Raw genomic sequence first — 71,104 nt, forward strand, 5'->3', positions numbered from 1 at the left:
TTTAATAACCAGTGCCGTTATCCACTAGACCACTGTGGTAGTTGAAATTTTGGGTATAATTAGTTCATATATGCATTTTTGTAATGCACCAAATTTAAGAGAAATGGTCGATTTTAAAATTTATAGCATGGTTTCTGGAATAACTTTTTAAGATGAACAAAAAAGGTTCTCTTAAGATATGGCGCATCTTCAAAACTGAAGGAGTAATCTGCGATTGTATGTTTTTTTTTCAGTAATTTTTTCTAAGTCCCTCAAAATTTTCAAAAGTTAAAATTTCATTGTTTTGAAAGTAAATTTAGGTGTAATTTTTCGAGAAAATCAAATATTTGATTTTGCGAGGCTGCTTCATTTGAAAATTAGTATAGCTAAAGACAATAGTGATAAAAATTTCAAAGTCCTTTATAGTACATTTTAGAAAACTATAAGCAAACTGTATTTGTATAGTACATTACTAGAGCACAGATTTTTATGTTTTACATATTTTCCTGTTTGTAAGGAGATAGTACATATTGATAATATCTTTACGAATCAGAAAATTTCCTGTAAAATGAGCCCAATTTCATTTTACATATTTCACATATTTCAGGTTAAACTGTTAAAACACATATTTTTACTTTTTTCTAGGAATTTTAAGCACATATTTCACATAATTTCGGTCATTATCCTCTATTTAGCACATATTTTGAAGAAAATTCGCAAAATCAGGAATTTTTTGATGGTTTTTGTTCTTTTTTCATTAATTTTTTCATGTTCAGCAGAAAAAATTTGAAAAATTAAATTTATCGATTTGAATTAATGTGCTTTGAGCCTTTGAAATAAAATTTTTTCACATTTATCATTTTACCAAGTTATTCTTCTCAAAATTCTCTTTACAGCGACACCCATATTGTTTTCAGGTTAGCACATATTTTTACATATTTTGGCTCTATGAGCACATATTTTTACATATTTCAAACACTTAAAACACATATTTTATGTACATAAAATGAGATTTTTAGTACATAAAAATCCGTGCTCTATACATTACACTATAGGCCTATAGTTTTTGAAAGTTCTTATAGTGAAGGCGCATACACTATAAGAAAATTAAGGTTCACTATACATAACTTTATAGTGTACCTATAGTACAATAATGAAACTTATAGTTTTTGAAAGTTTGTATAGTGAAAGGCCCATACACTATACGAAAAGGGAGGTTCACTATACATTTCTTATAGTTTCTATAGTGAATTCGTAAGTTTCTATAGGATTTTTCTACCAGGGCGTGGCTCCTTCAATTCACAAGATAGGCAACCAGTCGTAATAACGTTTTTTGTTCGTCTCCTCGAGGACAATCTACAGTTGAATTTTGGCAGACGATTCTCGGAACACCCTGTAGATGTGATAAACATTGGTGTCATTTTATTTACAAGTATAATTGCACATTTTTTTCGGATCAGAATTTTTCTATTTTAGAGATGAGATTGAGAACTAGAAAAAACGAATAGAAAAGAAAATCGAGAGGGAAAACATGAAATTGCGAAGATTGATTTTAAAAATGGAAAAAGCAGCACTTTCAAGACAAATTCTGACAAACGTTAGGTCTTTTTAACAATTTTTGCAAAAGCTGTACTTTCAGACTATTTCGGTTTAACAACAACCATTTCGGCATAAAAAAGAATTTTTTGGATAACTTGTCAAAAAAGGTCCTTTGACTACAATATTTTGTCAAAAAAGTAAACCGTTGTAGATTTTGACAAAAAGCAGGAGTTTTGAAAATTTTGGCTAAGAGCAGAAGTTTTTTTTGCAATAATTTATTTACTTACTTGGCAAAAAAGCAGTTTTTATGGATAACTATAAAAAAAAATCATTTTGGCAATAATTTGGCAAAAAACATGATTTTTTAGAATAATTTTGGGAAAAGCAAGAAATAGAATTTTTGTCAATTTTGGCGACAGGATTTTTTGAACATTTTGGCAAAAAGCAGGAGTTTTTTTTGGCAGTTTTTACAAAAGTTAAGAGTTTTTTATAATTTTGACAAAAAAGGAGCTTCTTTACAATTTTTACATAAAAACGAGATTTTTTTCACAATTTAGGCAAAAACAGAACTTTGCAGACAATTCTGGCAAAAAACCCTAACAAGGACTTCTTAGGATATAATTTTGGAAAAAGTAGGAATTTTTGAAATTTTGGCTCCGAACAAAGTTTTATGACAATTATTCTGGCGATAAGATTTTTTGAACATTTCGGCAAAAAACAGGTGCTTTTTTGGCAATTTTTACAAAAATTCAAGATTTTTTGATAATTTTGGCAAAAATAAAAATGTTTTGAAATTTTGGACCAACCACTGGGGTTTTTGTTCATTTTTACAAAAAATTGTAGGACTTTTTTGATTATGTCAGAAGAAAATGTATTGGTCTACATGTCGACAATTATGGCCAAAAACAGTGCTTTATTGACAATTTCGACAAAAGTTGAGATTTTTCGATAATTTTGACAAAAACGAAATTTTTTTTGGAGGTATGTACTCAACAATAATTCATCATAATCTTTCAAATCTGGTAACAGGGCCATTTCGCCTATTCTACCTGGAAATACCCTTTCGCAAATTGACTGAAATTGAGATACATGGGCTTCGTTTTTTGGAAAGTATATGGAAGCATTTCCGATCATTTCAACTTTTAAAGATATTTTTGATGATAATAAGAAAAAAAAAAATGAAATCGGCTGAATAGTTTCGAAAGTAACTGTATACTGTAGGTACCCATCCGAAGCTCATAAAAAGAGGTTTCAAAAAATCTAAAAGCGTTCTAGAAATTTTGTCGTTTTCCTTGTCTTTTTTTTGCAACTACCTACGCTTTTTAAATTTTATCGTAATTTTCATGACCCCTCCTTTGAGAAACATCAGTTGATTGATATTCGTTTCATCCTTATTCGGTAAGTCAATTACGTATGTGTTTAAAAAATTCCAATCAACTAGGCATACTATTGGAATTGGAAAGCAGACGAATTTGCGATGAAAAATAAAAACGACACCGTCACTTTTTTCTATTTATTCGATTAAAAAAAAAATTAAAGTAATACATTGTGAAAACTACGAAAGAAAACGTATAGCTTTTATGTTTTCTTAATCAAGAAAATAAAAACAATAAAACAAAACAAAAACAAATTAAAATGAAAAAAAAAAAAATAAAGAAAAAAAACCATACGCGTATATTAACGTTACCCGTCGATAAAAATAACGAAAAGAAATAAAAATAAAAATAATTGCACTAATACTTATCTTTAAAATGTAACTAAAACTTTGACGAGAAAAAAAATTATATCGTAAACATGATTACGTATAAATAAGCTTAAGTGTATAATATAAATGATTTGTAGCAACAATGGTAATGAACTAGCAATGATATTAAAAATAAAATGTATGTAGCTCAGTTTGAAACATTTTCTAATCTAAAAAATTTTTCACTTCTTATTTCATACAGGTATATACGAATACAGACAAAAGTACAAAGTTGATTAAATTTATTAAAATCCATTTTATGTATACTAAAACTAAAAATTTATACATATTGCTGGGGGGAGGGGGGAGGGGAAACAATGAAAAAAATATATATGTGCACTTCTCATATACACCTGATATGAACACAAATATTCATAATAATTTTTTTTTTATTTAAAAATAAATATTTGATTAAAATAACAAAACCTAAAACCAACGAAGCAGCTTTCATTAAAAACATACATACAATAGAAAAAATGACGAATTCTTATATAATTCCGCTATTTAAAATCTTTTAACATTAACACGTGTAGGTAATGTAACCGATTAAATTGAAATTTAAAACTGGCAATTTTTTTTTAGCATTTAAAATCGCGTAAAAGGTCTGCTGTGCTGCGACTATAATAAAGAAATCTTCACTTTTTTTTTGGGTTTCTAAAAATAACGAAAATTTTAATATAATTTTTGAATAAGTATTTCAAAAAAACGGTATACGATTTCTTAAAATTATCAGGCTATCACATATTCGGTTATGAAAAACACATACATTAAATATAGTACGCCGATGAGGCGAACACTTGGAGAAAAAAAATCAACCATAAAACTTTTCGTGACATTCCCAACCATCGTTAATTAATTTTTGGCTTTAGATTCTATGGAAGAAGATTGGTCCCATTTTTTTCTTAACATTTGTACAATACTTTTGCCAGTTCGATATTTAATAATATATTATTTCAATTGAAAATTATTTTAACACATACGAAAATTCCATTATATATGTACGCGATAATAATAACCATTCGTAAGCGAAACAAATCAAATTAGTGGGAACACAAAAAAAAAAAAAAAGGAAAATGTCGCGAACATGGGGAAAAAATTTCTAAATCGAAGCGCAATTTAAATTTTTATAGGTTGGTATGCGAAAATACCCATACACATTCTCTATACCTATTTGATGTACTCGAGAAACAAGAATGATAAATCATACAAAACGATAAATTTATTATACGAAATACTAAGCTCTAATTAAATTCTAACGTCCACGAAAAAACTTCATCAAATTGTTATTATTACAAAAAAAAACCTCGCTGTTTTCGTTTTTTTTACTCTTTTTTATTTTTAATCAACTTGGCCACAATACTGTACCGGTATTCGGATAATGTGACGTTAATTAAAGCCAATTTAGAAGTGAATTTTACGTCTTCACATTTTATAAACTCACTCGAATTAATATTTATTGAGTAAAATATAGGTATAAGTTAAATAAATGCGTCGATATAAATGTACTAATAAATAGGTACGTAGTAAATGCCTGAGTGTATATTTCCTTTCAATTTTAAAAATACAGCCACGTTTGTTAATATTTTAGCGAAATTATACAATGTAGGTAGTTCGTTTACGTTCACATGCGAGCAAAAATAATAACTTAATTTCCATATTAGATAATTAACTGCCAGCGTAAAAAGTCTACTAAAAAAAAAAATTACCAAACACGGTAACATCGCAAGACCCTCGTTCGAACTTCGAAACCTGAAGCAACGACGTACGAATATGTGAAGAAATTACGATGAAAAATTCATCTTTAATTTTAAAATAATACAATCATTGTTTCTAATTGTTTTTTTCGGTTTTATGACGAATTATTTTAATAAGGATTACAGCGAGAATACTTCAGAGTTTCAGAGGAGGAGGGAAGAATAACAAAACGTAAACACAATGAACAAAAATGAGCTTGTGTTTTTTTTTTTTTTTTAGTACTCAGTTTTTCGACGGAAATGTAATGAATATGAAATAATTAATAATCAACGATTCTTTTGTAAAAATACGCTTCGCTACTACGACATTTAACGCATTTATACTCGAAAGTGTATTAAATTTTTACACCGGTGAAGCAAATTAATTCGGTACACGCGGTCCGAACTTCGTAGGTACCTGTTGTTTCAACTTTCAACAAATTATGCTGACCAAATATGTGTACATGCACCACAACTACTAATTATCTAATCACCTTCGCGGACCCATTTTATATTACAATTATTTTACTTCCATTTTTGTTTGGGGTAGAGAAACGAACGATCGCCGTAAATTGAAATCTACTATGTACAAAATTCACGTAGAATGCACTCCTCGATGATTCGCATAAAAAAAAAAAAAAAAAAAATTAAAAAATGGAAGAATTATTATTACACAGAAAAAAGTCGAAAATTGAAATCAGATAAAAACTATTTTTATACATTTCATGCTCGAGACTACGTTTTCGAAATCTTCATCTGCAAACATGTAATTTGATAGGTACCTATATTTTTTCTTTTCCTCATAATTCACATCTTTTTCAGCAACAATTTTTGTTTAAAAACGGTGTTTTTATGCGAGAAGTTCATTTTTTGTCTTTTAAATCGTCCAGGACAATTTTTTGCGACCTTTTTGGTGATTTTTTTTTGATAAAGATCGCGACTTATTTGCACTTTTCGCGATCTTTTTCGCAACTTTCGCGATCTTTTTCTCGATTTTCGCGACCTTTTTCGCAACTTTCGCGATTTTTTTCGCTTTTCAGTGATTTTTAAGTTAACAAGGTTAAAGGTTTTATACAATTTTGACAGCATTTATGGAATTTTTCTGACTTCACTGCTGTTTCAACACTGGTATTTGGGATAAAAATCAATAATATTCGTTGTAAATTTTTGAGAAATTTCTTTTATAAAAAACTTGAAATTTTTTTCAATTTAGTTGTCAGTTTCGGTTAAAAGTTTTTGCCAATAGAAGTTTCAGTTTTCGTCCAAAATCGATAAATCTTTCCAATTTTTTCTGTTTTTAGTTTTACATCCCTGTTTGCTCATGAAAATTGCAATTTAATACCAAAAATGGAATTTAAAAAATGAGATTCTTGGGTAAAATTTTTCACTTCTTCAATGGGTCTAGAAAATACATACCTCAGTTCTCATTATTTTGTATGTGAATTTAGAGTTTTCCAAGGATTTTATGACGTTTTCTCTAAAACATTTTCTCTGATAACAAATTTTTCCAATGTCATTTTCTCTAATACTTTATTCACTAATGATGAATTTTCTAATGCCACTTTCTACTGACATAGAAGAATTTTGATTGTTTACACAAATTTTTCAACATTGATGATTTTTACGCAAGGGGACCAATATTACAGACAGGGGTGGAAGGAGGCTGTTTATTGAAAATGAGAAAGAGGGGGGGGGTATTCAAAAATGTTTTACCAGAAATTGAAAATTTTTCAAAAAATTTTACAAATCTGAATTTTATATTTTCAAGTACCTTACCTACATTTAATTTTGTTTTTGTTCATTGGGGGGGGGGGAGGGGGTGTTTGAGATTGGGATTATTATACACATGCAGAGAAAGTTTTTGATTTGATTTATCAGGTTGAGATTTTGGATTTCAAAAGGGTTGTCTGTTATTTTTTCTAATTTTGGAGACCTCTGCGAGAGACCAAGGGAGGGGTTTTTCTTGAAAAAAGAAAAAAATTCAGACACAAAAATGGTAAATTTTCATACATTGAAATTATTTTAGAGAAAAAATAATGTTAGCAAAATTTTTAGTAGAAAATGTTCAGGTTAAAAAAACAGTTATTCTGAAACAAAAATATAAAAATTCAAAGTTTTTTCATCATTTGTTTTTTTTTTTGCATTCATTTTTCCACACTCCACATTTCATCAATTTTTTTCACTCTCAATAGCAAATTTGACCGAATTGACGAAATGAGGCGCACAACTTGTCCTTCACATATAAAAATACCCAAAAAATTTTCGCAGATAAAAACAACAAAACGTAGTCTCTACGCATAGATAATTATACATACCTATCTATAGGTATATACCTACCGAATAAATTTCAAAATAATCGAACAAAATATAGTAGTAGGTATACATTGTGCAGAAAATTGTGCGTCAAGACTAATCCATGCTACGTTACAAATTTACCTTAATAAAAACCAAATTACGAGATTGCATCAGTGGTGTAGCCTACTTGCAAATTCGTACAGGTAGGTAATCGGATATTCATCTCAAAAGTCAAAAACGAAACAAATTTGCACAAATATAGGTATTAGGTAGGTACCTATGTACAATTTAGGATAAAATTCGAATATTCGATACAGGAAAAAGCATCATTTTTTTAGTAGGTTGGCTATTCTCAGTACACTTGTAGTAGTAGGTATACCAAAAATACACATCTGCCTTCAGTTCGCCCTCCCCCGTTGAAAATTTCAGGCTACTCCACTGGAACAATTTAAATTACACACATACAACAATAGTAAGTAGAAAATTTTAAACCATACGTAACGTTTAAATTAATAACTTTGAGCCTGGCACCGAATCAAAGTGAACACATCGAGTAAAAAGAAAAGAAAAATTAACGAAAGCTTCGTTTTAATCGTCCTGAAAAGTGTTTCAATCGTGCACAAGTTGTCTAAAACTGTGTATAATGTTTATTCTAAAAACATTTTAATCGGTTACTTCCGTTCGAAGAGAAGACAGGAAATAATTTATAATATAATTTACACATTAGGTAATGATTCCGTGTTACGATTACACGAATCGTCTTCGGCGTTGTCGCGCTGTATTCGCGTTTTTCGAGCCAGACGAGTATAAAAATGTTTGTTTTAATGTGTTAAAAACATCTAGTTAGCCTACAACGAATTTATGAAAAAAAAAAAAAAAAATAGAACAAAATATATTCAATTTGTAGTACGACACTGTTCTCGAACGATAAAAAAATCCATAGAACGATGCAAATATCTCAAAAATTTTTAATCACAAAATGTGAAGATACTCAAAAGGGAATTTTCAACAAGATTTTCATCTAAAATTAGTTCGATAACACGGAAACTGTAGACGGTCTAATCATACATTATTACGTTATTATAAAGTTGTATATGCACAATGAAGAAGCAATCACACGACCTTGAAAAGTAATCATCGAAGAAGAGAAGTCATTCGTTGCATCCTCGACAGAAAATTTGATTGTCTATATGACCAATATATGCATTAATAATACAACTCATGCACGTTCAACGTTTCCTTTGCGTTCAATTTGTAATGCAAAACACGCTTTGCTCGCACACACGAATACTCAGCGAACGACGATAAAGTTCTGGAGTTGAGTAATCAAGAAAGTAAATTTCCACGAACGTTTCAACAGAGTGTGACCGCCTTTTTTTTTTCTTCGAGGGAACGAACTTCATCTATGTACGTTTCAAAATTGCAATAAATAGAGGTATATCGATGGTGAAAAGGTCTGTACTATTTTGCAAAATAATAACTCATTAGCTCGAGAAAAATTATCGCCACCCTCGAGGGGGGAGCCAGGAAGGGAGACGATCAGTCGAAAAGTGAAATTTTCTATATACTCGAATGAAATTACAAATTTTGAAACTTTTTAGCGCGAGGAGTGAAATTACTACGACCGTGTGCTAGATTCTGCTTCGAATATACCAAAAATAACCCTTCAAATTAATTTAAAAATGTCACGAAGAGATAAATGTAATGTACATAACGAGTCTACTCATTTAAAAATTTTTCTAGCGTAACCTGCACTATACAATTGTGAAAACGTGCCAATTAATTACGGCAGAATGTTTCTGCATCTTAAAGAAATCCAGAAAATTAATAATTTTCCAAAACAATTCGTCTCGCTATATTAAAACCATAGAACACGTGCATTTTCATGCGATGAAGCCCTACACAATAAACTTAGTCAGGCAACAAATTTTCAGAAATGAATTCGAGAAAATTGCATTCAACGTTACAGTTTTCTCTCTAAAAAAATGTCGCGAATCGAAATGATTATCAATATTGTTTACAAAACATGCACTTAAAATAGGTGTATAAATTCGCGAGAGATTAGTTTTCGGATTCGTTAAGTTCACTTGAGATTATAATATTTTGAAGAGGCATTGTTTTATAGCTTCGAGATGAATGAACTTTAGCTTAATTTATACATTGTTTCATACAGGGTGTCTACCAAAATTTGATACTCACAAATCGCGACCTTTCGCGACCATTTTCTTTAGCGACCTTTTCCCAGTACCCTACCCCTCCACCCTTTTTCAACGAAAAAATCTGGGTTTCCAATGAGTTTCACACTTTTTTCAGGGAGTTTTTGGCCGACTTTCAATAGCTCTCAGGTGACATTAAAAATGTATGAAATACAATCATACTCTGTACGAAAGAAATATGAAACAGAATGAAAACTTTATTTTTAATTTAGGATGATTTATAGTGACTTTTTGATGATTTTTGGTAAAAATCGCGATTTTTTTCTCAACTTTCGCGACCTTTTTCATAACTTTCACGACCTATTTTCAAAATAGTGACTTTTTCGCGACTTTCGCGACCTCTTCTCAAAATCGCGATCTTTTTCTCGATACGAAAGAAATATGAAAAAAATAATGAAAACTTATTTTTAATTTAGGATGATTTTTAGCGCCTTTTTGATGATTTTTGGTAAAAATCGCGATTTTTTTCTCTCAACTTTCGCGATCTTTTTCGCGACTTTTTTTCTCAACAACATTTGCGACCTTTTTCGCGACTTTTTCATAACTTTAGCGACCTATTTTCATAATACAGTAGTTGCCGCTTATTATCATTGCGGTTATTAGAATAATTCGCTTAATAGAATGGGAAGTCGTTGGGACGGAACGGTTGTATCTTTTTACATTGAAAGAATTTCGCTTTATGTGGTAATCAAAGGTGAATAAATTCGGTTAATGGAATGGAAAATTTTTCAAAAAGTAGGAAAAATCAATGAAATAGAAATATTTTTTGTCAAAAAAGAAAAACAAACAAAAAGTCTCGCTTTTTAACCAAATAATTGAAAAAAAATCTCCCATTTTCAACAAAGATTGCAAAAAAGTCTTGTTTTTTGGTAAAATTATTCAAAGATCTTGCATTTTGCCAAAAATTGTCAAGAAGTCCATCTTTTTAGCTCTTTTTTTTATTTAAAATCGCCAAAAATTGCAAAAAAATTCTCATTTTTTGAAAAAAGTTATGAAAAAGTGTCATTTCTTTGCCAATAGTTCCCAAAATTGCCACATTTTTGCTTTTTGAATAAATTCTCGCAATTGCTAAAGAATTTCACTTTTTCCAAAAATTATCAAAAGCCATGCGTATTTTTCAGAAATTGTCAAAAAGTACCATTTTTTTGCCAAATAAGTTCTTTTTTTGCTAAAATTGTCATTCTTGCTTTTCACCAAAAAATTTCCACTTTTTGTACGTTTTTAGGTACCATTATTGTAGTACAGTATACAAGTTCAATAAATCATCTTTTTTTAATTTTTCGTTTATTGGAATAATTCGGTTAATAGAATAGCAACCACTCCGTCCCAACCCGATCACATTAAGCGGCAACTACTGTAGTGACTTTTTCGCGACTTTTGCGACCTTTTTTCGCGACCTATTTTCAAATTCGCGATCTTTTTCTTGACTTTCGCGACCTCTTCTCAAAATCGCGATCTTTTTCTCGATACGAAAAAAATATGAAAAAAATAATGAAAACTTATTTTTAATTTAGGATGATTTTTAGCGACTTTTTGAAGATTTTTGGTAAAAATCTCGATTTTTTTTTCTCAACTTTTGCGATCTTTTTCGCGACTTTTTCATAACTTTAGCGACCTATTTTCATAATAGTGACTTTTTCGCGACCTATTTTCAAAATCGCGATCTTTTTCTTGACTTTCGCGACCTATTTTCAAAATCGCGATCTTTTTCTTGACTTTCGCGACTAATTTTTAAAATCGCGACCTTTTCACGACCTGGTAGACACCCTGTATAGTGTTAACGTGTAAAAAAAAAACAATACAAATTCATAAATAAAATGCGAAGATTATTTACAATCCTGGTTGCATTTCTAAGAACTGAACGATGTTGCCTATAATTAGATCATTTACCACCACACGAGGGGGGAACATTTCGCGACACGTGAGATTATCAATTACTATTTCGAAATCAAGACACGAGAGATTTGTATATACCAGGAAGATCGATAAAACGAAATTAGATAAGTACATAAATTAATAAACGGCTGAAACGCGAAACAAATAAAACGATTATTAAAATTACCCTGAAGCCTGATGTAGATTTTTCAAAAAATCTAACCAGTGAAACTGAAGCCTTTGGGGGGAAAAGTATCGTAAAAAAATCCCTAGAAAAGTATTTAAGAAAAAACCAACCATTATTATAATAATCTAAGAATTCATTCAGCGTAAACTTATAGCGATTCTCGTCGGCAATACAGCAATATATAAATCTCGAAATACTGGCATCAAAAAAAGGAACTTCCGAAGCGAGCCAAATGACAGAATTAAAACGAAAAATTTCTCATCTACTTAAAATAAAAAATTTTCAGTTAATTTTCTGTCATTTCTTCAACTTGTATACAGTTAACAGTGTAAAGAGAACGATCATTATACTAGTGTTTTCCTCTCTCCCTCGCCCTTATACATACGTAGATTATTTCGTTAAGATCTCATAAAATTCAACACGATGCCTATGAAAATGACGTTCGAATCGATCGTCGAAAAATTGTCAAATGAGCGCACGAAAATGAAAATTGAAAATTAAACGGTACATTCGGTCGTCGTATTAAACAAAAAAAATACTCGACGATAGAACTGAAACAGGGGGAACGTAACATTTATACATATATGAATGTATTCAAATATTTTTGTACTGTCATGGTAATATATCAATGTAATGTGTGCGTTAAGCTTATTAAAAGAATACGCCAATTGATCGATAAACGAAAGAAACTTCATCATTACATTGCATTATAAACACGTAACTATACAGTATACGTAGTAGCTTGGAATAAGCACATCAAACGTGAAACATTTTTCGACACGAATGGAGGAAAATTAAAACTTAATGTGATGCTTATATACCGGTAACACATAAACTCATTACATATTAGAAAAGGGGGGAGAGGGGAAGAAGAGCCCGCTCATCGAAAATAACGACCAAATAATAACACGAACATGGCGAAAATTTCGACAAATGAATTTACAAAAAACAAATCTTAAACACAATTAGAGACCTTGACAATAAACAAGAGCTTCAGAAAAGGGGAGATACTTAAATCTAAAAAATATACACATTGCGCGAGATATCGTTTTGATCGATCGATATTTTAGGGTATTCATTGTGATAATCGATCGAAATGCTTTTCTACTACTCGAAATTTTTTCAAAAATGAAAATTAAAGGAAAATCTGTACGACGAACGAATAAAAAAATTTGGAATTTCTAATTACTATTTTTTTCATTTTTCCCAATTACCATTTAGAAAAAACAAAAACAAAATAAACAAGAATAAAATTTAGAAATGATATATTGCATGGTAAATTACAAAAAAGAAAACAAATTTAAAACTCAAAAATACGGTCAAGTTAAGAGTGAGATAATCATGAAATGCACATGCCGTTAAAAATCGAGGTTCGCAGATCTGCTAAATTGTTGTTTGTATAGCGTATTATTCCAAAAATACTTTTTTTCATCGACTGCCAAGCAGCCTACTCTAAGCGATGTGTTAGGCTTTTATTAAAATTCTCAAACTCAACCGACCGAATTATGTACGCTATAATAATTTTTCATTTTCATACAACTTTTTTTTTTTACTCGCGAGTAATAAAGCTTTCACGATAAAGCGATGTGGAATAAAAATTCAACATCCATGTCGCATCTTTGCTGCGTGTCTTATATATGTACTTATTAAACGCGAATAAAGGTAAATGAACGAAAAAAAATAAATAAAAATAAATAAAATGATTCTTAAAAAACAGAAAAAAAAATAGACAAAAACAAAAATACGATAATATGAAAATAATAGAAATTTTGCATTCTACTTTTGATTGACGAAAAATCAGGACTCAATAAAACGCAGTAATTAAAAGTAACACTAACATTATCAACTAAACAATAAAAAGATGAATACGTATGAAGTCAGTAAAAGTAAATTTACAAGAAAAAAATTTCACGAATGATCAACAGTTTAAAACTATGAAATAAAGACTAGCACGAAAAATATTAATAAATCCGTAAAAAACGGATCCAAACCATCAGTATTTCCTAATAATTTTTTTTTTTCAATATATTTAAAATATTAAATTTAATTCCTACGTTAACAACTTAAAATTGGAACTTTTATTTACAGGGAAATAATTGGTGGACTTGAAAGCGACAAGTTTTTGGTAAAAGTTGCAAATCGTTTGCATTTTTTTCAATTTTTTCATTTTTTTTTTCACCCAGTGATGCGTCAGAAAATGATAAAATACTTTGAGGTAATGTAACGTACGCCTTATATAAAATATATATTACAGATCGTCTCGAGAAAATTTGTAAAATGTAGGTATAGAATAAATTGAGGAAAATTTTTATTACCTAGTAAGGTACATTGAGAATTGATGAAGACCACCAACTACGTTTAACGAAGCACGTTCCCAAATTCGCAGAATGATTGACTGAGCCTACCTTGATCAGTTTTGAATTTCGATCACTTTTTTCAATTTCTAAATTTTGTTACGAAATTGTTGTTGACTTATTAATACGCAAGTATGAACGTGCGTAACCGGACAATTGAATTACCGTACTGAAACATGCTTCATCGTTGAAGGATTTTTAAAATGATTTCTCGGCCAGGGTGGTAATTATAAAAGAGGGACTCAATTTACACAAACGTGACGATATATACGAATTGAAATTTCGATCGACGACGAAGAGGAACAAGGGGGGAAAAAATATGTAAATACATTTTACCATAGGGCGCTTGGAACGTGCTGATATAAATGCAACCAATAATAGGTAGTTATTCAAATACGAATATACGATACCCTTAAGAAATTTCTTATCACATTATCTTTATTATATTTTAATCGTTATTAATATTCATTTTTTTTTTTTGGTTGTTTTTGAAGTGTGAGAGACGCTATCATGTTGATCATTTCACAGGTAGGCTAAATCTATAGCGTACGAAATTACGATATACTAAAAATCACTATCAAAGCAATAATACTTTTTAAAAATTTGCAAATTCCTTGGCGTATTTTTCTGATGATGAAATTTTTAATGTTTCTTCTTCGTAATCGTCGAAGTTACTAGTATCACTGGGCCCTTTACAAGTTGGAATGAAAGGAGCGGCGACTTTTTTCTGGAAAATAGCGATCCAGTCGACGGTGGAGAACCATTTATGGCCCTTTATATCGTTAACGCCGTTCTTTAGATTTCCATATCGTTTGGTTAAATCGACTTGAAGTAAGTTGCGTAAAATGTCTTTTAAATCAGAACTAAAATGAGATGCGAATCGTAATCGGCCTGATACAATTTTTTCGTAAATTTGAATGGGCTGGTCTGCGAAGAAAGGCGGATAGCCAGCTGCCATTTCGTAGAGCAGAACTCCCAGCGCCCACCAATCGACTGCCTTATTGTAACCTTTGCTCAAGATAATTTCCGGTGCAAGATATTCGGGCGTTCCGCAGAGTGTCCATGTTCTACCTTTAACCCGTTTGGCGAATCCGAAGTCAGTAACTTTAAGATAACCTTTACTATCGATGAGCAGATTTTCAGGTTTAAGGTCACGGTAAATAATTTCCAAATAATGAAGGTATTCGAACGCTAATACGATCTGGGCAGCGTAGAATCGCGAGTGTGCTTCGCTGAATTTGCCAACTTTACGTAGATGAGAAAACATTTCTCCGCCAGGAACATACTCTAGTACCATATATAAATTCGAATTATCTTTAAAATGGTATTTCATACTAACTAAAAACGGAAAATTAATAGATTGCAGGATTTGTTTTTCGTGTAACGTATGCTCTACTTGTTTTAATTTTACGACTTTTTCTTTTTCTAATATTTTCATCGCGAAGTATTGTTTAGTTGGCTTATGTTGTACGAACATTACTCGGCCGAAGGATCCGGTTCCCAGCGTTCGGACTCGCTCGAAATCGTCTAACGTAGCATCGTCGGAGCCAGTCTTCTTCCACTTTTCTTCGAATTGTTCTTTGGCCTTATCTAAATACTCCTTGACGCTTTCTGCGTTGTATTTTTTGGCCGTAGCCGCATTTCCCATTGCTGCGGCTTTTTTACCTTCCAGGGCTTTTGTTAATTACTCACTCTCTAACCCTACAACGACAAACGCCAAATGGCCAAAATTTAACAACACCTCAACGATTAACATACTATATGCTCGTATACTATGGGTGAAAAAAAATATCGCCAATTCGATTATCAAACAATGTACTTACAAGTTTCAAAGATATCCGGATAGTGAACATGCAGTTAACACTTCGTCATACGAATTTCTTCTATTTCACACATACCGCAATGAAATTATTACAAATTAAAATTAATAATAAAAATAGATAAAATTCAACAAAACTTCTAAATTTTTCAAGATGGTTTCCGCGACCCATAAGAGATTTTAGATTATTCAAGGTGTTCGAAAATGGTATTTTTTTATTGCAACTCGGTTGCGGCACTGCAGTACTCGTCACACGAATCAGTCGTTCGTTCGAGCTGCTTTTTCAGCTTCATGCTTCGTGAGCTTTGAGCTTTTTAAGTTTTTCTTTTTATACGCTCGCCGCTCGATCTCAATCTTATTTTATTTTCCACCTTTCGCGTTCGCCAGGTTCGCCTTTTCGACTTTTGGCTTTTTTATTAAGGTTATTATTAATTAATTATTCAGATCAGATTTATTTCAGAACTTAATTTTTTTTATTACTTAACAGAAAAAAAATAACGAAAACATCCTCGCATTCGAGGGGCTGGCTTTAAAAAAAATATCCCTGATTCGTAATTCCCTATGTCAGGATTTACAAAAAAAAATCCTACGACTGTGTGTTTTCGTCTTTTCGAAAGAAAATTTTGGTAAAAAAATATAAAAATAATAATGGAATCGCCTTTCCAAAAAATTAAGCTCCTGCTCTCTCTGCTCTGGGTATTATTATTTTTTTCAAATTTTAAAAGTATGCATTTTAAATAAGCAATTTTTGAAATCCCGACATAAGACATAATCTTCTGAACTTGGGCCCAATTTTGTGAACAATCTGCGCAAGGGCCATAAAATAATATTGAAAAATAGTAAAGCGTGTTGGGCTACGCTACATTGAATGATTGAATAGGGAATAGGGATGATGAAATTTCCAGAAAATTATATCTTATTTGGAAACTTGCGGAAACTTTCCACTTACCACTTACCAGAAAGGTTCTGGAAATTTATAATTCTTCAAAATACGAGGTAGGCAGGTAGGCCATACTTATTTTGAAAAATTTTCATTTGAAAATGTCATTTTTTTAATAAATCAATAATTCTAATTTCTAAATAAATATTTCCAAATTTTCCTGTATTTTAAACAATTTTATAAATGAAAGTAAACGGTTTTTTCTTCTTTTAGTTCTTTTTTAAAAAATTTTCTCACCATTTACAACAATTTTTTCTTTATCAACTTCATAAAATTCCCATGGAAATTTATGGATTTGAAATTGAAAGTTTCCAGAAATTTTTCTGATAAAAAAGTTCCAGAAAGTTTCCGTTGAAAATTTCCTATCTGATCATCTCCAAATAAAAAGTACAGTAGATAGATAGAAAGGTAACTTTGGTAGCAGTAGAAGAAGAAATTAATTTATGCGGAGGCTTCTTTTTTCCTGCTTTAGGATAGCCAGGATAGGTAATGGAATAGGAATGGTGTTCAGCTGTTCTCAATGATGTGAAGTGAAAGCGCTAAGGCTTTTTCGAAAAGTCATTCTAATCTACTCGTAATCTCACGAGTATCTTCTAAGACTTCTAGTCAACTTTCAAGTTTTAGGATTTATTTAGATCGAGCTGATAGCTGAAGATGAACATGTTGATCGCAGTCGTACTCGCACAGTAGGTAATATTTTTTTCATTTTTTGCTCCAATCTAAGCATTTAAAAAATACTTTGAGCAGTTTGAGCTCTTACATGGGGGAGGGAGTTGGGTTAGGCATTGACGTTGACTTTAAAAATGAAAGTTTATGATTGTTTGCTAGGCTTCATCAATTTATCAATATTCAATATCGCGTAATTAATATTAATTAATAATTACGAAAAAAAAAAAATCTACAACTCAGATGGCGATGTTCACATACAAAGAGTTGTTTTGCGCACCATACAAGGGTGGTTGTGACGCATGCAACGTGTAATAAAAAAATTAATGTTAGGAAAATTCTTTTACCTACTAACAAAATGCGACGAGGCATCAAATCGCACGAGTGGATCGAGAGCACGTAAGATTCTCTACGATTGTGACGTCATTATTTATTTTTTTTTCAAAGTTTTGAGTCTTTTTTCTCGTGTTTTTCTTTTCAATTTTTGTTTTTCCTCTTAAATTTCGATCAAAAATTCAATAAAATCACCTTTTTTCAATTTTCATTTTCATTTTAAAAGAATGAAGAAATTATTTCAATCATGAAACATCAATGTTTATTGTGTATTTTCAATTTCGTGATCATGAATCTCATTTTCATTTCGTTTTTGCGAAAAACTGAAAACTCAGAACTCAAAACTCAAAAGTGTTCCAACTTCCAATAAGTTGAAGTTCTATTCTAATTTCTAATAAAATACCCACGCTTGTAAAAAAAAAGAATTATTTGATTGTCATTGAAACTTCAGAAGAAGAGTTGTAGGTTTTTAGTGTTGTGGTACGTGATACCTATTGGTATTGGCAGTACTATTTTTTTTGCATAATTCAAAATTACACCATTCGGTAGTTTAAGAAAATAAAATAAATAATTAGTTCAAACGTAGACCTTATATTAATGTATGTACCTACACCTACCTACCTACCTACATTGTACGTTCAGTATCTTCAATTTCATCATGAGTTTTTGTGAAAAGTACCTATTCTAATGTTCTATAATGTTCTAATAAATACGCTTATACAGGGTATCCAGGGAGTGGTGGTACAAACTTCAGATTTGGATACAACTGGGTTTGGGTACGACTAAGAAAAAAAGTTACGTGAAGGTGTGGCCTATCTTCAAAATTGAAGAGGCAAAATACGTTTTCAAAATCCAAGAGCCAAAATCCAATTTTGACTATGGAGGTCGGTAGTACTTTTGAAAAATGAACAAAATTAAATTACCAATTATGACTTTTTGTCTAACTTGCAAATTGAAGGGGTTACCTACAAATTAATTTTTAATTTCAAATCGGGATGAAAAAAATAAATGCGGAAATGAATACATCAAAAAATAAACAAATTTTGTTATGATCATTTTTTTTTTGAAGCTCAACAATTTGTAATGTACTTAATGAAATTTTTAGAAAATCAAAAATTATCAATTTGCAATTAGTCAAGTATAAAGTGATAATAGGAAATTTTGTTCATTTTTCAAAATACTACCGAGTACCGACCACCGACCCCCATGGTCAAAATTGGATTTTTGCTCCAAGATTTTGAAAACGCATTTTGTGGATTTGCCCCTTCAACTTTCAAAATAGGCAACTTGTTTATCTTACTTTTTTTTTACTCGTACTTCTACCTACCCAGTTAGAATACCATCACTTCCCGGACACCCTGTGAAAATGAGCAGGGCTTGCCATCAATAAAATTTCAAATTTGTGATAGCCCTGATGGCACAAAGAGAATGGTCAACTCACAAAAAGCAAAATACCTACTACTAATTTAAAATTTAAAATTAACTTAAAAAAATTGATCAATCAGAATCAAGTAATTTACAGGAAAAGTAATTATGATTATTTTTAAAATCAATCATAATTTTAACATGAAAATATGCGATATAGTGGCACACGATCATTGATTGATGGACTTGGACACTCGAGAGCGCGGCAAATAAGAAAAACTCATGAAATTTACAGAAACACCTGACTTTACAAAAAACAAATAGTGACGTCATAATCGTGGTGAAACTGAGATGCATCCTATGTGCTCTCGATCCGCTCGTATTTCATTAATAGGTAGTCGTAGTCGTTGTTGGTAATTGAATTGGTAATTTAATATTTCTTGTTAATTATTTATCAATTTATTGTTCTTCTTCAGTCGCTTTGCAATGGTCATGATGGCCATTGAACGAATTCTAATAAAAAATGTTGCAACGTAGAAACGAAGAAGCGATTTGAGTGAAGGCTAAAGTCCAAAGGGGACCTTTCGAGGATAATATTTCCAGGACGAATGAAAAAAGCGTAAGATAAACAAGTTGCCTATTTTGAAAATTGAAGGGGCAAAATACGTTTTCAAAATACATAAGTAATATAAGAGCCAAAATCCAATTTTGACCATGGAATCCCGAAATCGTTTCGGTCCCACAGCTCTGTCGGCAGTACTTTGAAAAATGAACTAAATAAATTACCTATTAAGTTATAACTTTTCACCTTACTTGCAAATTGAAAGGGCTACAAGCTACAAATGTAATGGTATTTTATCCAAATGCGGAAAGAAAACGCGCAGTTGATCACTCGAGCGACTAGCGAGAGTGAATAAAGTAGTGTTTTATTCTATTAGTAGGATAAATGATTTTTAATTTCAAAAAATCGCAATGAAAAAAATAAATGTGGAAATATCATTTTTTTTCTCACTCCAACATTTGAAAAATTCTTCAACAATTTTCGATTTGCCTGAAAAAATTTTGAGCCTCAAAAACTTTTCCTAAGAAAAAAATGATAAAGAACAAAATTTGTTTATTATTTTTTGACGTCCGCATTTATTATTTTAATTGTAATTTTTTGAAATTGAAGATCATATCACATATGTAACCCCATCAATTTGCAAATTAGGTGAAAATTCTAATTTTTAATAGGTAAAATTTACTAATTCTGTTCATTTTTTAAAATACTACCAGCCTCCATGATCAAAATTGGATTTTCGCTCTTGGATTTTGAAAACGTATTTTATTTTGTCCTCTCAATTTTGAAGAAAAGCCATATCTTCACATAACCTTTTTTCTCAGTCGTACCCGGTTCCACCACTCCGCGGACACCCTGTATAGGTCCTCAAAAGTCAAAAGGTAACAATCGCGCGGTATTTGGTTGGTGTGACATGAGCCTAGTTTATAAATTCATAGGGTCAACGGTGTACGTTTTTTGGACAAACACATTTTTTGATCATGGTTTCTGGAACAACTTTTCAAGGCAAACAAAAAAAGGTTCTCTCGCAAAACAGCCTACCTATCTCTGTAATTTACTGCTCTACGTCTACAGGCAAATCAATTTTCAAGGATTCCCCAAAATTTCTATAAACTACTGTTTCCAGCTCTTTCAATTTCAAAGCTGTTGGACAATATCACGAAAGAACATATTTTGTTCGTCTTAAAAAATTAGGTACACTAGAATTTATTTTCAAAATATTGACAAAAATTCAATTATCCACCGCATTTTACATCGAACATTTTTTCAACACTAGCTGGTCTTCAGTGAGTTTTTCTGCATTATTTGTTGATTTTTTTAAACGGAAGGTACATAGGTACCCATTGTTTTAGCACATGTTCTGTACCCTCAAGGCTCAAAGTTGAATAAGAGATTCGCATTTGCGTTTGTCTCTGTATCATCCTGGATAAAAAATATGAATTTTCATAATTATTATGTACTTCATTCCAGTAAAATCGTAACTTCTTATTTTATCATCACGTGAAACAAAATATGTAAGTATACTGTTCTGTTATTTACAAAATCAGAATGATCATTATGATCAGATTCCAAAGTACGAGACTGTTCTGACTCTGAGAGTCATCCATTTCGGTGAAGTATTGAAGAATTCGTCCAAAAAGTTGTTTTCTCTGAACTTTTGGTGTTTTTTTTCTCTCCTGAAAAATTTGGGTCGAAACCCTGAGGTTTCTTCTACATGGAACGGTCTCAAATCTCAATCTCAAATAATTAAAATAAAAAGATTAATACAATATGGCTGAAGGGAGCATATCACACTATAACAGAAATGGAAACAAGCCAATCAAAATCTCGAATAATGAAAATAATGATGGCTGATACGTTGATGTTCTATATCTTGAACATGCTCTTTGTTTTCATTGAAAAAATTCATGTTTATTTTTTTCAATGGGCGTTGTTTATGTTGAAATTTTTCATTTCTAGATAAATTTTTTTCCGGAATTAATTAATTAATTAATTAATTAATTATTAAAATAATAATTTGTTTATTGAGTAGGAATTTTCGTATTGTTGCAATTTCTATGATTAGATGTAAAAGTTCATTTTATATTACATGATTACATTCTTAAATTGTAGTCGTTGACGTTTCATTCAGCTCTAGCTGTGTTTGAAAGTAATTTTGCATAATATGTAAGTTTGTTTCTACGGTATTATTTGATATGTTTTCTACTTTTCTCATAATGAATAACAATACTCAACAGTTTGAATTCATGTAAATTGTTTTTCAGCGCGAAGAGCCACCCCTCTTCATAGATTAATTTGATTAGAAAAATGTCACGATCCAAAATTGTCAGTGTTATTAAAGAACCAAATAAACCACTGGTACGTATTTTAAACACCTTACACCACACCTTTCTTGAATAACAATACATTTTGTATTATTTACATCATTATTATTTTTCAATTATAGGGGTTGACTGTGGAACAGGACGAAAATGGCAATTTGATTGTGGCCCGAATATTGGCTGGGAGTGTAATAGAAGAAGCCAAGGTTTTACATCCTGGTGATGTAATCCTCGAAGTGAATGAAGTTGATGTAATAACTCCTGAAGATTTGATGCACGAGGTGTCCCAAAGCAAGAGTACCATAAAGTTTAGAATTGCTCCAACTGGTGAAGCTGATCACGGATTTAAACCTCAAAAAGTATGCATACTGCTGTATCAGTGCATGTTTTTGTATATTGTATTAAACATCGTTTTGTATTGATAGTATTGATTGCAGTGCCACGTTAGAGCTCTATTTCATTACAATCCTGCCGAAGACTCGTTAATACCATGCCCGGAATTAGGACTGGAATTCAAAAGCGGAGATATTTTACAAGTACTTGTTCATTTATTTTTTCGATATTGTTGGTCATTATTTCAGTCATTTTGTAATCACCTGGAAACGTCACGTTGTAGATTGTGGATCAAACAGATCCTATTTGGTGGCAAGCTAGGAAGGTCGATGATGATAGTGGTCGTATTGGATTAATCCCCTCTCCCGATCTCGAAGAAAGACGAAAGGCGTATGTCCCTCCGGAGGCCGACTATGTTCATAAAATTGGCATTTGTGGTACAAGAGTAAGTTTTTCTTCCTCCCATCCGTTTTCTGTAAAAGGATCCAAGAAATTTTAATTTACATAATTATCATTTTCTGCTTAGATTGCTCGAAGAAAAAAGAAGAAAATGTATCAATCCAAGTGGAATGTCGAGTTTGATAAAGCTGAGTTACTCCTGTACGAGGAAGTCACTAGAATGCCTCCTTTTAAAAGACGCACTTTAGCTCTTGTTGGGCCATCTGGTGTTGGACGTCGTACGTTGAAAGGCCGTTTAATTAATAGCGATCCGAACAGATTCGCTGGAGTTATCCCAAGTACGTCGAGTAATCTAAAAACATGACTGATTTGGGTTCAGTGAGCTAAAATTTGATACATTGCTGATTTCAGTTACATCGCGTCCTCCTCGTGAATTGGAAGAAAATGGTAAAAATTATTGGTTCATTGATCGCGAGGACATGGAAAACAAAATCAGGCAGCATAAATTCTTGGAATATGGAGAACACAACGGTAATTTATACGGCACCGGTTTAGATTCTATCAGAAACGTTATCAATGAAGGAAAAATGTGTGTTTTGGATTGTAGTCCTCCTGTAAGTATCGCTCGACTGAGACGAATTCTTGTTTCAAATTCGGTTTTTATTTATTGATGAAATTATTGTGGTTTCAGGCTCTAAAAATACTCCATAATTCGGCCGAATTTATGCCATATGTCATTTTTATCGCTTCTCCTGGAATGGATGAGCTGAAAAATTTGTACGATTATGGACGTTACAACGGTTATTCGACCAGAACCTTGACGGTGAGTTGAAAACGACTGAAAGAGTGAAAATTCGAGCGTTTTTGAATCTGTATATTCAGCATAAATTTTTTTTATTTTTTAAAAACTTGCTAGTTATAATTTTGGCGTTGAAAATTTATGAAATTGGGATTTTTCATTTTTTAGCTTATTTAAAATAGAAATTTATCGAGCTTGTGAGAGCTTCAAAGCATGGAAATTGGAAATTCCATAAACAAATTCTTACTCTAGATTTATTTTCGCTATTTTTTAAAATTTTTTATGGATTTATTTTACTTTATTTTATTTTATTTTTTGTATACATTTTGTGCCATGTAGTTTGATAGACAGAGTTCAATCAGATATAGTTCTCGTCGTGCTCGTACTTTGGAATCGTTAGCTTCTTTGTATCAGGTAAACGTATTGAAATTATGACAACTTCGATTCATTTTTCAATGTTGATGAATATTTAATGAGGAATTTTTGTTTCAGGAAGAGGATCTGAAAAACACTCTAGAAGAGAGTAGCTGTTTGCAAAGGACTTACGAAAAGTATATCGATATGGTTATCGTGAATGAAGATTTCGACGAAACATTTCGTAAAGTGAACGAAGTAGTTAATGGCTTGGCAAATCAACATCAATGGGTACCAGTGAACTGGGTGTTTTAATTGATGCGGTGTCAATGCATTGCAGCTAATTGCACTATCGACTGAATATATTAAGTATATTCTACATGTAGCAGTATTTGTGATAATTATCACCTTTCGATTGAGGTTAGTTATTATCTCGAGAGTTTTTTTTTTTTTTTACAAATAATTCCCCCCCCCCCTCATTTTTATAGATATGTACTTGGAGTATTCAGCTTATAACTGCCTGTCGAATCTTGTTTTTTGAAATCTAGTATTGAATATTAATTTATTTTTTCAATTAGATATATGTACGAGTATTACAAGAAATATCGGTGACCGTTATCGATGCAATATTATTTAAAATTTGAATTCAATTTGAGGAAAACATTTTCCTGTATGAAATGAAAAAATTATTAGGTAATTTATTCAGCAAATCTCTTTATCACCAATTCTGCCCCGTTTTTTAAAAATCTGTGATAATGTTTGCCATTTTGTTTTCCAATGTTGAATTTTTTAAAATTCAAGCTTTCAATTTTTCAGCATTACAAGAAACGCTTTTATGTTGGAAATGATCTTTTGTGTTTCAAAAAGTATTGAGAATTTACATTTTTTACTGTTACGAACGTATTACCTTCGTAAATTTATAGTGGAGAATTGTTATTCTTTATATTGCTATCTTGTGTATGACTTCTATTTTTATTATTCCGTCCATATTAATTAAGATTTATGAAAATTTAATGAGCACATTTCACCTATTTATGAAATCTCATTTATTAAATGCAATTTATTCGTAACTATTCATATTTTTTTTTAAATATCGAGTACAACATGCATAATGTATTTTCAATTTACGATTACTTCATTTCTTGGCGACTTTCGGAAATTTCTATTCAACTTTTTCGTTATTTTGATGAATAGGTAGATATTGTTACTAAATCTCTAATTCATGAATCATGATCAATTCTTTCTGAAATATTATTGAATTTGTTAAATATTCTTTTTTCCAAATTTCGAATCAAAGTAAAAAGTTACTCGATTAACTAATTGAATGAACTTTCCAAATCGTAATGCATCCAAAGAAGCATGAAAATACCTATTTATGTACATAGGTATCTATTCCATTCAGAAAACATTACCAAATTCGTTTTGCGATTTTACCGTGCGTTTTAATAATATGAAGTAAGATAGGTAGATGAGATGCATTAGTGCATTGATGTGAGATTTTCCAACACGCAGTTTTCGTTCTACAAGCGATAACATTGATGTACGACTGTAGCGTAGCCTTTTATTGTTGTTCTCAAAGCTATACGATGAGACAAGATAGAAATTTCGTTCAGTTTTTTTCGTGATCAATCTTTGTTGCTCTTGTTACGTTTTTACGAAATGAAGTGTATCATTGTTGCTTGAACGTTGACGGTTGCTAGTAGTCCAGTAAGAATCGTACCTATGTGATTCGTTGTACTTCTTCGTGATTATCGATTGTTTTGAAGCATATTGCGTAAGTGTTCGTTCATCAAAACCTATTAATTCATGATTTTGTATTCGGTTTAAATTAATTTCGCGTTTTTTTCCTTCACAGAAAACCGTGTGAAAATTGTCACCATGTCGAATAAATATCATAATAGGGTGAAGATACCCCGAGTTAGACAGACCAGTTCGCAGGAAAATTCTCGCCGGCGGCAGAGAAGTGCTAATAGAAGATGCAATCCGTTTTCCACTTTTATCGCGGCTCCTCTCGTCAAATGGAGAACTGAAAAAATTGATCGCATGAAGCTTGTTCGTGGAGGAAACGGAGCATGGTTTTTCATCGCTGTGCTCCTTGCCTACTGGTTGTTCGACGATTTGAAATTTAACCTCTTCACATCGGTTAGTTCGGTATCGGGTGAGTTTTTTTTCCTGAATGTCGGCCGTAATAGTGTTGATGAAAACGAAATCTCATCTGTCTCCAAGCATCAACTTCATGCGTTTACTGAGAATCACGTACAAATTTTCGTACAAGTTTTACATTCGATTATCCAGGATGAAGGTTGTCGCAAAGGCCTAAAGCAGAAGTACAATATAGCCGCTGATTACCACGAAGGTCGTCCAGTCATTAAAGATGATATTATTTTCAACGATTTAATTCGTACACGCGGTTTCGAGCCGCAGGATGCTCAACAGTTGATCGAAATGTCTAGAATATTGTTCTCGAAGTCTGATCGCGGAGTAGTTAGAACTCACAGCAAAAAAGGCTTTATTTACTTAAACGATTCATTATTAGAATATTGTGGCTATAAAAAAATGTATTTTAAGGATCTCGGAATATTTATCGCAACTATTTTAGTAATTCATACGGTATTCGTAGTTTTTTTGTTACTTGTTAGAGTGGTGATACGAAAATGTCCGCAATGTGTGAATTGCATAGAGCGTAATTCTGCCGAGCTTGATTCACTTTGCTGCTGTAATACTGGACCTACAGAAGTTTAATTTAATTTTTTGACGTTTCATTCGACTGCATTATTTTTTGATGATACTTTGCATAAGTATATATTATGCCTTAGCGATCATGTAGTAAATTATTTTCGTCTGTTTGTCTTTTAACGCCTTTAATTTCTTATTTATTGCGCATTTGCTCGCCTCGATTTTGCTTTTAACTTATTTTATTTATTATTTATTTATGTACTGACGTATTTTACTTTTATTTTAAGCCCACGAATTAGAATTAGGCTATAATTAAATGCGAGACATTTACTTTTTTCAGAATCAGAGTAGATATAGGTAATTGAGATGTTTTTGACAAAGTACTTGTTGACTATGAATGATTTTCATCTCGTTTTATATACCTATAGTTACAAGTTGACATGTGTACACGTGAATGTATCTTCGTTGAATTAAAATGATTGCTGAATATTATCGATTTGACTATTTTTTTGATGTTTATTTATTATCTGTAACGTGATGTAAAACCTATTCAGGTGTATTGAGATAGGTACAGGGTACATTATATTAAAATAGCCATATTTCAGTTTTGCTAATTAATTTTCGCAGATATTCCGAACTTTACGTACCTACCTACCTATCAGGTCAAGTGATTGAATTATATTCTAGATCTCAATGAAACATATGTGTAAAAATTCCCCAAGTCTTTTTCTTGAAATTCAATTTTTCATTTTTGTTCAGGTATGGAAATTAGTTGAAAAGGTTTCGAAATTAGTATTTTACGAATAATAGAAATTTGTCAAGCTTTTGCGTGTATATTACTTTTTTGAAAGAAACGTTCAAACGTAAGTATTTCAATTTGAAGAAAAGCCAGTTGGACTTCTGTTGCAGATCATCAAGTGGTTTGTATAGGTAGATAATATCTTTCTTCTGTAAAAAAGACCCGATTGATTCTTCATCTTCGATACCAAGTTTCAACTGCTTTTAAACGAAATCGTTTCGAAGTTGATTTATCGAAAGTTGGGGTTGTTGTAAGGTGTGAAGGGAGGGGGGGAGGGAGCATGCATAAACCATGCAAATATTTGTACTTTTCAAGTTTTTTCTCTGTGAATACTCTAATGAGAATTTTTAAAATGTTGGTTGAATTTTTAAACGTTTGATTGATATATTTTTGTGGGTAGTTTGTGAGGAGGCAATCAAAAGCATGCAGATATTGAGTGAAATTAAACCTCGATATCGCAATTATACTTTAATAACACTTCTCTCTAGCGACCTATGTTTATCCGAGTACATAGGCTGACACACGTATGATATATTTTTCAATTCTCAACAACGCCTCACTTGCTTTATAAACTCATCGAAAGAAAATCTTATGATTTTTTCGTCGATAATGCGTTGGTACGATTTACTGAAAAACAAACGGAGTCACCCGTGGAAAAAGTTGGGAAAGTTGGAAAGAAATTGTGTACATAAGCTGTAAGCTGTGTGAGCATGGGAAAATCAAAGAATTACCAATGACCATGGATTTTCACTTCTTGAATTATAAATTTTTTCAAAGATGAGAAAAAGGGACTTCTCACATCAAAAATAATTTTGCTTTACCTACTTGAAATTTTCTAAAAAAAATTTTAAAAAAAGACCCCTTTAATGCATTTCAGTCAAAACTGCCAAAAAGTCCCAACTTCTGCTAAAATATCAAAAAAAAACCTATTTTTCGCCAAAAATTCGAAAACAATTTCTGGTTTTTGCTAAAATTGTTTTTTTTTTGGAAATATAAAAATTAAGGTATATTCTAAAGAAAGTGAAGAATTGTGAATTTTCGAGAGCTTTTGCCTTCGTCTCACTTGGGCCCTAATCACTACAGGTAATTTTTGATTTTGGATTTCAGCTCCAACCTCGCAAATGGAATCATTCAAATTTTTTTCAAGCAGGGTCATTCCACGTCAATTCGACCAAGAAGTGGTAAGGGGGATCGTCGATTTTTTGAAATTTTTCCTGTGGAAAAACCTTCCGAAGGAATGACCAATGGCGAAAATCGCAGCCCTCCAGCCCTTTTTTAAAGCTTGCTAGGGGGTGTCAAAGTTTTCAGTGAACTTGAAATATCATCCATTTCAGCAACGGTTTACTCGATAACAGCGATACCTACTTAAATGAAACTTTTTCTAATAGTTAGGGATTTTGAAAAGCGTTTTGATGATATCATAAAAATCAGTGTTGCCATTTTTTTTCGTACGAAAAATTGGCTCGAAAAGTTTCAAAACGTAGTTTTTATATCGTTCTGACTCTCAAAAATTCTGAAAAAAATATATGGACAACTTTTCATGCTGAACAACATATTAAAAAATTGGGATGGCATTATGTCGAAAAATCGATTTAAAAAAATTGAAAGTTTGCAAAAAAAATGCGATTTTTTGATTTAAAACATGAAAAAAAGTTTTGAGTTGTGAAGTTGACCCATTTGACCCCTATTCTTACGTATCCGTTGAAAAAGTTGAAAATCCCCTTTTCACTCGATGGAATGAATCTCATCACAAAAAAAATCAAAATTCGAAAAAATTCAAAAAATAAACGAATTTTAATTTTCTTGCTATGAGTGTGATTTTTATTAACTTTTTCATGAAATACGTCAGAAAGAGGCCAAAATAAGGCAATTGAATAAATTTAAACTTTTTTGGTGTTTGGAATTGAAAATTGAATTTTTTCGAATTTTGATTTTTTTCTTTTTGTGATGAGTTTATTTCATCGATTGAAGGGGGGTTTTCAACTTTTTCAACGAATACGTAAAAATAGGGGCTAATTGGGTGAACTTCACCAGTGAAAACAGTTTTTCATGTTTTAAATCAAAAAATTGCATTTTTTCGCAAACTTTCAATTTTCTAAAATCGACTTCCCGAAATAATGCCATCCCAATTTTTTAATACGTTGTTCAGCATGAAAAGTTGTCCATAATATATTTTTCTTAAAATTTTTGAGAGTCGGAACGATATAAAAACTACGTTTTGAAACTTTTCTAGCTAATTTCTCGTACGAAAAAAAATGGCAACACTGATTTTTATGATATCATCAAAAAGCCTTTCAAAACCTCTAACTATTAGGAAAAGTTTCATTTTAGTAGGTATCGTGGTTATGGAGTAATCCTTTCCTGAAATGGATGATATTTCAAGTTCACTGAAAACTTTGACACCCCCTAGCAGCCTTTAAAAAAAGGCTAGAGTGCTGCGATTTGCGCCATTGGTCATGGTCATTCCTTCAAAAGGTCTTTCTATAGGAAAAATTTTTAAAAATCGCCGACCCTCCCTACCACTTTTTGGTCGAATTGACGTGAAATGACCCAGTAGGATAAAAGCATTATTTTTGAACATTTAAAATTATTCAACATTTTTATTTTCAAACTCCCCCTTCCAAAATTTGTTCGAACAATATCTTATATCTGGTTCATTGGCATAAAAAGTACTGGAGGAAGTCTGGGGTAAACAGTTGAGAAAATTTGACGAAAAAAGTTGGAAAAATTTCAATTTCAGTCCCTTCCCATGACACTAACATGACACATTACTCATCAGTTCGTCACGCATTCGAATCATTTTACTCATTCAGTCAAGTTGTATAGGTAGTAGGTACCTACCTATAGAATATAATTTCAAGAAAATATTCTAAAATATTTCATTAGGAACATAGGCTAACTTTATAAAAATTATAACCTACCTACCTATTTATAATATTAAAAAAAAGACAATATACCTTATAGTACCTATCTACTGTCTTTTCAATTAGTTGATGATTGATGAATATTATTTGAATAACGAAGAAGTATTTTAATCGGAATAAAAATAGGTAGATAGTGATGAAAATAAAAACGAATATTTTAATTGGGGTAATACGTACGAGTATTATCGATGAAAAGAAATACCTAAGTTTTAAAAAAACGATTATTTGAAATTGTTTGCATTTTTTTTCTAATTTACAGTGAAAAATCGAAAAAAGGTAACCTTTTGATGAAAATAGTAACAAAAGTAACCCCTTTTGGTGAGAGCAGTAACCAATACTTTAAAGTAGGTAACATAATTGGGATGCCTGTTTGTGTTGTTTATACCAACTGAATAAATAGGTATGCAATGCACTGTAGACGTACAGTAGGTACCTCTAGCTTAGAATCCATTAAAATCTGTAAGAAGACGTTTTTATTCTACCTAAATTGAATGAAAAACAGATTAACTATATAAACAGGTTAGATAGTGCAAGTTACGCAAAATGCGACATGCACTCCTCTAAATGAAGTATGAATCCATTCCAATTCTTAATGGGAAATTTTAGCCAAAATATGTGCAAATCCCGTGAGGCACACATGAGGTCTTGATACGCTGATAATACGCTGATGTACTTTACGCCTGAAATACGTCAAAATAACCATGGTAAAATTGTAGTATAATTGTCGTAAATATGAAAATTCTGCATACGCTCAAAATACTGCAATATTACAGTGGTATCTTTAGCGTAAATTTGCAGTTGTTACCATCAACGATGCATTCACCAACGTATATTCAGAGTACAAAAGCGAAATTTACGGGCAATAATACGCAGGTAAATTTGACGTAAATTTACTGCAAATTTACCTGCGTATTATTGCCCGTAAATTTCGCTTTTGTACTCTGAATATACGTTGGTACATGCATCGTTGATGGTACCAACTGCAAATTTACGCTAAAGATACCACTGTAATATTGCAGTATTTTGAGCGTATGCAGAATTTTCATATTTACGACAATTATACTACAATTTTACCATGGTTATTTTGGCGTATTTCAGGCGTAAAGTACGTCAGCGTAATATCAGCGTATCAAGGCCTCACGGGAAGTTGTACACAGTTGTACCTACATCTCATAATCTACGCAATTATGGCAACACTTCTGATAAAAGTTTTCCGCCTTTTACCTGTCAATTCAAAACTGCAGAAAGAAAATATTATCTACGCGTAATAATATTACGTAGATTCATTTGCTAATCGTGATTTGTCGAGTTTACACTCAACTTTATACGTTCTGAAACTGGAGGTGAATACCTTTGTTGATTTCGGTGTCGCTGTTTTCACGTATTACGTCGTTTTTTTACCTACAAACATTGTGTTTTAAAATCGAATTTATTGAAACCGTTCCTGCGTGATTATTTTACTCATTTCTTCAATCAAAACAGGCAAGTGTAGTGTATTTTATGTGAGAATTTAATTACCTAATATTCAAATCAGTGTAGGTACCTAAAGTAATGTGGTATGATTGTAATTCGGTGTTTGTTTTAATTGTTGACGGATAGGATCCGGGATAAATTTACGATGGACGGTGGTTCTGATAGAAACGGTCAAGACGAACGGAACAAAAAAACCGAGCCCGAGGATACGAAGAAATCTAAAGATGTAAATAATGGAAATGCGAGTCGAGATCTCTCGCTAGCGTCCATATCTGGTTTGGTTCCAATAAACGAGACCTTATCAAGTGAGGAAAACATAGGAATTTCCAGCAATGTTGTCACCGACCGCCCTTCCGATGGTGCTCAGTTGCCTGAAAATGTTTTACGATTCGATGCTGAAGTTCTTCATAATCCGAGTAATGCATCGCCTAATCATAACGAGACCTCATCAAGCGAGGAAAACTTCGAAGATTCCATAGGGGATTTGGCCGACTTGTCTTCCGATGATGCTCAGTCGCCTAAAAAGGAAATACAAACCGTTGTTGATGTTCATCATGATCCGAGTAATGCATCGCCTAATCATACGATTCAAAGTCCCTCGTCGTTACCGTCCACGTCCACGCCTGCTCGTGCTCCAGCAAAACTGGCCGTATTATCAAGTGAGTCGAAAAAATATACAGATCTTCGCAACACATTGCGAAAGTCCTGCCCCAATTTGTCTTCCGAAGCTCATGAGGAGAAAAATGGATCGCCTAAACAAACAAGTGCTTCTAACGCTGCCTCTAAAACACCCCCAATTAAAACTACTGCCGATAAATCCAAGCAAACGAGTACTGATAATAATTCCGGCGCTGGAGACAAACAAGAAAGAAAAGCAGCCGCAGATAATAATCCATCGAACGACATCAACAGAATAGATGTTGTCGACGTAAATGTTCAACAAGCCGAAGTTCATGGTAATTCGGAAACTGTATCGCCTGATCGTACGATTCAAAGTCTCTCGCCGCTACCGTTCTGGTCCGCGCTTGCTTGTGTTTTAACAAGACAGCAGGTCGAAAGAAATCGTGAGTTGAAAAAAGCGAGACATCTTGCCAACGAAGTGCGAAAAACAAGGTTCAACTTCTACAAATTACTACAAGATAACAATGACAGCGGTGGCTGTTGCAAGAATTTTTCTTTAAAATATGAGGTCTATATTTATTTCCTTGCATGGATTATTATATATTTCGTTGCCTTTCAGTTTCCCTCGGTGAGAGATTTGCCATGGGTTCTCCAACAAGATTCGGATGATTTTCCTAAATTTGAGTTTAACCTCAATCGCACAGAATACATCACTATAAAGGAGAACAACACATTCAGGGATACGCGTTTCGATAACTCTAGCGGTTTATTAAATCAACATTATGCGCATGAATATTGCCAACGAGGTTTAAGAAATCTCTTTGTAAATATCAATAATTGCCAAAGAAATGAAACAAAAGCTAAGAACAACTTTCATCACCCTACACAGACACCTGGAATTATCGAATACACTAAACCTACTGTTATCGAAGACTATAAATTTTACAATGAGTTGAAGAAGATAGCTGGAGATTACGTCAAGAATAAGACTGGTATTGGGTACGACAATCTATACGATCTATGTGTACGGATTTTCGAAACTAATCCATTCGGGGACGTTGAAGTAGTCATCTCTGAAGTAAAAGCTGGCCGGAAGCCGCCTAATGTTACACGTAAATTCGTATATAGAAATATCGTATTGATGAAAAAATGCCGCCTTCTACCCGCCGTGCAATCTCGCACATTCTATCGCGACGAGACGCCTACATTTTTCAACGATTCGGAAAGGTTGTTAAAATATGTTGCGCAGGTGTCAGGTGTATCATTGGGTTGTTTAATTTTACGATTTATCATTTGTACAATCTGTTGTACATGTTGTACGAATGAACCAACGCAAAGGTGCGATGGCTATGACTCCGATAATTCCGCATCCGAAAGCTATCCCATGTTGTCAAAATATACGAGTAGTCCTACCGTGACATCGAATTCAAATCTTGTAGCGAACGTCAACGAAAGGGCGAACGGTGAAGACAGCGCCCAACGAAGCAGTCACCAACGAAGTAGCGCCCAGCTCGAATCGCCGACCAAATTTATCGAAACAGAGTGTTAGCGAAGAAATCATCTCAGCGTGACATATACACCTCAAATTTTTCATCCCCTTCATTTCTATCTTTATTTAATCGTCAATTTTGTCTAAATGTTACGATTGTTTCTTTTTTTTTACTTCAATGTTTAATTTATTTATTCGAATATTCCAACTTACTGAAGCATAATATTTGATGATGCTCTACACTGTGTTAAATTTTTTTCGCGTATTTAATCGTTCACCTGTTTTGTTGAAATACCGACTACCATATATACTGGTGTCGTTTGTGCCTCATTTTCAATCTAATATATTTTTATTATCTACCTGCATTTATTTTGTATCCGTGTTTACTTGCTGTTTAATTTTTTATCTCTGTTTTTCTTTTTAAAATTTGTATTTATTCAAGTTTTAATATATTTATAGTAACTCAGACATACCTATCTATTTAAAGCTCTACGTTTGATTTCAATTTTTTTTTGGTATTTACTTTTTTCAAAAAAAAATAATAATTTATGTACAATTTTTTCATTCCATCTTTGAATTTTCGTATGCCATTGCTCATTCTAATCTTCCTCATATTTATATATTTTTATCTATTTATTTGATCGTTTATTTATTTATTTATCTATTTATTCGTGTATCATTTTATTTTATTTATTTATTTATTTACCTATTTATTTATTTATTTATTTATTTATTTATTTATTTATTCATATTTTGCATTTATTTATTTATTTACTCATTTATTTATTTATTTATTTATTTATTCATTCATTCATTTGCATTTATTTATTTATTCATCTATTTGATTGATTAATTTATTATCATCATTTTATCTATTGCGCAAATTCATCTTTTTCGTCAATAAAATAATATGATGATTATGCTTGTGAAATTATTTTACTATAGAGTATACCTTTACCTACCTACGATGAGTTGAATTAGATTTCCACGATTTTATGTGGAAAATGATTTGAATTTTTCTGCAGGTAACCATATGAAATATGAATATTCTTTTGTAGCTCTATACGTTTGCACTTCTTGCACTTGGTACACATTACAAAAGAAAAAGACAAACTTATTTTCAAATTGATCATGTCAGTATTTTTCTGATGTAGGTACGTAAATATTTGAGACAAATGAAAAATATTTACCCAGGTACTTGTATGAAAAATAAAATGTATTTTTAGAAAAATTCCTTATTCTTCGCCAAATGATATGTTTTTTCTTTTCTATCGAAGCTGAATATTAAACTACCTACCTAATTGTAGTATTTATCCACCCATTTCAAAACATCGTTTTATTTCTGACTACAAAGAGTTGATCAAATTGGAGAGTAAGTGCCCAAATTTTCAAAATTCAAAACTCCTAAATAATATGGTTTCAGGAGCAACTTTTTGAGACTAACGAAAAAAGTTATTCCACAAAATGGTCTACTTCTAAAATTGAACGAATTATAAGCAAAAATTATGCTTTGAGAGATAAGTAGGTGAACGTGAACTTTTTTAAATTGGATAAGTATTTTTTTTTTTTTTTGGGTGTTTATAATTTCTAGGTTATTACACCCTACGTTAGATTAGATCGAATTTGTCAGATTGTGTTTTTTAACAAGAGTAATACATTTTTCTATTTCGGAGGGATTTTTCAACTTGAAATAATTCAACGTCTTCCATCCATTTTACATAGGTAATTTATTTTCAAAAGGATGGTTTGAATTTCACTGAATAAAAATAAGTAGGTAGGTTGAACTACAATGTACATACGATAAGGTCCTGTAAAAGAAATCAGATTCATCAACTACTATTAATTTCGTCCATTTATGTAGGTATATTTTGCTATGGGATGAAAGAGGCAGGTAAGTACTTGAATAGGAAATTTATCAATGTAAACCGAAAACGATCTTTCATCAATTTATGTACTTGAGCAAACTGAGAGATATAGTTCAGATCATCGGCGACTGGTAAATTTGAAAACACACGCGCTTATCGTAAAAATAGGTAATGAAAATGAAGACAATAATCGAATCATTTATTCTCGAAATCAACAATAAATTGGAAACCGATAACACTGCATGACTACGCATTGGAACCGAAATGCGATTTGAAAAGGTTCATGAAATTTCGTGTATTTATTGATGAATTGTTTTCAACGAAATTTCGTAAACAAACAAAGAAAATGCTTTTCGACGGATACAACCTGTAAACTTTATGAACAACCAGTCAACAATTGACGTCGCATGACGCAATAAGACCTTTTCTTCGCATTTCATTTTCATCGTATACTTTCAAAAACATAAACAAACCAACGTTGTTTCTTGCTCGGCAAATCTTTTTTTTTCATCCTTATAAATAAACATTATTAGGAAGGTGCCATTAGGAAAAGTGATTTTGAAACGATGCCGATGCGTTCTAGAATGAATATTTTACAGTTCATGGTTAGCTCATGAGTTGTAGGTACAAAAAAACGTACATAGAGTACCTAGGTAGGTAGGTAATTGGAAAAACTTTGTATATATTGAGATTTTTTCGTAATATGTAGTTATGTACCTACTTAATTCGAAACACCTATACCTATGTAACTCATTGGAAATTGAAAAAGTGAAAAATATAATTTTTAACCGTGCGATAAATAAGAATTTAATGAAATGATTGCGAACTGCACGTATCTGGTCGAAGCGTATTTTTACCCATCCAGCAGAACCGTCGCATTGCTTGGAATAATTTCAAAACGTGTTTGAAGTTGCCTACTCTTAAGGCGCAAGAATTTATTCGAAACGTGGAGTTTTTCTACGAAAATGATTTTCCAAGAATTCGATTGAGAAATACAATTGATGTTCTGGTGAATAAAATTGTGGTGAAATGGAATGAATTCGAGGACTTTTTTTTTTTTTTACAGCCGAAAGTAAGATTTGAGAAAATGCTGTTGAGGGTGATGAACATAGAATTGAAAATTTCAAGTTGTAGGTATTTTCATCAAAAGATACGATATCTTTATTCCGACAAATAAATTGTAATGAAATGGATCAAATTCGAGAACTTTTTCAATTTGTAGCTATAATTTTTTTACAGTCAGAGACTGTAAAATTTCAAAAAATCTGGTTTTAGTTGCAAGCTTTTGTCTGGGTTTCCGATAAATTATTTCATTTTGCAGAAATAAAATATATCCATTTGTTTGAAAAATAAAATATTTTTATTTATAATTACTTAATCTTATGCTTAAACAACAACTAGAAAAATGCGAACAAATTTAAACTAAAAAAATAAAAACAATACAATGTAAGAAGGCAAATTAATAATTTAGCCACTGAATTTTGGAACAACTTTTTAAAGTTGATGATGATGATGATTTATTATTTGAAGTATAAAAAAATCAAAATCAACGAATAAATTTAAAATTAAATTTTTTTTTTTAAATTTCTTTTTCAAACACTCTTTAGATTTCAACCACTAACTTTCAAAATCACAAGTCTTCTCTCTTTATTAAAAAACTCAATAAAGTTCAAAATCCATTATGAAAAGCTACTATAGGCACCCTAGCAGATTCTAGTAGATTTTAAATTTGCCAAAATTCAGATTCTCGAGTATCTCCCAAAATCGCTGTAAAAAAAACTTGATAAATTTAAAATTTTACACTTGAATTTTGGAACAAATTTTCAAATTAACTAATAACTATAATTTTCATTTTGAATACCTACATAGGTACATACATACGACTTTGTTTTTTTCATGACGACATGTCAATAAGATCCAGGAAACCAAGATGAACTTCACCAGATCATCACTTTCAGTTTCACATCTCATCTACCTAGTTACCTATGCGAAAAATTATATCGCTAATGGATGATAAATTCCCACATTTTAGAAAGTTGTACTGAAAATCAATATTTTTTCAAAATATGAGGAAGCCCATGCCCATACTTATGGTACCATTGGTACCTACTTATTTTGAAATTTGAAAATGTCATTTATCAATTACGATTAATAAATTTCCTATTATTCAACTATTATTTATCAAATTTTTGAAACTTTCCTTCATTTTAAATGATTTTATCAATATTTTGCAGAAATTGGACGTTGTTTTTTTATAATTTTTTTTGCCATCTTTATTGGACAAAATTCAGGGCTCGCAAGAAAACCATCAAATCATAGTAAATTGCTTCGTCCAATTTTTCAAATAAAATTTGAAGGGTAATCAGAGCGTCCACTTGATGCAATATATCTGACAAATCCGATTTGAAATTGAATTTGACCAATCGAGTTTGTCAAATATATTGGATCATTTGTACCAGAGTAGACTTAATGTTACTTGAGGATGAGGATCATTTGAGCTGCAAAGAGACCAAAACAGACACTCGTAACAAAAACAAAATTAACCAACAAAGCATGTTACCTACATTTTGCAAATCAAGCAGCTCATGAGTCATGATCTAAATAAAATTAATTGCAAATTAAAATTCATCTCCTATATTAGTCCTATATTGGTGATGAATGATGCTGAAAAAATCCAGTCGGGTGGTATTCCTATTCCAAACGTAATCGACTGATCCGACCATTGATTTTGTAATTGACTTTTTTCTTATTTTTCTTTTTTGTTTCTGCGAGTTTTTAATTTTTAAAAAGTAAATCCAAAAAATGTTTCAGTTTATTTTTGTTCTTTTGCCACTTAAAAAAAAATTGTTTGCTTTCTTAGTGCCAACTTCATGTTTATTCCGCCAACGTTTCCCACAAATCTTTAAATGCGAGATCTGCTACGTTAATATAAAGGTCGTTTACATACATTGTTTCAATGAGCAGCTAAGTCAACTTCCCAGCGGCGAAAAAATGTATGTACTCATCATTTTTTATTCTCAAACAATTCTTAGAAATTAGAATCATCGTTTTTGTCTCGAAATTACGATTGCGACTTTGATTAAATTTTGAAAATGTTGCTCTGAGATCTTCACCGCTTACGCTAGTTGCAAACTAATCCGCCAGAGGGCGTACTTTGGTTTTGATGGCGAAAGCTGAAAGTTCCAAGTTCGGCAGCTGAAATTGTAGAAAGTAAAGCTCAGTCACCAGTATTGATTTACTGAACATATGACCCTTTCTTTTCCTTCAGTCTTTTTATATATTCCGAACTGTGCTCCGATGATGTGAAATTTTTTTGCACATTTAGGTAAGCGAATAAGGTTCGTATTTAATTTATTGACAACAAAACTGGATTGAATTAGAAATAGGTAAGTAGGTACTAAGAAATTTTCTTGTTTCAGATTATTCGACATGGTTTTGAATGAAGTGGATTTGAACGCGAGTAAAATTTACAGTCTATCGTGGTCAGAATTCAGTACCTCTTTAAGCGTTGCTGCACAAAATTTACGGCACAAGGAAGATTTCGTAGATGTAACAGTTAGTGCTGGAGGGAAACATTTTCCCGCGCATAAATTAATCTTGAGCGCAGCTAGTCCTCTGTTAACGGATTTGTTAAAGGTGCCTATACCTATTTAGATTTTACTCTCGTATTTCTTTGAAGCTGTAAACTATTGATTTTACCTATTTTGAATCAAACCAACGTAAAAAATGTATTGAATGGCCAGGAACTTGCTTTGTTTTACAGAATACAACTTGCCAACATCCTATCTTAATGTTAGCCGGAATTTCAGCATTTGATTTAGAAACCATTTTAAATTTTGTTTATCACGGAGAAATCAACATAGTTGCTGAAAAACTGCCATCTTTATTACAAGCCGCTCAATTTTTAGATATCCGCGCATTATCACCAGCAGCTTTGGTGTTGAATTCGTTACCTTCTTCGTTATCTTCCCATACAACCACTGTGGAGGTACACATGAATAATTTCAATTAAAAAAATTGTGACTTGTGAGATGAATTCACTTACCTACATACGAGGCGTTTGATTTGTTGTTTCAGAAAGTAAAACCAAGCGATCATAACAATGTTGTATCGCATCAAAGTGAAAATGATGATGGCAGAGACGACGAAACCAAAATTGTAGCACAAAAAAGAAAGCGACATAAAAAATTTAATTCTTGCTTAGAACCTGAGGAGAAAAGTACTGCTCATTCAAACGCGACAAATGCTCCTAAACTATTCAAAACATCGTCAGAAAACACAAACATTTCTCCATTGGAACAAAATGTTGCCCTACAACATAAGTCCAATGAATCGTACTCTCAAGTTGAAGGTATCAATAACTTTGATTTTTGTTTGTCTCAATGTGTGTGATAGAACTGTCGTTGGATTTCGAGCACCGCCTCATTATTCAAAATTATTTATTTGAAGCGATGGTGTTCTGAGTTATTTCACTTGGATTACTACTACCTATTTATGAGTTTTACACTCGCATGTAATAATAAAAATCACACAGATATGCAAAAGTTTGATGTAATAACACTTCTCCACATGCAATAATGTACACCGTAGTTCAATCTAGATCTAATATTCTTCTATCCATTATGTATTACAGATAGAACGATGTAATATTGGCACGAAAATTTAGCACGGTTTTTGGTAAAATACATCTGCACCGATCTTTCATGCACAGCGTCACATAACAACTGATTTAGCTTATTCTCTTCATTTTTTGGTAACTTGATAACTGCATGATTTTTTGTTTGGTCAGAAAGTAGAGTAGATACTTACCTATGTAGTTTAATATTTGCATACTCAAAGCACCTTTTTTTTTTTTTTTTTTTTAACAAGATGAAGAAAACGCTTTTTAGATAATAGGTAGGTATATAGTCAACCTTTTGTTTTAAATAATATTAATTTTGAAGATAGAAAAATGCACAGAATGTTAGTACTTATACGCCTATATTTAAGTAGTACAGCGGTATTTTTTTTTTTATACGAATATTTTTTCCTAAACTGGAACGGTTTCTCGTATTTGTAAACATACAAGATCGATGGTGAAGAACAAATTGAAAATACCTCGCATCATCCAATTTATTAAGTCTTATTTTAAAATCCTGTTGATAAAATTCTGTGTAACAATCTATCATAGTGTAATGTTTAGACCTAATAGCGTAGTTCAGTTTTGTTGATGAAGTAGGTACCTATAGTTAAAATTTATCAGTACCTACCTATACATATTGAAAAGTTTTTTAGCGTAATCAACGAAAGTATTTCCATTTTCAGGGTTTCCTGTTCCGGATGAGAAAAAAATAGTTTCGGATTTGCCAGTAATTTGTAAGCTATGCGGTGTCACTATTCGTCAATCACGTAATTTACGTAGGCACATGGATCAGATGCATTCGAAAATTAAAATGCGTAAAACCGAAGATCCAAAAGATGATACAATTACGAGCAAAACTACAGACAAAGATACCACCACTACGAGTGATACAACATCGCCACTACTCGATTTTTCGGATGAAAGTTTTAACCAATTCACTGATGAAATTTTCAATTACTCGACAATGTCCGATAATAGTACGACCTCATTTTCAAATTCATCATCCACTTCTTCGGTCGCTTCAGTAGGGAGTTGCCTCACGGAAGATGTAACACGAACTGTTTCTTCTACTCCGTCTACGCAATCAACCTTATTATACACTCTTACCAGCGGATCAGTAGTACAATCTCTGAATACATTACTGGGAGACTTGTGTTATAATTTGGCAACAACTACCCCGACAACCATAATGGCAGACGATTCTACTATTTTAGTAGAGGATAAAAAATTGACAACGACAAATTCACGTACGTTGGAAGGAAGTTTGGACTACGCTAGTATAGAAAATGAATGCTGTAATTCTAATGACGGTGCGCAAGATATTATGACTTTTAAAAAATTTGATAATCAACTTCTGTCAGAATTTTTTTGTACTAGCGAAAATGATGCATAAAATACGTTAGATTTATGCTAAAATTTAACAAGTATACCGATCGCTTTGTAAAATGTGTTCATTGTTTGAAAATAAATTTACTACCTACATATCAAAACAGTGATTAATGACTAATGAGTACCTATTTGAAACATTTTTTCGAAAAAATCGTTTTAGGGTGGGAGGGTGAATTTTAGGGAACGAACAACTTTTTGTCTTAATTTTATTTTTTATATTTATATTTATTTAGTTCAAAGTCACTTCATGAAAAATAGCTCAACGAATTTTTAAAAATTTATTGCCAAGAGTTGAAAAATAAGAAAGGGTCTGTATCTGTACCTACTTGAAATTTGGTACAGCAGTAGGTATATGTATGTATGTATTTAATTTATTTTTAGATGCTTGGTTCAAAAAATTATTCTAATTAACCTCCACTGAAACTGAAAGCATCATTAAATTTGTCTAACTTCTAAGGGAAAAAACAGTTTTCAATTGAATTTAATTGGAACGTTGAAATTTGGTTTAAGTTTAGGTACGTATATTCCTATTTAAGAATTTCCCAAACTCATGAATCATGAATGATGGTTTAATTCGAATTCAAACTATTTTGGAACCTTCGGCGGATTTTTTGGATTTATTAATTTCTGAAAGTCCCACAAGAAGGACCCAAATAATTAAAGTCAACGGCTACAAACTCGAATCAACTGTTCTTGGATTTGTAGGTAAATTTTTTTATTCGGGTCAGTCTCAGTCGTCTCTATGGCTAAAGAGTAAAGACAAAGAAAAATGTTATTGTTTTCACCTCCTCCTCAACTTACTGGAACCAATTTTGAGTCTTATTCTTATAGTTAGTTGCTTTTTAGTTTTTAGTTTTTCTTTTTCCATCATTCCATCATCCATCAATGATCAATATGATCAAAATCAAAGATACTAGATTGATACTCAAACACTCAAACGTCTCAAACTCAATTTTTAAAAAAATGAAAAATTGCAAGTTTCACGCAGTGCCATCTTCAGAGATGCCAGCGAACGTCAATGTAAACAAAAAAAATACACAAGTGATAAGGATATTATCAATTCAAAAATTCAAATTTTTTCTAAAAATTCCAAAAACCGAAAACGGAGTAATTTTTTAATAAAACCAATATCATTTATGCGAATTTACTGTCGAAATCTTTTCGTGAAATGAGTTTCGAAGAAGAAGAAGTGAAGCGGAAAAATCTTGAAACTTTCAACTTCTCGATTCCGACGTTGAAAACGAATAAAAGTTATGACTTAGAAATACCTGTAGAAATTCCGTTCGGCGGATCAATTTCTGAACTTACTCAACGCTTAATCACTCATTTGAAACTGCCTTGTTTTGTGGAAAAAAGTAAGGTATTTCTCAATTCTATTTGCTGAACATATAGTTGCACATACTTATAAATTATGCCAAATGTTGTTCTAGAACTTCAATCTTCTTTGGAGGAGTTTATTCAACATAAAACCATAGAATATCATGATGACGTAGCCAATACTGCCATTGAAAAATGCCGTTCTAACGAGATTGACGTTGAAGAAGTGATTAAAAAATGGGAAAAGCTCTATAAAGAAGTATTGATCTTATTATTCATCACAATAGCATCCCCCTTATTATCAGTAGTAACATGTTGTGCTTTTCATTAAAAAAAAAGGAAACAGTAGAACATGGAGAAAAAAGAAGAGCATCGGATAGCGAAGTTTTTTCAAACGTTTATCATAAATTGGTACATTCTGGGCCTGCATTTCAAACAATGTTACAAGTCGAGCAATCCTACGCCTTAGCTGTTTCACATTTGATGCGTCAGAAAAACGTACAAATTAATAATTTAACTTCGAGGTGAATATTTGGTTATTATTCGTGTATATTTTTGTGTCGCAGAAGTAATCATTTCTGTACTACAATGTTTAGACAAACGGAGGAAACGAAACGAGCTTTAGAAAAAGTAGATAATTGGAGTGGTAAAATGGACAGTGAAGCTTATATTAATGAAATCGTAGCTAAACATTTTGAAGATCAGAATCTATTACAGGTTACTTATCATTTCACAATGGTTTACTCGATTATGAAACACGTATTAATTTGTTTGTTGTTTTTTTCATTATTATTCACAGGGTCGATGGAATAGTGAAATCGATACTTTGAAAGAAACCCAGAGACGAGAGTATCGAGAATGGATTATGAAATTATTGGAAGAACATCAAACAAATACTGGATTGTAAGTATTTCACGTAAAATTGAAATATACCCGGAAAACATCCTTATACTTATTTAAACAATTATTTTCAGGTATTCACCTTCGTCTCCTTCAGAAGTGTTGGCTTTTTCCGATTCAAAGCCAGAAAGTTCTTTACCACTGATGGAAGAAAGCTTTACCATTCATTTAGGATCACAAATGAAACAAATGCACAACATCAGGATAATGTCGGCTGATATTTTAGACTTTTGTAGGATGAAACTGCCTACTGATGGGTAAAAAATAATTTTTCATATTCGTGCCCTCGTTGAGCAACATGTCTCTTATAGTACGTTTAATTGCACAGGAATTCCGTAAACCTTTCCCCACACCGACTTCAAACTGCTTTGGGCCTTTACTCGAATGATTTATGCGGGCTAGTCATGTTGAATGATACCAATGATCTTAGTGGTCTGACGGGTTTAGCTAAAGGTAAACCTCGTATTTATGCTGGTTCGATTGAACATAATTATATTTCTAAACATTCATTCCACGTATTTTAGAATTCGGGGAAGTTTGTGAAAGCTCTACTGAATTTCACTTTCCTAACCTTTCGGAGCAGTTGGAAAGTTTGAAAACTCAAACGAAAGATGCGATCGTTTGGCGAAATTCTTGTCAGCATCCTGGTAACCTAACCACGTCTGAGCAACAAGTAAAATTAATTTTTGCAGTACGAGTGAATTGTGAGAATGTATTGTTGATAATATTTTTAATTGATTATCCCAGAGTCGAAGAAGTGCCTCGAAGCATTTACAAACCGGTGATATCTTCATTACCAAGCATTCCAATTTATCCTCAGTTCATATTATTTTTCATTTAATTGTTGATGACTCTCTAAGATCAAGTAAGTCTTGTTAATAATGAGCGAAAAATCAATATACACATATCTAATATTCTCGTTTCAATTTTATAGGTGATATTAATTCGAGACATTCTGCTATTTTGGGTTTGCGAAATATTTTGAAAACTGCTTGTTCAAATGATATTACCACTTTAACGATACCAGTTTTACTAATGCACGAAATGACCGAAGTAAGAAAAGTTCTCATACTTGAATAAATATTCGTCGACCATTGCTAAATTATAAGTACATACGTGGAAATTTTTCATTACAGGAAATGACTGTAGCATGGTGTACAAAACGAGCTGAATTAGTGTTCAAATGCGTTAAAGGATTCATGATTGAAATGGCTTCATGGGGCGGTTCTGATTTGAAGAATTTACAGTTTTTAGTTCCCAAGGTAATAGTTTTGAAAAAAATAAAAATATATACATCTTCTGGATAAATCATAAACTCTTATGTTACGCTTACAGGGCATATCTGAAGAAGTTTTCGGTAGTTTGGCGACAATGTTACCAAGTATTTTTCGAGTTTCTAATCCATTGGTTTTTAAAGTATCCTCAACGCCCACAACTCCGAAAAATAAGTAATATCGCCGAAAATATTAGAATTATTCCATTTCAAACGATATTTTGGAAGAACATCGCAATCAAGATGTGCTTTCATATTATTTGCTAGTCAAAAACTAAGTAATTACTCTGTATTATTGAGAGAAATGTGTCATGGATAAATTGTGCTGTTCTTCGAAAGAAATTACCAAAAGGAAAAAAATCCCTGAGACTTTCACTAACTCTAGTCTTGGTGAAATTCTGTATCTTTGAGTGGTGGTTATCTCAGTTGTGATAGATTGATTGGTACATTAAATTGTATGGATGTTAGCCTTGACATTTCTCTCGTCTTTATTTCGTATCGTACTGATGATACCTATGTCTTCCGGTATTCTTATTTTCATTATCTTTTTATAAATATTTTCTAGATATGAAAAAATATTGTTACGCTTATACGCTCACCATATCTTATTATGAATTATTATTTTTGCAATATGAAATGTGTATTTTTATAATAAAGTATTTTTTGAAAAAAATCCATTATTTCAATTTCGTTTTTATTCCAATGATGATGTAAAACCTACGAGCTTCTGATACATTTAGGTATATCCATATCCACACAATTAAAAAAAACTAAATGTATGGTAAATAAGCTGAACATTTTCCATACAAAGTAAAGCAAATGTCTAAGCAATTTGACGAAATGATGTCGCCACCACGATATCGTTACAAGTATTTGTGATGGTCTGTCGCGTTACCGTAGCAGGCAAGCTTTACGACATTATTACGATTATAAAAGTAATGTTTTTTCGTTGAGTGAAGGGCCATCGTTCGATAGGTACCTACCCTATATATTACGATCAAACTGTACCAATACCACCATACTCATACTCATCTTCTATACGTACGTATAATGTAGATATTAAATCATGTTGTATACGAGCCTATAAAATACGCGCCTTTGAATGTTTCACAAAAGCAGATAGGCTTTACTTACATCGACAGAATATACCGAAAAAATGCTGCAGGAAACGATTTAATAGTCTCGGAAATTTACGTACCATGAAAAAGAGATATCAAAAATTTACTGGCGTAACATCGTTCGAACCAATCATATCACGTCGTTTTCAATACCATAAGAGGAATCGAATCGATCGAATAAAAAATATTTTTAATTGCACCGACGAAACATTAAAAGTATAAGAAGGCGACGATCGCATTTTTTCCGCCTTCTTTTTACTTTTCCAAACTCCTGCACTGGCATTTTTGATCGCGTATTCGGGATACGAGCAAATAAAACGAGTCGTAAAACTATGTCTTTTGATGGCTGAAAAGGGTGGTAAGAATTATAAAAATGTGCATCTAGTGTATGTATTGAACTTATTACGACAAACTTCGGTACCTACCTACTTCAATCAAGTTGTTTTTTTTTCGCCCAACGTTGTACAGCTGCAGGACTTCAGAAGCACAAAATTTGGTTCTGGGGTGGAATCATGGAAATGACTCGCAGATACCAGTTCAATGAAACCAGTAATACCCATCATGAGTTTCAAAAACGACAATCAAGAGGTATTTTCTAAAAAAAAAGTACCATTTTCTGACTCCAGATTGAAACATATTTGATTTCGAAAGGCTTCTTGGCCACTAAGGTTATCATGTAATCACATTCAACGCCTCTAATCCTAAAAAATTGAATTGAAGAAACAAAAGCATGTCCATGATGTCCACTTCGAATAGTTGCCATCCTGGATCCATCGAATCGTCAATAAACGCATCCATATGGTAAAAAAAAGTCTCACTTCCAGATACGTGCGGTCGTGCAGTTGTGCACTTCGTCCTCTCAAATTACTTTCACATTTTCACATATAATACAAATGCTCCAAATATATTAGCGACAGTAATACAGTCGTAGCTGTCAAAAAATAAACCCAAACACAGGCTTCTCTCGCTATATGAATAATTCCACAGTTGGAAATTTTGCAAATAAATAAGAGCTCGTGTAGGAAAAATTGTCTTATTTGCATTGGGGACGACGACGAGTCGCCAAATGGAGCGGAAATTTGGCTAGTAAGGGTCATCTCGGACTATTGGGAATACTACTCGTACATATATGAGGCTAGACTTATATGTACGTATAATCCTTTAAATGTAACGGGTTCTTTTCTCGCTAGATCATCTTCTAGCGTGAATAGATGCAAATTTGGAAGAATGCAACGATGGGATGATTTAAATAATGTTTACCCATAAATAATACACGAATATACGTAGTATTACGATGTACCTAGTTTAATGGACCGATTTTATATCGAGTATAGTATGAATAATACATACTTATACGTATTTCTGACTGTGAGTGAATGAAAATAATGATAGATGTAATGAATTTACAGAGAAAAAAAAGGTTCTCAAAATTTTGATCAACTTTTCCCGTTGCATTGCGAAAAAATGACACCAGCGGTTTTCATTAAGTAGGTACCTAATCATAAATTCAACTTTCTAAATTAGGTAGGTATGTATGTACTTGGATTCTCATTATGTGGAAAACTCGTATCGAATAAATAACAACCTCAAAATAAATCCTAAAACATTCGCAAAACAAGAAAAATTAATTAAATTCGCGATCAAATACGAACAAAGGAACTTAATTAGCTGACTTCGGATTTCCGCAAAACGAATTGCAAATATAGACATCGAAAGAAGAGGCTTCGTATACTTATTCGAAAAACAATACAGAAAATACTTTCGTATGTTCACAATGCACAATGTAAACAGCGAGCTTTTTCAGATAGTACAAAGGAAAGCGAAAAGTTCTTAACAAGAACATACCTACATGACAAACTTTATTAACGAAACTATAATACATTATTAAATAGTGAATATGAGACTTTATTATTTCCAAGAGGGAATTTTATTCGAATTATGCCAACTCTTGATACGTATGCCTTTCAAATTTGAAAACATAAAGAAGAGGTAAAATGAAATAAACCGTGCCTAAAACTCCTGTTGGATAAATGATGAGCTGGAATGATGCTGAAGCAAAAAATGACACGTGTATAGTACACGACGTTAAACCTGACAAATCAGTCTAATTCTTTAGAATCATTAACATCGTTTTTATGCTCTGTATTTGAGCTGACACTCGCAGGAGGTATACTTAACTACTTATCCCACCTGACGAAAAAATTTTGAAACCGGACAAAGCTATGCATAGTGTCTGGGAAGTGATAAATATGAAAAAAAGTAAGAGAAACAAGTTGCCTATTTTGAAAATTGAAGGGGCAAAATACGTTTCCAAAATCTATGAGCCAAAATCCAATTTTGACCATGGGGGTTGATAGTACTTTGAAAAATGAACACAAATTACCTATTATTAAGCATGACTTTTTGCCCAACTTAAAAATTGAAGGAGCTACAAATTATTTTTAATTTCAAAAAATCGCGATGGAAAAAATGAATGCGGAAATGAATACAAACAAAACGTCAAAAAATAACCAAATTCTGTTATGATCATTTTTTTTCTTACTCTAAAATTCAGAAAGTTTTTGAACCTCAACAATTTTTGATCTGCTAAAAATTTTATTAAATTTACAATTTTTGAGCATCAAAAACTTCTTGAATTAAGAAAAAAATGATCATAGCAAAATTTGTTTATTTTTTGACGTAGGATTCAATTCTTTTTCTACATTCATTTTTTTCATCGTAATCTTTTGAAATTAAAATTCATTTGTAGCTCCTTCAATTTGCAACTTAGGCAAAAAGTCATAATAGGTCATTTTGTTCATTTTTCAAAGTACTACCGATCCCTATGGTCAAAAGTAGATTTTGGCTGTTGGATTTTTTGAAAACGTATTTTGCCCTTTCAATTTTCAAAATAGGCAACTTGTTTTTTCACTCGTAACCGGTTATATCCAAATCTGAAGTTCACACCACCATTTCCCCGGACACCCTGCATAAGTGAAATCAAATTAAAAAAAAAAATTATAGGCACCACAGAAGTAAATCATACCCCTAACGTAACGCTATCTATCGCTAGTCGTGAGTACTGTAACTGTAACTACGTTTTCTGAAGTGAAAATAAAAATAAATACGTACGTTATAAAATTTTTTTTTAAATCACAACGAAACAGGCACACCTGCACTTAAGAATGGTTACCTATATTTTTTGTAATCTTGAAGAGATCTTACAAGCTTTGGTCTAGACTTAGGTACTTCCTAACCTAAATTTTTTTCCTGCTAAAAAATAGATTGGTACAGATTTTCATTTTTTTAAGTACCTATCTCTTTATTCTTTGAATTAACAGTAAAAGTATGCTACGTAGTCTAAAAATCGAAATAAACCGAAAAATACACCTTAAAATCTGTGATATACCAAACAGAAGAAACCCTATAAGCCTGATATCTGATTTATTCTCATTTTAGATTTTCAAAAATTTACCAGAAATCGAGAAACGCGTTTAGCACCTGAAAGTATGGCTGATGAGTGATGATGCATGTTTGCCTGTTCTTTCGACTTAGCTTTGACCGGGTCTAATTTTTTAAAAAATCAGCCAGTTGGGATATACCTCCCCTGTCAGAGAAGACCACTTCAAAAGCTTTAAGAAAACACTCACCCCAGATCTTCTACCAGTAGAGGGTGGAATAGAAAACGTTCAAAATTAGAATAATTATATAAGTAATGATGGGAATATTTACTCGATAAAAACACATTCACAGCTAGGATTTTTCAACTCGGGATACCGTTCAATAATTCACGCATCGAACGAGGAATAGGTAAGCTACAAAGACGATGAATTCAATTGCCGATCACTCAACCCTATAGTACTTTTCTCTGGCAAAAGTGACGATACGATGGGCGTCAACCACACTCACCCTTGTCATCACTTATGAATAATACACGACAATTGCTGCCAATTCGATGGTGAAGAAATAGAGCGATGTTGGTTTATAAAATATTTTTCAATTGAGATTTTCTAAAATAATTATATCTTATTGTAACGTGTAATTGCGAGCAATATATAGGTAGGTAGGTATAACTATATTTGAGAGAGAATGTAATTAAAAGTACCCGTGTAATTAATTATTAAAATTTAAAACGACGATGATGGGGCGTTATACTTTATCGAGGTGAAGCAATAAATTAGGTATACCAAAGAGAGGGTGGTTAATAATTGTTTGAAAAATTTTGATCTACTAATCCCCAATTTTTTTTTGTGCGTACATATCGTACTTTTGTACCTATAAAACGAGTTCCCCTGAACGAACAGAATTTCACAGTATTTTGAGTAAATAGAGGGCTTTGATAGGGAGATACCTACTGATTATTTGAATGTTTAAAAAACACATGCAAATAATTCTTATTTTTTTCAAATCCGAGACAATAACTGATAATGATATTGCTGCAGGATTTCCATCACTGAAAATTTGAAAATGAGTTGTATTTTTTTTGTGTTGTGAAGGCATTATTTATCCATTTAAGACATATTTTTTGAACCATCGTTGACTCAAACACAAAATTCAATCAATTTACTCGTTTCTCTTTGGCCAATTATGTGTATTTTTTTTTCTTTAAAATTTTTTGGGAATTTTTTTCATCCGATAGGTAGCGCTATAGTAAAATTTCAAACAATTCAAAGTTCATTCAAAAAAACGAATTCAAAACTGACGAATTTAGCAGCACAAAAATTCATGACACAAAAACAGGGATGTGGTTTCAGGTTTTGGGGCTTGGGCTTTCAATCAGAAATTTATTAGGTCTTGAGCTTGGTTTGGGGTCGGGAAATTTTGGGTTTGGGTTTCAGGCCTCAGAATGTTCAAGGCTTTCCATTCCAGAGCTTTATGTGGCTTGCAATTGCAATTTCGATTTTTGATGAAGCCCTGAAGGATGAAGTAAGAACTTATCAATAATTTATTTTTCATATTTTGATCTTCTGTTGAAAAAAAAAAACATTTCAGGGGCAGATTCCGAATTTTTGAATACTTTTTGCTTAATTTGTAGGCAGACTGGCAGAGAATTTGAATTTACATTGGTCTTATGGGGATTTTATTGATTTGCTTAATCCTCTACTTCTCAGAATCTACTAACTAAAATTGACTGAAATTTGAAATACAAGTTATCGTTACCTTAATGCCAAATCCGAGTATGTCCATCCAAAAAAAGGACGATTTTACGCATCACTGATAAGGTTCGCATATGCTCGGAAGGGTTCGTTAAGTGCTGATTGAACATCGGTCAGCTTTGTGCATCTTCGGTGGTGCATTTTAACTGTACTTGGATGCAAATTTTTCAATTCAGGGCTTCCCAGAGTCTTATCAGTGACGCAAAACGACAATGTTTTTTTGGATGGACATACTCGGATTTGGCATTAAGGTAACGTTATTTGAGATAGTTTGCACAATCTAGCGTATGCTTTAGCTTTTCTCAAAATCAAATTCTACAATTAAAAAAAAAATCAGAAATCAGAATTGAATTTTTTGGAATTTTTAATAGCTGTCCAAATTTTTTAATTAGGTATCATTTTTTAATGAACAATGAACTACTAAATGTAAATATACCGAGAAAAAAACGCTAGTTTGTGTAGGCTATATCCCAAAGAACTTATATTTGAACTTTGAATCAGTTTCAATTCGTAGATTCTGATAACGAAAGGATTAAAAACATTCTCATAAGCACAATATAACAGTAAATGGAAGGCACTTAGGGTAGGCAAAATGTATTTGAAATCTGCCCTAAGATATGATATACCTACTTACTAACTTTTTCAATAGAGAAAATGAAAAAAAAAATAGGATAAATTACTAGAAATGTAAAAGTAGAAATTTTTAAAATAATTTTTCTGCCAAAACAAACACAAGCCCTGAAAAGTCCTGATCACGATTCGGGATTCGGGTTTCACGTTTAGAGCTTGGTTTTCAGAGAAAAAAATTTCGGGTTTTGGGCTAGGGTTTTGTAGGTTACAGTTTTTAAAGTTTTGGGGCTTGGACATTCGGGCTTCAAGGAAATACTCAGGGCTTTTTCAGGTTTTGGGTCCTGGTCCTGGTCGGAGCCTCATACCTGCACAAAAAACTCAATTAGTCAGTAGTTACTCAGCCAAAAAATACCAGGAAATCCCCATCTAAAATCTATAAAAAAAAACAATTTCAAAAATGTAAGTAGGTACCTACATCATTAGGAGGTTTTCAACTCATTGATCAGAATGATGCCAATTTCCCTCCCCAAACAAAAATTTCGATCTGCCATACCTATTCAAAACACATACTTACTTTATATTCTCATTTTCTACCCTTCACCCGTCACCATCCTCACCTATCGCTCACAGTCACATTACACAGCAGATCAAGTCAAAAATATGCATACGTTCGAAATCAGCCACCCTAACGACACACTCCGTGGAAAAACTGTACATCTCGAGGCGCAAAACTAGTACAGGAAAAAATTGATAACACGCCTGTTTAGAGCGACTCCTCCGCTATCATATTCGCCTTTTTAACACGATTGAATTGGTTTTCAATTTACATTTCGTATACGTTGTATAGACACGTCTACATACTTTTATACGACCAAGCACATTCTACTCAATGGGCGAATTCGGGTAGCAATTGTTTTGCATATTGTTTATCCTATATTCATGCATATAGGCATATAGGAATAGGATGTACGAATGACGACACGATAGGCGACATACTATAATATACATACGAACATAATTTGAATATTGGTTGGGTTTGTGGTGTAAAACTACCACCGCGATCTCCTGTCCTCGTACCCTTGAAAAGGGGTAGGTAAAGCAAAAAATAATATTGAAAAAAAGGCACAGGGAGACGAGATACCATTACTATAGGCTTTCGCTTCACTATGTCTATATATCCCATCCCATATCATACGTATACAACTGATTGTATTAGTTCTTTTCTTCTACTACTCCCTTCACCTAAGTACAACACAAGCTCACCTCATTCTTCGTAATGTATATGAAAACGAAAAAAAAAACTATAAATGTGTTTTCCAGTTCAATTTACATACGGAAATATTTTTTCATTCGAACGATACTACATAATATGTACATATACTCAACTGCACCGAGAGGAGTGAAAAAACAACATCGAGAGATGGGAGAAGCTCCCGTTATATAAAAATGATGCTAAATTGTTGTTTTATTATAATAACCTCTTTATGCGTTCGTAATTCGCCTTAGATGATGAATTTACATCATTTGTCCGATGTACGACTGCTGGAGTACTTTACGTAGGTAGGTATTACCTACTTATACACCACACCATATCCTCGTCGAGTTATCTTATTGAGATACGAGATAATCAGGGTGAACAAAACGTTATTAGAGAATACGTTTAAATCTACATAGTTTGAGTGACGTTTACAAATTGATTATTTTTATTAGATAAGTTATAAAATTAACTCGCAATTGAACACTCGAGTAAGTAATAAGAAAAAGGGGAAATGATTGGCAAGCTGGTGTCACGTTTTTACAAACCTACCCAACAACCCTCTTGATGAATTCGAAAGAAGCACGTACCACTACAATTGTAAATCTGTTCCACAATTCAATAGACACCTGTCGAATAAATTAAACTGTTTCATTTCTGAAATTCAGCTTCACGATGTAATACTCGAACTTGTGGATCATTTTGTTCATGTTTCAGGACTTCAACGATCGAAATTGGATTTTGGCTCCTGGATTTTGAAAACGTATTTTGCCCCTTCAATTTTCAAAATAGGCAACTTGTTTACCTTACTATTTCTTTTACTCGTACCCGGTTATATCCAAATCTGAAGTTTGTACCACCACTCCCCGGACAACCTCTGTAGTTTAAAAGAGGTAGATACGAACTCTAACAATTTGATTGTTTTGTTCGATACACTTAGGCAAAAAATGAGTAAGCAGACAGTAAAGCTAATCGAATAACCTGTCATTACCGCGAGATTTATATTTTCATGTTTCAACACCGGAACACAGACATATAAATCTGAATAACACGAAACGAAAAAATTCGATTAAAAACTACGTCTGCATTGAAGAAGGCAACAAGAAGAATTATCAGCGTATAAGAAACTTTTGCCAAAAATCTTGCGAAATATATCATACAAAAAGTATCAACGCTTATACGCTGCTCTGATCAACTCCAGATTTCGTTGTACTACGCAATAACTCATAATACCATTTTATAAATCATATTCGAAGAATTACTACGCGTGGTAGTAAAAAAAAATTTTTAAATATGTATCCTTCTAACAAAAGACCCAATAAAACACGCTACTTAAAAAAAAGAAGAAGAAAGTTGTTTTTTTTTCAAAAAGAGGAACAAAATATGAATTTTCTAAAACGAGAAAAATATATGGTTGTTTGGTAACTGATTTATAATTTCCGCCGTATAGGGTAGATTTTCGCTTATTGAAAACGACCCTCGAAATACAAAAGGGTTATTTATTCATAATAAAGCAAGCCCGATACTCGTCCAACTCCCCGCCATCCTCCCTCCGTTGTGTTTTACTGTTGAACAATACGCGTTGAAAAACACTCGAAAGATACGCTTAATATATTACAATTATTACGCAACGTCGTGGTCATTTTTTCGTCTAACGCTCAAATGGGGCGAGATTCGCGGACAATTTCCGTCTCGGTCAAGGGTTTAAATGGACATTAGAAGAATGACGTGGTTTCTTTTATGCGTCGGTATAGAATATGGTATTTTTTTTTTTTTTTTTTTTACATGTTTTATACTTTTTTTCGGCCATGTGCACTTATATGTGTACAGCGGATCAAATTTTTATAGGTTTAGCGTTTTAAATCATCAAAGAGGAGATGGTTTGGTCTCGGTTTGCGATAAAATGAAAAGTTTCTATGGAGAGAAGTATATCATATTGTATGACAAGTGTCAAGTGTTCTACTGTAGGAGCATGCTGTTTTTCATTGTCCACAATTGGGTTGGTCGATGCACATGCAAAGTGCAATACAAAACAGGTCCATTCGAAGATGATCACAAGTGGACGTCCAGATTTTCGTATAGGGTAATGTAGGCTATTGTAAAAATGTTCAGTTTTCTTTTGCCGAAGATTTTGCAAATCCGATAATTTTTCACAAATTCAACCAGTATATTATAAAATATTCTTTGCCTTTTGAATTTATAATTTATGGGAAAAAATCATCTTCTATGAGAGAAATTTTAATACTGAAATTTTAGTTTTAAGTAGATAGCATTTTTGAAAATCCTAAAATTGTGAAACTGTCAACAGAAAGCAGAAAAAATTAAACAATTTCAAACATTGATGAAATTACAAAGTAATGCTCAAATTTCATAGAATTTACAATACACAGCTTCAAAAACTGGCCTAATGAAATTAACTACAATCACCAACCATGCATTATGTTTATTAATAGGAGCGTTCCGAACCAGCCCAATAATCAAACTTACGGAGGATTCTGGAATTACTTCTCTACCAGGAAGAAGAAACTATTTAGCCCTAAAACAACGTACATAATACCTACCTATGTCAAAATTGCCAAAAATACTGGTCATATAAATCATCACAAAACATTCCACTCTCACCTTCCAACACAAAAATATGGCACATACATACAAACCATTTGGATATAGAACAAAAGAGCTAATAGTTGGACTTGACCCACTCAACATACCTTAGATCAAAAGCTATTGTAAACAGTACCAATTTTGTACCAACTAAAAATAGGTACCTCCTACAGATCAAATAGAAGAGAAGAGGTGATTCTAGCCAGAATTCGAATCAGACATATCTACTGCATTAAAGGTATTCTCTACCTCTGCGAAAATGTTCGAAATATGAAGCCGACTTGTTTGTTATTTTCATCGTTTGTTCATAAGATTGCGTGTAATTGAGTGAACGAATTTAGTCATACTTATGTCCCGGGACCTGCTCCCATCTAAACTTTAGACAGGGATTTCTCTGCGAATTTTCAAAACTCTTTCAATTTTTTTTCACCAATGCTAATACTTTATCATTGAAAACGAGGGTATGTAGCCATATTTTCTAATTTAGCTTTTCCAATGGAGATCTGACCATCAGTAGTACCTCCATTCAATTCCCAATGACAACCACAAAATGACATACCCTCACTTTTGAATGTTTTCTGAGTAAAATAAACCAAACCCCACGAAAATCCGTCCAATAGTTTTTGCACACTCCCCGGCCAAAGTTTGTAGTTTTCATCAAAAATCACTACTGATAACAAGGGGTAGAGAATAGCCTTAACACACATAAGTATCATTTTTTAATGAAAAATCCCTCAAAAAATGTGACAGATGTAATGTGATGTGAATGTGACAGTCCAACACATTATAGAATCATGTAAAGTTACACATGTGCACTGCTGATTTCATGCCGGTGCACCGCAGCCAATAATTTGAATTTTAACACACCGATATTTTATGGGCATGAAACGGCGAGGAGAATGGTCTTTAAAAATGATCTTGGAGCTCTTAAAACCCCAAAATTTGGTACTAATGTCAAATTCTTTAAAAAATTTCAGTTCTCTTCAATTGAAGTCCCTTTTCATGCTTTTAGATTTTGGGTCAAATAGTGATCAAAGTTGAAAGTGGGGCCCTCAAAATTCAAAAACCTTTATTACCCAATTTTCTCTTTTTTACAGACAAAAGCAAAACTATGGGTTTGTTAGGATAAATATTTCATCTGAATCATCATACGCCATTGTTCATGCCGCCATCAATTTAGAACTGGTGTGAAATTCGGCACACACCATTAAGACACTTAAGTGTTAAGACGCTGCTGCGCTGATGAAAATTGACCTCACGCCGCCCCCGCCATGTCATGCAATTTCCTAACAGCACACATGTCTATGTAAAGTAGAGCCCATGCTGCTGCTGCCACCACCAATTTTTCTAACATTTTTTAAGCCGCCACTGCCGTTTCAAAAATTACTTTTCCTGCGCCACAACAAAATATGGTATGGCATTGTGATATCCAGAGGGGGTGCGTAGAGGTTGCACCATTAATTTCTCATGTTGAGCATTTTGCCTACTTTTTTATTTTAAGGGGCAAACATTTTTTTTAAAATTTGTAATTTCCACATTTATCAATTCTTTATTTTTTTTTATTTTTTTTTTTTAAATTAAAAACAGGTGGAATCATTTTGACTCCTCACTGACAATTGTGTGTCCATGTCCAACTGGCTTGTGCACAGCAATTTGCCTATCCTTTTAATTTAACTTAGTTAAGGGGCAAAAAATTTTGAGCTTCTGGCCTGTACAAAATTTTAAAAAAAAGTAGGCAACCTTCTCCGCACGGCAAATGAACCGCAGAGCATACACGCATGTATACCAGGAGTTGTTACTACCCTATCACTCGTTCCTGCGGAGCGATTGCAGGAAGAAACCGGTTTGTGACAATTGTCACCATGTTGGGGTCGGTGGGTTAAATATGTACATACAAGTACATGAAGAAGATGAAGAAGAAATGTGTGTAAAGTCGTTCTTGTTCCTAATTAGTGCAGGGATTTATGATTTGTTATAATACAACTTATGTTTTGCTTAGTTAAATTTTGATATATTTTTGTTGGACTTGTTATATGTATTTTTGTGAATTTTGCCATAGGCTATGCACTTTTGTTGTAATACTTTTGTTATTTGTTAATTTAATTTCTGTTGTTGGATTGTTGACGTTAAAGGCCAAGAAGCCGGACGTCATAAAATAAAACTTTTTGATGATTGTTAAACTTCCACGCGACTTGCGAGTCACTAAAAAAAAAAAACAAAGATTGGAATTTGAAAATACTGCAGAATGGGAAAAAATTGGTGAAAAATTTCACTCTCAAGAAAAACCACGAAAAAGTATCTTGACTGACAGAGAATTTTCTAACTGGACAGAGAAAAATAGAAAGAGCATCCGAAAATACGTTACCTACTCGTAGTAGGTACCTACATTTTAGTAGACGCTTACTATAAGCTCAGTTTCATTTTTTGATTTTTAAAAAAATTCAAAGGTCAATTTTCCATTTAAAAAGAAAAGAAAAGAAAAACTGATCAAACTGAGATGGAAAGCGGAAATTCATTCGATTTATCCCACTTGTGACCTATTTAGTCAATTGAGTCGTTCTGGAGCCTCCAAAAATGTCTTAGATTTCCAAGTTTTGTAGAAATTGCCTCAAAATGGGTTAAAATGAAATTTTGAATAAGCAGTCCACCGCAAAGTAAAGGTTTCCTTTGCAGAACTACATATCAAGACGAAATAAATCAAATTATCATGTGATTATTTAAAGTAAAAGATGTGCGAAGGTTACTTGCCTCTCTTATTTCGATTTCGTGAGCTGCCTTATCACACTGATGCACATCATATTTCCAGACTTCATCTAATCTCACTTCCAGCAAAATAAATCTATCATTTGACTAAAACTTGAAAGCATGCCTACCTCGCACGTGTACGAACGATAAACTCATACACGACGACACACCATCAATATTTCATCCACCAACCATTCCAGCAGTTCAATTTAACTCATCGAATATCCCTCTTTAATAAACCATCAAGGTAGTAAAAAAAAAAAAAAAAAACCTAAACGAATATTATACGACGACGCAAAGACGAGAAAAAAATTTGATAGTCAGTACGCGATGGCTTTCCGGGCTTTAGGCCCGCATATTCATACTTGGAAAACCAAAGGAGAAGCAAAGAGGTGAGACGAATCACCACACAGAAAGCCTAACTGACGTAAATATATTTGACATTCATGAACTTTTTATATTCATTTCATTATATAAACTGGATGATTTTTTTTTCAAACCGCTCTGCCCAACGTGGCGTTTCGTGAAGAGGAAAATAGATCGTAAAGTTGATACAGCCTTCGTCATTTTTAGGACTAAAAGGGTGGTCTTAAATGTGGCGCCTATACTGACATACACAACTTCGCATAAACTTTTTTTTTTAAAAAAAAAGCACAACAGCACCGTTTTAAATTAGGGATAGAGAGAAGAAGAAAAAAACGCGGAAATGGGGTATTTTGATTGGGGGTGAAAATCGAGGCGGCCTTTTGTATATCTAAAAGCAATGTTAACTTCTTTTTTACGAGCTTATTTTTACTAAAAGATATAAAAAGAGAGAAAAACAACAACGTCAATCTGTATTGCAATGTGGTCCACTGATCAGTGAGCTTGTTTTATTATCCTCATTTTGTGAGAAGAACATCGAGTACGACGAGTGTACCAGTCGAGTACCTACTCTGTCCGGACTCCGGATAAAACGGATGACCGTTAAATCAAGTACCGTGAGATGAGGAACATTTAAATGTTAGTCAATGTATAGTCAATGACCAGTACAAAGCAGAATTTTTTATAGCTTTGAATGAGCTTTTTCCTCTTGTATGTACTACGATCGTCATCTTTCGTCTTGTTGCTCATAAACTTTCTTCGACAGTTCGACTCGACACGGATTGTTTACAGAATTGAGTGAGCAACTTGTTGGCTGATGAAACTGTCTTTTTTTTTCAATTGAATGAAATGACCTACCATATTCGATAATATTCAAACAAAAGAAAAATCCTGATGTTTTATTCAAACCACAGTAAAGATAGGTAGGTAAAAGTACAGTATGCACACAAGAAAAAATTTTCGTTTGCTATTTAAGTTCGAAAAATTTTGCTGAATGTTTTTCATTCATAGGTAAATTTGACACCAAGCAGATAGGCAGGCAGGCACCCCAATGACAGTACCTGGGTTTACGAATATTCTCACGCAGACAATTTTTACCAAAATCGTGCTCTACAGCATAGAAATGTATTCCACACACAATGAAGTAGCAATTACTCGTCATTGTACCTATAGGTACGAATATCGTAACCCTCCACGGTATTCTTTCTTAGCATTTCTTGTTGAAAACTAATCCCCGATGAGTAAATTTCGTTGCAAAATCTTAATAATGCCGCATAATTAATTCGAGAAAGGTAGAGCAGAATTCTATTCAAGTGGAAAAAACTAAACGGTGCGGCGAGGCAGGCGGGTGTCGCGGTTATTTACCGAATTCTTATACTCTTATAGCATATGAAAAGCTCTAAACAAATACAAAACGATGCGCTGTACTTGGGCGAGGGCGGAAATCTGCGGTGCTCGCGTATTGTTTATTTTACGATCTAAAGATTGGTAGCTTTCATTAAAAGCTAACTACAAGTATAAGAAAAAGCTTCACGTCGTCGTTGAAGAAAACGGCGTCTGTTTTACTCACAGAATAGGTACGTTTTGAAAAAGGGGGAAGGTGATGCAGGGAGCCGATGAGCGAAGTAAAATGTACAATAAACGAACGTAATGACAACGCAGAGTGATATAAAATATTAAAAAACGAAACAGCTTAATCTTCGGTATTCTTGGAGGAGTATTATTATTGAAAATAGTTTTTTCTTTCGGATCTCTACCGGCGATGTACATACAGAATTATATCTTCTTTCTCATCACAATCATCAGAACTCAATTTTGAATACATTTTAGGGGCGAAAGTAATCACTCGATAATAACGACGCTATCAATTCTATACCTACAAGTCAAGCTGGATCAAAAAATGGTCTCGAATGAAGCATCTTTCGTCTTAAATAACGAGGTATTCCAGGTACCTATCTAATCAAAAATTTCAGAGGAGTGAGCGATAAGCCTACCTAACTCAAAGTTTTCAATTTTACTCGTTGGACGTCAATCTGTGTGTGATTCAATAAGTATTTCAAACCTGATTTTAAGATCATATTTTTCAAGAAAATTGCAACCTTCCCCCCCTCCCCCTTCACCACAAAAACGTCAAAATTGCGGTAAAAATTCAAATTAGGTTATACATTTACAGGCTTCCCGCTTCATTGATATTAATTCGTGAAAAGTCACCAATCTTTTTTCAAAATTGAACAATTTTTGAATATTGGTTATGGGGGGGGGGAGGTTGAAAAACCTGTGGTTTATTCCTCGATTACAACTCCTTCAGATTTAACAATTTGAGAAATGTTCAAAAAACTACAAATTTAGTTAGGGCGTCAAAGATGTCCTTTCAGTAACTAAGCAGTAAGGAGTATCGCAGTTAACTCGAGTAGGTACGTTGTGTAGGTACCTACATTTCCCATCAAATGATGCAAATTAGAAACCATTTCGACCAAAATTGCCCGTCACTCGAATAATTGTAGCTACCCCGAAATCAAAAAAATAGGTGGCATCAATTCAAATCCAAAATCCCACAAGTCAATTGACATATGAGAAACACAAATAGGTACCTACGTAATTTATGTAGGTACATCCATACAGGGTGCCCAGAAATATCGAGCACCCCTAAGAAAGTTTTCTACTAAAATACTTTGGTTGGTCACAGTGAATGATAATAATAATAGCACGTGATTGGTTGTTGGACTGGAGAGATAACATCCCACCAATCATATGCATCTATTTCACGTTGCCAACCTATTTTTAATGAAAAACTTTCTTAGGTGTGCTCGATATTTCTGGGCACCCTGTAGTAACTGATACCTCACCACTTCACCAGATAGCAGCACATGTCACGTTTTGGTTCAAAGTCTCAATAATATGCCTGAATAGATCAATGAATGAAAAATCTTTCTTCAAATTTTCAAACTTCTTTTGAGCATTTTCAACAAAATTTTCAGCACACTTTTTGAGAATGTACGCCATTTATGAAAAAGTTTGAACTAACAAACTAGGAGTCTTATAATGGAATTTTTTCAAAATTCTATAAAGGGAGACAATGAATTGGAAAATTCAATTACAGAAAAAATGTCGAATTCTGATACTTATATTTTCCCAAAACGCATTCAGTAAAGAGCAGAACGAAAAAAAATCACGATTTTTTCTAAAACACCGTCTGTTTAAGGGCCCACGTCTCTCTTTCAGAGCTAAATTTTTTTCTGAACAATTTTCAACTCAAAATGAAAAATCCCGCTAAATTTGGTTAAAATGCTACAAACCATATTTTTTTGCAATCCGCTCTATCGTATAATTATTCCATATTAACAAGCTTGTTGTAGCTAAATAAAAAAAGAAGCCAAAATTGAACCCATAAACTTGAACAAAATAGTGTTCATCATAAACGAAATATTACAACGTTTGTCAGTAAGCACTGGAAGAAAATTCGAGGCACGTTCTTCCAAAAATTTGCTGCTATACAGTGTTGCATGGAAGTTGCCTTAAGGTGTAATAAATTGCTGAAAAAGTGCTTCCAAGTAGAATCAATTCAACGTTAATTTTTCTCCATTTGCCAACAACTGATGAACTATAAGTAGGTATACATTAGGTACTTACTTTGAAAACAAAAGCATGATTTCGATTTAAAATCGAGATAAGTAGTGGGGGGGGGACAAATAAGGTTATATGCGAACCTTAATTCCGTACCTACTTAAATACGAGTAAGATAGGTAGAAAATAAACCAACTTATCGAAATAGTTGTCAAACAAAATATACCTACTAGAAGAACCACGATGCCTTGTCTTCGATGGAAATTTTCGGTTCACATATTGCAGATCTTGTTCCAAAAAAAAAAGAAAGGATGAACCAAATCACACGAACATTAATAATTTATACGAACCAATATCACGAACCATAGTACTAGAAATTTGGATTTTCAAAACAATATTTCAACATTTCACGCAAAAAATGGATAAAAAATACGATGCATAATTCGTTAATATGTACATATTATACCGTAGGTATACGTCGCGCCATAATCATATTTGGTGGGGGGAGGAGGGTACAACATTAAAATTTGTGGAAAAATGTTGGAAAGATGTTCAATTGACATTATTGACGCAGACCTCTACGTTCAAGTACATATGTAGCCTAATACTTAAGCCTAATAATCAGTTGAATAAAAATAATTATATTATAAAAAACTCACCAGACAGCAACAATGTCATCAGGTCATCACGTTGATAGTTCATCCGTCACCTGGAAATCCATCAGCTTGCCGCATTCGCGAATTGAACGTCAGAAAATCGCGAGCGAACTCTCAGTAGGTAGGTACCTTAAAATATTTTCAAAAAGCCAAAACGTACACGAAACACGATTACATTAGTTTCAGTAATTTTTCAAGCAAAACTGACTCGAAATTGCAGACAAAAACATTTTTTTTGAAACCACATTATGTTTAATTCGGATTGTAGGTACCTAGGTCAAGTTTCAGATCACTGGTTTGATACCATTCAAGGCAAAGATCATCATCGAACAATTGATCCAGAATTCACGATTTAAAAATGTCAAAAAAAGTGTCACACACGAGGTATCAAAGGTGCCACCGACGATATGGCACAACTTCACTCAACGTCTTCAACTACCTAATTAATACATTCAGCCATCGACAATCGAAGTAACATAGCCTATTCCTAGCTATCAAATATCTTGTAAGCAAAGATGCTTCTGAAACATCATCTAAATGTTCTACAAGATCTCAGTATTATTATTTCCAGTCATTTTCATGTATCAAAAGTCGAACCAAGGATGAACACACAAAAGAACTTCTTGTCCTCATCTAATGAGTAATTGAAAAAACATCAAATGCATATTTTGAGTTGAAGACCGAAAATGTGACATTAGGTACACGAAACTTCTCTCACCCTTCGAACACGCAGAAAGTCGAGCTCGAAAAAGCGTTTTTTCGAACTGACGAGGGAAGGCACAGAAATGAGAGTCGCCGATCAGAACGAAACTTTGCCCACGTGTTGTGCATGAAAGAGCAACAACTTGCAGCTGGTATTTAGTTTTTCTGCGATGAGCCTAATCTGGAAATTGAAGGGGCAAGAGGAACGATATGTATGGATTTTCGAGAATGCAATTCCAATATTTTATAATCATGGATTTTGGCATAAGTAATTTTTTGAGATGAACAAAAAAGGTTCTCTGACAAAATTGCCTGTTTTTCAAATTTTTTAAAAGTCGAACTTTTGTCAATTTTGAAGGTAAATTTTTGTGTAAATTTTCAAGACGAGCAAAAAATGTCATTTCGTGAAATTGTCCAACTTTGGAATTGAAGGAGCCAGAAAAACAATAATTTACAGAAATTTTGAGACATCTTTGAAAATTCATTTGCTCGTATTGCCTTCATGTTTTAGAGACAGGCAATTTTATCAGAACACCTTTTTTGTTGTCTCAAAAAATTGTGCCAGAATCCATGGGCAAAAATTGGAATTGGATTTTCGAAAATTCATACACTCCTGCCCCTTCAATTTCCACATTAGGCTCATCGCAGAAAAACTAAATCTCAGCTGCAAGACTCCATATTACAACAAGTAGGCAAAGATAGATGTATCACCAGTTAATAAGAACAGAATAGAATCATCGAAGATAAAACTCGTTGAACAACAGAAGAAAGAATTCATTCATCATTAAGGAGTAAGGATCGACGTAGACATTTTACGTGTTTTCATTTCAACACACGACAAAAACTCGCCGAATTTTCAGCATATCTCAGCGTATAGTGAAACCCGAAAATACAAAAAGAAGGGGAGAAAATGTGGGTGGAGAAAATGTGGGTGGTGTCTATGCGGCCGCTGCATGACGGAGTTTAGAAAAATGCAATTTCTAAATTAATGATGTTTCGTTTGATTGTTGTATTTGCAGCATGAAATAAAGTATAGTCGAGAAGAATGAAATTATCTCGGCGGATAAAATCTTGGTAAATTAAATCGACAACGAATACAAAAGTACCAAGGAAAGAAGACGCTCGCAGGGTGTAAAACCAACCAAGTCAAGTTACTCGGTACTACAAAGTCTTCAAGCCAGACTGCATGAAATGAAGAGGGTAGCGGTAGACAGGGCAAATAAACATTAATTTTTCTCCCGATGCCAACTTGACGGATGGCTAATTACTGCAAAAGCTCGACGAAAATAAAAACTTACGAGGAGTGTGTCGCGGTCGTGGCGCTGCAAGGCTTGTTTGATATAGACGACGACAATACGTGGTATACGAGTATTTTTCTTTCGAGGTTATCGGCCTAATGTTTTTTCGCCTACTTTATTTTGACTAAGGAGGTTTTATGAAGCGAGAGATCGAATTGGTCGTGTCGATCTAGAGCGCCTATATCGCCTACGTAGATTGCGAACAATGAGAATCTGCCAACAATTATTTACAATCGAATGGATCGGCTCGAGTTACGAATCATACGCATCGATTGTTTCCGCCTTTGGCCATATTATAGCTAAATTCAAGTGCAAATGACAAGTATTCAAGTCGCTTGTCGCGATTTGTTCGACCGCTGTAACCGATGAACGTTAGCTGCGCAGCTGCGTACACGTGTTTATACGCAATACACCTTCGAGCTATTTGCTGGACACGTTGTGGACAGTTTGTTCTATTGGCTATGAGATCGACGTAATTGGCATACGAGTATACGAGGGTAAAAAGCACTCAAGGGCCAAGGGCATGTCGATTGATTTCAGAGCACAATAGTATAATAATTTCAGCACCAAAAAATATCAATTTTTTAAGTATAGGAGGGGTCCGGAGAGGGAATTGGAAGATGGTATGGTAACAGCCGGATTCCTAGTAACATAGACAGCCCATTCTCAGCACAAGTGTACACGTTTGCCTATCCTAGGATTTGAAGGGACTGAGTTACGCTTTTGAGAATTTTCTGATTACAATTTTGCGAGGCAATTTTCGACTTTGCATCATTCAAAAACCACGATAACTGAAAGTTGCGTTTCGCGATGCTGAATAGCTAATGATATATTGTGTAGCATTTTTCCATGTGGTCGATCATTATGCTAGCTCATAAGGAAGAACTATGCAAGACGAATAATTTTGAGAAAAGAAATGAGTTCAAAAGTGCCTTATTTGTGCCATTTTTCTTGAAAATTTGCACAATCTCCACTCGTTGATCTTGAATAGTTGAGGGGGGTTGAATTCTGGGAAATAATTCCTATAAAGTCAGAAAAAAAATTTCCCACTCAAAACTGAACCAAAATAAATTTTCCACTTACTTTAGGCATGTCAGGCAAATTTTGCCCAATTTTCAAGAAAAATACAATTTTTTGAATTTTTATAGGAGTGATTTTCTAAAATTTCAACCTTTGTAAACTTTTCAACTCATGAAGATACAGGAATGATGATTGCAAATGTGCCATCAGAAAAGGCAAATATGTAAATAGGACATGAAATTCCTTGAGATATGCATACAACCTCCCCCTCCCCATTTTTATAAAAATTAGGATTTCGACAACATCATCAATATTATTTTCGTAAGTACCTAGTACCATACCTATTAAATATATTTTTGAAAATCATCAACGAGAATAAAATCAACTGAAAATAGCTCACTAAATACCAATCATGAAACGAAAGCAATTGAAGGGCTAATTGTGAAAGTCGCCTTAGTCAGCAGTGATTTTTGTACAAATCAATGAAAACGTTGTTGTCCTGCTTCAGTGATAATGTAAAAACTTCATGGTCAAGTATTAAAAAAACATCTTCAACTATTCCAGAATGCATTACAATACTCATTTTTCCCTTTAAAATTGATGAAATATGAAAAAAAAATGTTCAAAGTTGTGTGAACAAAAAAATGACTAAGGCGAATTTCACAATGAGCCCTTCAATTTTCGCCGGCGAGTTGGCATATAATCAGTGGCGGATCTAAGGGGGGTGGGCCCAGTACGCAAACACATCAAAAGGGCCCATTTGAGAATAAGCCCCCCCCCCAACCGCTACTCTTAATATTTATATCGTGTTTCCTGTCTTGTCTCTCTTGCTCATTTTTTTGTCATTCTGAAGTTTTTATTACCAATTTTTTTTCATCAAGTTGAAGGTTCAAGTGAGGGGTCCATCATTTACCTTAGGGGCCCACAGCCCACAGCCAGGGGCCCAGTACGCATTTGCGTATTTGAGTACATGTTAGGTCCGCCACTGCATATAATATAAATACTTACTTAATAGAAAAAATATCTATCCATTAATCCTGAAAAACCAAGCATACAAAATTTTTTGAAGCGAAAAATACGAGCTCATTCGAAGAATGCAACACTAAATGCATGTGTAAATACATAGCAAATGACTTGGCCAAATATACCCTCCAACTTCCTCTCGCTCATCTTTGCCTCTTCAAAAAATATTCCGAAATCTATCACATCATGAAATTCTATCCCTGGAAGTTTGATAAATATTTTGGTCTTTATTAATTTCGACTTACAAATAAATTATTGTTTTTGATTTAGGTACATATTATCATCATCCAATTTCTGACTCCTTTGAATTTCAATTGAAAATTGTTTTGTGGGAGCAAAACTCAAAACTGGCAGCTAAAATTTTAATGGTGAGGTAGGTACTTGGGCCAAGAGCTGCCATTAATAAGACCATTTCCCATTCAAATCCCCCCGGGGACACTTCATGTGGTTCCCTAATTCGGCACGTAGGCTAAAATACAACAAAACTTAAACCTAGCGCTATCTGTGTGCTCACGTTTGAGACACATGAACTATTCCCACTAGATGTGTTCTTTTTACACAGATTTTGATTTTTGACATTTTTAAAATTTCTTTTTTTTGCCACTTTTTAGATTCCATTCATTAACTTTCAAAACCTTAAAAGCCTTATTTTTTAAAGTAAAATCCAAAATCCATTTTCAAAAGCTACCGATTTTAAAATTCTAAATCTGCCAAAAATCCGTGTAAAAAGAACACATCTATTCGGACGAATATCGAAGTACTTACCCAGTGGCGGACTGGGTCGGTTTGGAGCCCCTAGGGGATACATCGAATGGGGCCCTCGAAATTTCATCCTCTACCCCTTAAGAACCTTGCAATTTATTTTTGTTTTTGTCAATATAATCAATTTCGCAAAAATTAGTCCACCTGAAAGGAACAAAATCAGAGGTGTTTTTTGGAATGGAATGGAAGGGAAGGGAAGGGAAGGGAAGGGAAGGGAAGGGGGCTAAAAATTGATCATGGGAAAAATTGCGAGTTTTTAAAGTGAAATAAAAGATGAAATGACAATTTTGCCAATTTGATATCATTTGCACTAAGGCTTATAAAAGTTATAAAAATTGTTATTTTCCGTTTTGAATTTATGGAAGTTTCAAAAATGGATTCTTTTTTTGGTTCAGAAAAGAGATAGAAATAATTGATCCGATCAAAGGGAGAGCAAAAATGTTTAAAAATTCGTATTTAAGGATGTAAAACATTTTTAAAAAAACAATGTTTTTTAAAAATTTGTTCACTTTTTCAACTCAAAATTTTAGAATTTGAATAACAGGTCTTACAAAATTTCAATTCTGAAAAGGAAAAACAAACAGGCCCGGCCGAGCGGGGTGAAAACAAAATCTGGTTTCGAGATGTAGAAAAACAATGTTTTCAGTTGAAAAGTGTGTTTTTTTGGTTTGAACATTTTTTAAAATTTGAATACCCAATAGATTTTTATACAAAAGTTCGATCTCAATGTGAAAAAAAGACGGAGGGCCAAGCGAAGTGAGGGCAAAAAATTTCAAAAATTCGTATTTTGAGAGGTAAAAAACAATGTTTTTTGTGATGAGTTTATTTTTTGACAACACAACTTTACATAGAATTAGAATGTAGGTATACATGCCTATCTACCTAATTAAAAAATTTCGATTTTAAAACAAAAGCAAAGCAAACTGGCCTGAGCAAAGCGAAGGCAAAAGCTTTCAAAAATTTTTGCATAGAGGAAGTGAAAATAGGTATCGTATTTTTTTAGTGTAAAAATGGCCCCAGGGTCCCCTTGGTGTCGTAACTTTTGATCCCCGATACTGATATACACTTATCGACTGATTATTACTTAATTTACTATACTTATCGTGATATTAGCTAGGTATTCAATTAGGCATTTTCTTTTCCTGACAAATGTCAAGTTTTGTTTTTCTAGTAGAACGTTAACTACCTACCTAATACAGGTGCCAGATGATTTGAAATTTTATTATTACCGACGTGTTTTTTAAAAATAAATTCTACGATTTCTTTTTAAACGGAAATGGATTCCAATCTCAAGCTAAGAAAGCGATAGTAATTACCTAAGGCCCTCTAAAAAAACACGTCGTAAAAACTTCTCTCGTCAGAGATCCATTGCTCCGGTACTTTTTTCCAATACGCTAAATTCGGATGGGTATTTCGATTAATTAGTCTGGTATATATTAAAACAAAATTCGCTCGTAACAGGCACGACTAGACATGGGGTCTACGAGTGCGATGAGGCAAGGGTGAAGAAAATAAAAAGGGTTTATTGCACCCTTTTGATAGCAAATATTATGGATAAATGTCGCTACGTTGACGGTTTATACTTATTATCTAAAGCAGTAACCATAAACTAATCCCTTTGTATTTTCGTTACACTTCCTACTGAGTACTGCTGCCTCTCGCGAAAGTTATACTCGAATACTCGTAGACACGAGATAAAGTTAAAAAGGAGAGAGAAAAAAAAGATCGTAATTATACAGCTTTCGGATTTAAGTAAATGAAATTTTTTAATTCTTACGATCGTTTTTTTCTTTTCTTTTTTTTCCTTTACGTTTAACGAACAATCTGAATTTTAATTTTTTTTTTTCTTCTACTCGTATATTACGTAAGAAAACGTACGCCTCGGTCGTAAAATAAAATTCACTCCTATAAAAATTCGTAAGCTTCTTGAAGTTTGTTTTTATTTTTTTAAAACGTTCAACAACGTAAATTCGAAATGTTTACGATTTTAAACGCAGTAATTTACCCTTTCAAAGGATGAAAAAAAAGAATAAAAAAAAGAATAACAAGGGGGAAGAAACGCAGAAGAAAAACTCGCGTCTATTAAGACAAAGTTCTTAGCCGAAGATGCGGAGGAAGAGGGCAGGGAAGTGGAAAATAACCAAATAACCAGCGAAGCGGTATACATCGATAAACAAGCTTTCTAAATGACTATCTTTACCTTTCATTAGTTAATCTGGCGGATTTTTTCTAATTACTTTTTGAAAACTGCAGCTACGTTAATGGGAAAGGTTTCGTTAAAGTTATGCACCCGATGAAAATCATTTATTTATACGCGTTTATCGCATTATACAGGGTGTCCGGGGAGTGGTGGAACAAACTTAAACCAGTTACGAATAAATTTAAAAAAAATAAGATAAACAAGTTGCCTATTTTGAAAACTGAAGGGGCTAAGAATTTGCTCTAGAATGCAGCCCACAGTACCTAGTATGTATTGAGGTGTGACGATGACGAACCATACATTTTTGAATTGATGCAAACGCAAAGACATAGAGGGGTGTAAGAGTACGTAAGTGAAGGAAAATAAAAAGAAAGATGATAAACAAGGGCGATTGTACGAGTAGAACATACGACAACGGCGAATGCTCCGACATGCAACGATATTAAGAGAAAAATATAATAATTCGGTATTGGTGTGTAACAGTGCAGTGTGCAGCCCCTTCTTTTCTTACGTTACTCATTTTTCGCCTGTTTGCGTATAAAATGTTGAACCTTGGAAAGTAAATTGAGTAAAAGTCGCGTATGAATGCTTGTCACATTGAAAAAGAATACCCTACGTTCACTTTTAAAATATCACTGCGAAAATGTCAAAACGAATTTCCCGCTTTCTTCATACCGAATAAGTAAAAGTGTCTGCATCGTCATCAATCATTTCCTATACACCAAGACCGAGTAAGTACACGTACCACTGGGTGTGTGTAAAGACTGTAAAATCTGAAACCGCAATTCTTTGTTTTCCGTTTTATTTTGGAGGAAATGACGGAATGGTTCGTTTATCCATCTGGTTTCGATACCCTAATCTCTTCGAGGTGCCAGAAAAGTCACGTGAAATCAAACCCAAAGGAGAAAATTGAAAACCCCTTTCATTTTGGA

General features: G+C 32.9%; 5 protein-coding genes across 8 annotated transcripts; 4 read left to right on the top strand and 1 right to left on the bottom strand.

Moving 5' to 3' along the window:
• Positions 1-3,017: 3,017 nt before the first annotated feature.
• LOC135841213 (cAMP-dependent protein kinase catalytic subunit 1-like) lies at positions 3,018-15,936 on the bottom strand. The gene is made up of 2 exons (XM_065358061.1): positions 15,746-15,936; positions 3,018-15,623 (listed from the first exon to the last, which is right to left on the bottom strand). The coding sequence occupies exon 2, from the start codon at positions 15,568-15,570 to the stop codon at positions 14,518-14,520; it is 1,053 nt and encodes a 350-aa protein (XP_065214133.1). The 5' UTR covers positions 15,571-15,623; positions 15,746-15,936; the 3' UTR covers positions 3,018-14,517.
• A 5,612-nt stretch (positions 15,937-21,548) lies between these two features.
• On the top strand, positions 21,549-26,978 carry LOC135841214 (protein PALS2-like). Its single transcript, XM_065358062.1, has 11 exons — positions 21,549-21,770; positions 21,869-21,962; positions 22,051-22,284; positions 22,363-22,461; positions 22,542-22,703; positions 22,785-22,995; positions 23,069-23,271; positions 23,349-23,480; positions 23,796-23,870; positions 23,949-25,584; positions 25,666-26,978. The coding sequence occupies exons 2-10, from the start codon at positions 21,912-21,914 to the stop codon at positions 24,123-24,125; spliced, it is 1,344 nt and encodes a 447-aa protein (XP_065214134.1). The 5' UTR covers positions 21,549-21,770; positions 21,869-21,911; the 3' UTR covers positions 24,126-25,584; positions 25,666-26,978.
• A 4,421-nt stretch (positions 26,979-31,399) lies between these two features.
• On the top strand, positions 31,400-34,712 carry LOC135841215 (uncharacterized). Its single transcript, XM_065358063.1, has 2 exons — positions 31,400-31,691; positions 31,809-34,712. The coding sequence occupies exon 2, from the start codon at positions 31,828-31,830 to the stop codon at positions 33,850-33,852; it is 2,025 nt and encodes a 674-aa protein (XP_065214135.1). The 5' UTR covers positions 31,400-31,691; positions 31,809-31,827; the 3' UTR covers positions 33,853-34,712.
• Positions 34,713-38,845: 4,133 nt separating this feature from the next.
• Positions 38,846-41,768, top strand: LOC135841216 (transcription activator GAGA-like). 4 transcript variants are annotated; one of them, XR_010557859.1, is made up of 6 exons: positions 38,850-38,995; positions 39,077-39,293; positions 39,421-39,645; positions 39,735-40,008; positions 40,291-40,410; positions 40,962-41,094. XR_010557859.1 is itself a non-coding variant. In XM_065358065.1 (5 exons), exons 2-5 carry the CDS (start codon positions 39,087-39,089, stop codon positions 41,669-41,671), a joined length of 1,416 nt encoding a protein of 471 aa, XP_065214137.1. In that variant the 5' UTR covers positions 38,846-38,982; positions 39,077-39,086; the 3' UTR covers positions 41,672-41,768. The 4 variants fall into 4 exon arrangements, 3 of the variants coding, with proteins under 3 accessions (XP_065214137.1, XP_065214136.1, XP_065214138.1); XM_065358065.1 differs by lacking the exon at positions 40,291-40,410 and having other exon boundaries at positions 38,846-38,982; positions 40,962-41,768; XM_065358064.1 differs by lacking the exon at positions 40,291-40,410 and having other exon boundaries at positions 38,849-38,995; positions 40,962-41,768.
• Positions 41,769-42,716: 948 nt separating this feature from the next.
• Positions 42,717-45,753, top strand: LOC135841217 (protein C12orf4 homolog). Its single transcript, XM_065358067.1, has 12 exons — positions 42,717-43,022; positions 43,098-43,243; positions 43,324-43,508; positions 43,581-43,701; positions 43,784-43,887; positions 43,959-44,141; positions 44,213-44,337; positions 44,409-44,557; positions 44,632-44,749; positions 44,819-44,937; positions 45,021-45,146; positions 45,220-45,753. Exons 1-12 carry the CDS (start codon positions 42,836-42,838, stop codon positions 45,334-45,336), a joined length of 1,680 nt encoding a protein of 559 aa, XP_065214139.1. The 5' UTR covers positions 42,717-42,835; the 3' UTR covers positions 45,337-45,753.
• The last annotated feature ends 25,351 nt before the right edge of the window (positions 45,754-71,104 follow it).

This window comes from Planococcus citri, chromosome 3 (genome assembly GCF_950023065.1).
Source record: "Planococcus citri chromosome 3, ihPlaCitr1.1, whole genome shotgun sequence".
Classification (NCBI taxonomy): domain Eukaryota; kingdom Metazoa; phylum Arthropoda; class Insecta; order Hemiptera; family Pseudococcidae; genus Planococcus; species Planococcus citri.

What these genes read in the sequence shown, in the direction of transcription:
- LOC135841213 (XM_065358061.1), bottom strand. Translation starts at nt 15,570, where the DNA reads ATGGGAAATGCGGCTACGGCCAAAAAATACAACGCAGAAAGCGTCAAG.
- LOC135841214 (XM_065358062.1), top strand. Translation starts at nt 21,912, where the DNA reads ATGTCACGATCCAAAATTGTCAGTGTTATTAAAGAACCAAATAAACCA. An exon ending in AAAGCGGAGATATTTTACAA is followed by an intron (nt 22,462 to 22,541) that starts GTACTTGTTCAT and finishes GTCACGTTGTAG; the next exon opens with ATTGTGGATCAAACAGATCC. An exon ending in ATTCGCTGGAGTTATCCCAA is followed by an intron (nt 22,996 to 23,068) that starts GTACGTCGAGTA and finishes TGCTGATTTCAG; the next exon opens with TTACATCGCGTCCTCCTCGT.
- LOC135841215 (XM_065358063.1), top strand. Translation starts at nt 31,828, where the DNA reads ATGGACGGTGGTTCTGATAGAAACGGTCAAGACGAACGGAACAAAAAA.
- LOC135841216 (XM_065358065.1), top strand. Translation starts at nt 39,087, where the DNA reads ATGGTTTTGAATGAAGTGGATTTGAACGCGAGTAAAATTTACAGTCTA. An exon ending in TGTTAACGGATTTGTTAAAG is followed by an intron (nt 39,294 to 39,420) that starts GTGCCTATACCT and finishes TTTGTTTTACAG; the next exon opens with AATACAACTTGCCAACATCC. An exon ending in ATCGTACTCTCAAGTTGAAG is followed by an intron (nt 40,009 to 40,961) that starts GTATCAATAACT and finishes TTCCATTTTCAG; the next exon opens with GGTTTCCTGTTCCGGATGAG.
- LOC135841217 (XM_065358067.1), top strand. Translation starts at nt 42,836, where the DNA reads ATGAGTTTCGAAGAAGAAGAAGTGAAGCGGAAAAATCTTGAAACTTTC. An exon ending in AAGATCAGAATCTATTACAG is followed by an intron (nt 43,702 to 43,783) that starts GTTACTTATCAT and finishes TATTATTCACAG; the next exon opens with GGTCGATGGAATAGTGAAAT. An exon ending in TCTGACGGGTTTAGCTAAAG is followed by an intron (nt 44,338 to 44,408) that starts GTAAACCTCGTA and finishes CACGTATTTTAG; the next exon opens with AATTCGGGGAAGTTTGTGAA.